Consider the following 72089-nt stretch of genomic DNA (forward strand, 5'->3'; position numbering starts at 1 on the left):
ATGACTTTAAACACACTTATTTTAGTTGAAAAAGTCATAATTCACATCCAACAGTCATTTAGTCCAAAAATTAAATGTTAAAATTTCATCCATATTGACCATTTTGGGAACGTTCGACAGGAGTCATCGTTTTTCATCAGAAAATTGATTTTTTTGGACTGTACGAAAAATTATTCAAAATGTCAATTGGATCGTGCCTCATGTTGAATAACCACTTTTTAAACCCTCACAGTGACCAAATTGCCATTTTTACAGAGTTGTCCTTACTCAAAAGCTTCAATTTTGACCAATTTCAGGCACAGAAATGACTTTAAACACACTTATTTTAGTTGAAAAAGTCATAATTTGCACCCAACAGTCATTTACAGTCACAAAATTATATGTTAACATTTCATCCATATTGACCATTTCGGGAATGTTCGACAGGTCCGGAGTCATCGTTTTTCATCAGAAAATTGATATTTTGGACTGTACCAAAAATGATTCAAAATGTCAATTGGATTGTGCCTCATGTTGAATAACCACTTTTTAAACCCTCACAGTGACCAAAATTTCCATTTTTACAGAGTTTTGCTTACTCAAAAGCTTCAATTTTGGCCAATTTCAGGCACAGAAATAACTTTAAACACAATTATTTTAGTTGAAAAAGTCATAATTCACATCCAACAGTCATTTGCAGACCAAAAATTAAATGTTAAAATTTCATCCATATTGACCACTTTGGGAACATTCGACAGGTCAGGAGTCATCGTTTTGTCATCAGAAAATTGATTTTTTTGGACTGTACGAAAAATGATTCAAAATGTAAATTGGATCGTGCCTCATGTTGAATAACCACTTTTTAAACGCTCACCGTGACCAAAATTGCCATTTTTACAGAGTTTTGCTTACTCAAAAGCGTCAATTTTGAACAATTTCAGGCACAGAAATGACTTTAAACACACTTATTTTAGTTGAAAAGTCATAATTCGCATCCAACAGTCATTTAGAGTCAAAAGATTAAATGTTAAAATTTCAACCATATTGACCATTTTGGGAACGTTCGACAGGTCCGGAGTCATCGTTTTTCATCAGAAAATTGATTTTTTGGACTGTACCAAAAATGATTCAAAATGTCAATTGGATTGTGCCTCATGTTGAATAACCACTTTTTAAACCCTCACAGTGACCAAAATTTCCATTTTTACAGAGTTTTGCTTACTCAAAAGCTTCAATTTTGACCAATTTCAGGCACAGAAATGACTTTAAACACACTTATTTTAGTTGAAAAAGTCATAATTTACATCTAACAGTCATTTAGAGTCAAAAGATTAAATGTTAAAATTTCATCCATATTGACCATTTTGGGAACGTTCGACAGGTCCAAAGTCATCTTTTTTCATCAGAAAATTGATTTTTTGGACTGTACCAAAAATGATTCAAAATGTAAATTGGATCGTGCCTCATGTTGAATAACCACTTTTTAAACCCTCACAGTGACAAAAATTGCCATTTTACAGGGTTGTGCTCACTCAAAAGCTTCAATTTTGACCAATTTCAGACACAGAAATGACTTTAAACACACTTATTTTAGTTGAAAAAGTCATAATTCACATCCAACAGTCATTTACAGTCCAAAAATTAAATGTTAAAATTTCATCCATATTGACCATTTTGGGAATGTTCGACAGGAGTCATCGTTTTTCATCAGAAAATTGATTTTTTTGGACTGTACGAAAAATTATTCAAAATGTCAATTGGATCGTGCCTCATGTTGAATAACCACTTTTTAAACCCTCACAGTGACCAAATTGCCATTTTTACAGAGTTGTCCTTACTCAAAAGCTTCAATTTTGACCAATTTCAGGCACAGAAATGACTTTAAACACACTTATTTTAGTTGAAAAAGTCATAATTTGCACCCAACAGTCATTTACAGTCACAAAATTATATGTTAACATTTCATCCATATTGACCATTTCGGGAATGTTCGACAGGTCCGGAGTCATCGTTTTTCATCAGAAAATTGATATTTTGGACTGTACCAAAAATGATTCAAAATGTCAATTGGATTGTGCCTCATGTTGAATAACCACTTTTTAAACCCTCACAGTGACCAAAATTTCCATTTTTACAGAGTTTTGCTTACTCAAAAGCTTCAATTTTGGCCAATTTCAGGCACAGAAATAACTTTAAACACAATTATTTTAGTTGAAGAAGTCATAATTCACACCCAACAGTCATTTGCAGACCAAAAATTAAATGTTAAAATTTCATCCATATTGACCATTTTGGGAACATTCGACAGGTCAGGAGTCATCGTTTTGTCATCAGAAAATTGATTTTTTTGGACTGTACGAAAAATGATTCAAAATGTAAATTGGATCGTGCCTCATGTTGAATAACCACTTTTTAAACGCTCACAGTGACCAAAATTGCCATTTTTACAGAGTTTTGCTTACTCAAAAGCGTCAATTTTGAACAATTTCAGGCACAGAAATGACTTTAAACACACTTATTTTAGTTGAAAAGTCATAATTCGCATCCAACAGTCATTTAGAGTCAAAAGATTAAATGTTAAAATTTCAACCATATTGACCATTTTGGGAACGTTCGACAGGTCCGGAGTCATCGTTTTTCATCAGAAAATTGATTTTTTGGACTGTACCAAAAATGATTCAAAATGTCAATTGGATTGTGCCTCATGTTGAATAACCACTTTTTAAACCCTCACAGTGACCAAAATTTCCATTTTTACAGAGTTTTGCTTACTCAAAAGCTTCAATTTTGACCAATTTCAGGCACAGAAATGACTTTAAACACACTTATTTTAGTTGAAAAAGTCATAATTTACATCCAACAGTCATTTAGAGTCAAAAGATTAAATGTTAAAATTTCATCCATATTGACCATTTTGGGAACGTTCGACAGGTCCAAAGTCATCTTTTTTCATCAGAAAATTGATTTTTTGGACTGTACCAAAAATGATTCAAAATGTAAATTGGATCGTGCCTCATGTTGAATAACCACTTTTTAAACCCTCACAGTGACAAAAATTGCCATTTTACAGGGTTGTGCTCACTCAAAAGCTTCAATTTTGACCAATTTCAGACACAGAAATGACTTTAAACACACTTATTTTAGTTGAAAAAGTCATAATTCACATCCAACAGTCATTTACAGTCCAAAAATTAAATGTTAAAATTTCATCCATATTGACCATTTTGGGAACGTTCGACAGGAGTCATCGTTTTTCATCAGAAAATTGATTTTTTTGGACTGTACGAAAAATTATTCAAAATGTCAATTGGATCGTGCCTCATGTTGAATAACCACTTTTTAAACCCTCACAGTGACCAAATTGCCATTTTTACAGAGTTGTCCTTACTCAAAAGCTTCAATTTTGACCAATTTCAGGCACAGAAATGACTTTAAACACACTTATTTTAGTTGAAAAAGTCATAATTTGCACCCAACAGTCATTTACAGTCACAAAATTATATGTTAACATTTCATCCATATTGAGCATTTTGGGAACGTTCGACAGGTCCGGAGTCATCGTTTTTCATCAGAAAATTGATTTTTTGGACTGTACCAAAAATGATTCAAAATGTCAATTGGATTGTGCCTCATGTTGAATAACCACTTTTTAAAACCTCACAGTGACCAAAATTTCCATTTTTACAGAGTTTTGCTTACTCAAAAGCTTCAATTTTGACCAATTTCAGGCACAGAAATGACTTTAAACACACTTATTTTAGTTGAAAAAGTCATAATTTACATCCAACAGTCATTTAGAGTCAAAAGATTAAATGTTAAAATTTCATCCATATTGACCATTTTGGGAACGTTCGACAGGTCCAAAGTCATCTTTTTTCATCAGAAAATTGATTTTTTGGACTGTACCAAAAATGATTCAAAATGTAAATTGGATCGTGCCTCATGTTGAATAACCACTTTTTAAACCCTCACAGTGACAAAAATTGCCATTTTACAGGGTTGTGCTTACTCAAAAGCTTCAATTTTGACCAATTTCAGACACAGAAATGACTTTAAACACACTTATTTTAGTTGAAAAAGTCATAATTCACATCCAACAGTCATTTACAGTCCAAAAATTAAATGTTAAAATTTCATCCATATTGACCATTTTGGGAACGTTCGACAGGAGTCATCGTTTTTCATCAGAAAATTGATTTTTTTGGACTGTACGAAAAATTATTCAAAATGTCAATTGGATCGTGCCTCATGTTGAATAACCACTTTTTAAACCCTCACAGTGACCAAATTGCCATTTTTACAGAGTTGTCCTTACTCAAAAGCTTCAATTTTGACCAATTTCAGGCACAGAAATGACTTTAAACACACTTATTTTAGTTGAAAAAGTCATAATTTGCACCCAACAGTCATTTACAGTCACAAAATTATATGTTAACATTTCATCCATATTGAGCATTTTGGGAACGTTCGACAGGTCCGGAGTCATCGTTTTTCATCAGAAAATTGATTTTTTGGACTGTACCAAAAATGATACAAAATGTAAATTGGATTGTGCCTCATGTTGAATAACCACTTTTTAAACCCTCACAGTGACCGAAATTGCCATTTTTACAGAGTTTTGCTTACTCAAAAGCTTCAATTTTGACCAATTTCAGGTACAGAAATGACTTTAAACACACTTTTTTAGTTGAAAAAGTCATAATTCACATCCAACAGTCATTTGCAGTCAAAAAATTAAATGTTAAAATTTCATCGATATTGACCATTTTGGGAACGTTCGACAGGTCCAAAGTCATCGTTTTTCATCAGAATATTGATTTTTTGGACTGTACCAAAAATGATTCAAAATGTAAATGTATCGTGCCTCATGTTGAATAACCACTTTTTAAACCCTCACAGTGACCAAAATTTCCATTTTTACAGAGTTTTGCTTACTCAAAAGCTTCAATTTTGACCAATTTCAGGCACAGAAATGACTTTAAACACACTTTTTTAGTTGAAAAAGTCATAATTCGCATCCAGCAGTCATTTACAGTCAAAAAATTAAATGTTAAAATTTCATCCATATTGACCATTTTGGGAACGTTCGACAGGTCCAAAGTCATCTTTTTTCATCAGAAAATTGATTTTTTGGACTGTACCAAAAGTGATTCAAAATGTAAATTGGATCGTGCCTCATGTTGAATAACCACTTTTTAAACCCTCACAGTGACAAAAATTGCCATTTTACAGGGTTGTGCTTACTCAAAAGCTTCAATTTTGACCAATTTCAGACACAGAAATGACTTTAAACACACTTATTTTAGTTGAAAAAGTCATAATTCACATCCAACAGTCATTTACAGTCCAAAAATTAAATGTTAAAATTTCATCCATATTGACCATTTTGGGAACGTTCGACAGGAGTCATCGTTTTTCATCAGAAAATTGATTTTTTTGGACTGTACGAAAAATTATTCAAAATGTCAATTGGATCGTGCCTCATGTTGAATAACCACTTTTTAAACCCTCACAGTGACCAAATTGCCATTTTTACAGAGTTGTCCTTACTCAAAAGCTTCAATTTTGACCAATTTCAGGCACAGAAATGACTTTAAACACACTTATTTTAGTTGAAAAAGTCATACTTTGCACCCAATAGTCATTTACAGTCACAAAATTATATGTTAACATTTCATCCATATTGACCATTTTGGGAACGTTCGACAGGTCCGGAGTCATCGTTTTTCATCAGAAAATTGATTTTTTGGACTGTACCAAAAATGATACAAAATGTAAATTGGATTGTGCCTCATGTTGAATAACCACTTTTTAAACCCTCACAGTGACCGAAATTGCCATTTTTACAGAGTTTTGCTTACTCAAAAGCTTCAATTTTGACCAATTTCAGGTACAGAAATGACTTTAAACACACTTTTTTAGTTGAAAAAGTCATAATTCACATCCAACAGTCATTTGCAGTCCAAAAATTAAATGTTAAAATTTCATCCATATTGACCATTTTGGGAACATTCGACAGGTCAGGAGTCATCGTTTTGTCATCAGAAAATTGATTTTTTTGGACTGTACGAAAAATGATTCAAAATGTAAATTGGATCGTGCCTCATGTTGAATAACCACTTTTTAAACGCTCACAGTGACCAAAATTGCCATTTTTACAGAGTTTTGCTTACTCAAAAGCGTCAATTTTGAACAATTTCAGGCACAGAAATGACTTTAAACACACTTATTTTAGTTGAAAAAGTCATAATTCGCATCCAACAGTCATTTAGAGTCAAAAGATTAAATGTTAAAATTTCAACCATATTGACTATTTTGGGAACGTTCGACAGGTCCGGAGTCATCGTTTTTCATCAGAAAATTGATTTTTTGGACTGTACCAATAATGATTCAAAATGTCAATTGGATTGTGCCTCATGTTGAATAACCACTTTTTAAACCCTCACAGAGACCAAAATTTCCATTTTTACAGAGTTTTGCTTACTCAAAAGCTTCAATTTTGACCAATTTCAGGCACAGAAATGACTTTAAACACACTTATTTTAGTTGAAAAAGTCATAATTTACATCCAACAGTCATTTAGAGTCAAAAGATTAAATGTTAAAATTTCATCCATATTGACCATTTTGGGAACGTTCGACAGGTCCGGAGTCATCGTTTTTCATCAGAAAATTGATTTTTTGGACTGTACCAAAAATGATTCAAAATGTCAATTGGATTGTGCCTCATGTTGAATAACCACTTTTTAAACCCTCACAGTGACCAAGATTTCCATTTTTACAGAGTTTTGCTTACTCAAAAGCTTCAATTTTGACCAATTTCAGGCACAGAAATGACTTTAAACACACTTATTTTAGTTGAAAAAGTCATAATTTACATCCAACAGTCATTTAGAGTCAAAAGATTAAATGTTAAAATTTCATCCATATTGACCATTTTGGGAACGTTCGACAGGTCCAAAGTCATCTTTTTTCATCAGAAAATTGATTTTTTGGACTGTACCAAAAATGATTCAAAATGTAAATTGGATCGTGCCTCATGTTGAATAACCACTTCTTAAACCCTCACAGTGACAAAAATTGCCATTTTACAGGGTTGTGCTCACTCAAAAGCTTCAATTTTGACCAATTTCAGACACAGAAATGACTTTAAACACACTTATTTTAGTTGAAAAAGTCATAATTCACATCCAACAGTCATTTACAGTCCAAAAATTAAATGTTAAAATTTCATCCATATTGACCATTTTGGGAACGTTCGACAGGAGTCATCGTTTTTCATCAGAAAATTGATTTTTTTGGACTGTACGAAAAATTATTCAAAATGTCAATTGGATCGTGCCTCATGTTGAATAACCACTTTTTAAACCCTCACAGTGACCAAATTGCCATTTTTACAGAGTTGTCCTTACTCAAAAGCTTCAATTTTGACCAATTTCAGGCACAGAAATGACTTTAAACACACTTATTTTAGTTGAAAAAGTCATAATTTGCACCCAACAGTCATTTACAGTCACAAAATTATATGTTAACATTTCATCCATATTGAGCATTTTGGGAACGTTCGACAGGTCCGGAGTCATCGTTTTTCATCAGAAAATTGATTTTTTGGACTGTACCAAAAATGATTCAAAATGTCAATTGGATTGTGCCTCATGTTGAATAACCACTTTTTAAAACCTCACAGTGACCAAAATTTCCATTTTTACAGAGTTTTGCTTACTCAAAAGCTTCAATTTTGACCAATTTCAGGCACAGAAATGACTTTAAACACACTTATTTTAGTTGAAAAAGTCATAATTTACATCCAACAGTCATTTAGAGTCAAAAGATTAAATGTTAAAATTTCATCCATATTGACCATTTTGGGAACGTTCGACAGGTCCAAAGTCATCTTTTTTCATCAGAAAATTGATTTTTTGGACTGTACCAAAAATGATTCAAAATGTAAATTGGATCGTGCCTCATGTTGAATAACCACTTTTTAAACCCTCACAGTGACAAAAATTGCCATTTTACAGGGTTGTGCTCACTCAAAAGCTTCAATTTTGACCAATTTCAGACACAGAAATGACTTTAAACACACTTATTTTAGTTGAAAAAGTCATAATTCACATCCAACAGTCATTTACAGTCCAAAAATTAAATGTTAAAATTTCATCCATATTGACCATTTTGGGAACGTTCGACAGGAGTCATCGTTTTTCATCAGAAAATTGATTTTTTTGGACTGTACGAAAAATTATTCAAAATGTCAATTGGATCGTGCCTCATGTTGAATAACCACTTTTTAAACCCTCACAGTGACCAAATTGCCATTTTTACAGAGTTGTCCTTACTCAAAAGCTTCAATTTTGACCAATTTCAGGCACAGAAATGACTTTAAACACACTTATTTTAGTTGAAAAAGTCATAATTTGCACCCAACAGTCATTTACAGTCACAAAATTATATGTTAACATTTCATCCATATTGAGCATTTTGGGAACGTTCGACAGGTCCGGAGTCATCGTTTTTCATCAGAAAATTGATTTTTTGGACTGTACCAAAAATGATACAAAATGTAAATTGGATTGTGCCTCATGTTGAATAACCACTTTTTAAACCCTCACAGTGACCGAAATTGCCATTTTTACAGAGTTTTGCTTACTCAAAAGCTTCAATTTTGACCAATTTCAGGTACAGAAATGACTTTAAACACACTTTTTTAGTTGAAAAAGTCATAATTCACATCCAACAGTCATTTGCAGTCAAAAAATTAAATGTTAAAATTTCATCGATATTGACCATTTTGGGAACGTTCGACAGGTCCAAAGTCATCGTTTTTCATCAGAATATTGATTTTTTGGACTGTACCAAAAATGATTCAAAATGTAAATGTATCGTGCCTCATGTTGAATAACCACTTTTTAAACCCTCACAGTGACCAAAATTTCCATTTTTACAGAGTTTTGCTTACTCAAAAGCTTCAATTTTGACCAATTTCAGGCACAGAAATGACTTTAAACACACTTTTTTAGTTGAAAAAGTCATAATTCGCATCCAGCAGTCATTTACAGTCAAAAAATTAAATGTTAAAATTTCATCCATATTGACCATTTTGGGAACGTTCGACAGGTCCAAAGTCATCTTTTTTCATCAGAAAATTGATTTTTTGGACTGTACCAAAAGTGATTCAAAATGTAAATTGGATCGTGCCTCATGTTGAATAACCACTTTTTAAACCCTCACAGTGACAAAAATTGCCATTTTACAGGGTTGTGCTTACTCAAAAGCTTCAATTTTGACCAATTTCAGACACAGAAATGACTTTAAACACACTTATTTTAGTTGAAAAAGTCATAATTCACATCCAACAGTCATTTACAGTCCAAAAATTAAATGTTAAAATTTCATCCATATTGACCATTTTGGGAACGTTCGACAGGAGTCATCGTTTTTCATCAGAAAATTGATTTTTTTGGACTGTACGAAAAATTATTCAAAATGTCAATTGGATCGTGCCTCATGTTGAATAACCACTTTTTAAACCCTCACAGTGACCAAATTGCCATTTTTACAGAGTTGTCCTTACTCAAAAGCTTCAATTTTGACCAATTTCAGGCACAGAAATGACTTTAAACACACTTATTTTAGTTGAAAAAGTCATAATTTGCACCCAATAGTCATTTACAGTCACAAAATTATATGTTAACATTTCATCCATATTGACCATTTTGGGAACGTTCGACAGGTCCGGAGTCATCGTTTTTCATCAGAAAATTGATTTTTTGGACTGTACCAAAAATGATACAAAATGTAAATTGGATTGTGCCTCATGTTGAATAACCACTTTTTAAACCCTCACAGTGACCGAAATTGCCATTTTTACAGAGTTTTGCTTACTCAAAAGCTTCAATTTTGACCAATTTCAGGTACAGAAATGACTTTAAACACACTTTTTTAGTTGAAAAAGTCATAATTCACATCCAACAGTCATTTGCAGTCCAAAAATTAAATGTTAAAATTTCATCCATATTGACCATTTTGGGAACATTCGACAGGTCAGGAGTCATCGTTTTGTCATCAGAAAATTGATTTTTTTGGACTGTACGAAAAATGATTCAAAATGTAAATTGGATCGTGCCTCATGTTGAATAACCACTTTTTAAACGCTCACAGTGACCAAAATTGCCATTTTTACAGAGTTTTGCTTACTCAAAAGCGTCAATTTTGAACAATTTCAGGCACAGAAATGACTTTAAACACACTTATTTTAGTTGAAAAAGTCATAATTCGCATCCAACAGTCATTTAGAGTCAAAAGATTAAATGTTAAAATTTCAACCATATTGACTATTTTGGGAACGTTCGACAGGTCCGGAGTCATCGTTTTTCATCAGAAAATTGATTTTTTGGACTGTACCAATAATGATTCAAAATGTCAATTGGATTGTGCCTCATGTTGAATAACCACTTTTTAAACCCTCACAGAGACCAAAATTTCCATTTTTACAGAGTTTTGCTTACTCAAAAGCTTCAATTTTGACCAATTTCAGGCACAGAAATGACTTTAAACACACTTATTTTAGTTGAAAAAGTCATAATTTACATCCAACAGTCATTTAGAGTCAAAAGATTAAATGTTAAAATTTCATCCATATTGACCATTTTGGGAACGTTCGACAGGTCCGGAGTCATCGTTTTTCATCAGAAAATTGATTTTTTGGACTGTACCAAAAATAATTCAAAATGTCAATTGGATTGTGCCTCATGTTGAATAACCACTTTTTAAACCCTCACAGTGACCAAAATTTCCATTTTTACAGAGTTTTGCTTACTCAAAAGCTTCAATTTTGACCAATTTCAGGCACAGAAATGACTTTAAACACACTTTTTTAGTTGAAAAAGTCATAATTCGCATCCAACAGTCATTTACAGTCAAAAAATTAAATGTTAAAATTTCATCGATATTGACCATTTTGGGAACGTTCGACAGGTCCAAAGTCATTGTTTTTCATCAGAATATTGATTTTTTGGACTGTACCAAAAATGATTCAAAATGTAAATGTATCGTGCCTCATGTTAAATAACCACTTTTTAAACCCTCACAGTGACAACAATTGCCATTTTACAGGGTTTTGCTTACTCAAAAGCTTCAATTTTGACCAATTTCAGACACAGAAATGACTTTAAACACACTTATTTTAGTTGAAAAAGTCATAATTCACATCCAACAGTCATTTACAGTCCAAAAATTAAATGTTAAAATTTCATCCATATTGACCATTTTGGGAACGTTCGACAGGTCAGGCAGGAGTCATCGTTTTTCATCAGAAAATTGATTTTTTTTGGACTGTACGAAAAATGATTCAAAATGTAAATTGGATCGTGCCTCATGTTGAATAACCACTTTTTAAACGCACACAGTGACCAAAATTGCCATTTGTACAGGGTTGTGCTTACTCAAAAGCTTCAATTTTGACCAATTTCAGGCACAGAAATGACTTTAAACACACTTATTTTAGTTGAAAAAGTCATAATTCGCATCCAACAGTCATTTAGAGTCAAAAGATTAAATGTTAAAATTTCATCCATATTGACCATTTTGGGAACGTTCGACAGGTCCAAAGTCATCTTTTTTCATCAGAAAATTGATTTTTTGGACTGTACCAAAAGTGATTCAAAATGTAAATTGGATCGTGCCTCATGTTGAATAACCACTTTTTAAACCCTCACAGTGACAAAAATTGCCATTTTACAGGGTTGTGCTTACTCAAAAGCTTCAATTTTGACCAATTTCAGACACAGAAATGACTTTAAACACACTTATTTTAGTTGAAAAAGTCATAATTCACATCCAACAGTCATTTACAGTCCAAAAATTAAATGTTAAAATTTCATCCATATTGACCATTTTGGGAACGTTCGACAGGAGTCATCGTTTTTCATCAGAAAATTGATTTTTTTGGACTGTACGAAAAATTATTCAAAATGTCAATTGGATCGTGCCTCATGTTGAATAACCACTTTTTAAACCCTCACAGTGACCAAATTGCCATTTTTACAGAGTTGTCCTTACTCAAAAGCTTCAATTTTGACCAATTTCAGGCACAGAAATGACTTTAAACACACTTATTTTAGTTGAAAAAGTCATAATTTGCACCCAATAGTCATTTACAGTCACAAAATTATATGTTAACATTTCATCCATATTGACCATTTTGGGAACGTTCGACAGGTCCGGAGTCATCGTTTTTCATCAGAAAATTGATTTTTTGGACTGTACCAAAAATGATACAAAATGTAAATTGGATTGTGCCTCATGTTGAATAACCACTTTTTAAACCCTCACAGTGACCGAAATTGCCATTTTTACAGAGTTTTGCTTACTCAAAAGCTTCAATTTTGACGAATTTCAGGTACAGAAATGACTTTAAACACACTTTTTTAGTTGAAAAAGTCATAATTCACATCCAACAGTCATTTGCAGTCCAAAAATTAAATGTTAAAATTTCATCCATATTGACCATTTTGGGAACATTCGACAGGTCAGGAGTCATCGTTTTGTCATCAGAAAATTGATTTTTTTGGACTGTACGAAAAATGATTCAAAATGTAAATTGGATCGTGCCTCATGTTGAATAACCACTTTTTAAACGCTCACAGTGACCAAAATTGCCATTTTTACAGAGTTTTGCTTACTCAAAAGCGTCAATTTTGAACAATTTCAGGCACAGAAATGACTTTAAACACACTTATTTTAGTTGAAAAAGTCATAATTCGCATCCAACAGTCATTTAGAGTCAAAAGATTAAATGTTAAAATTTCAACCATATTGACTATTTTGGGAACGTTCGACAGGTCCGGAGTCATTGTTTTTCATCAGAAAATTGATTTTTTGGACTGTACCAATAATGATTCAAAATGTCAATTGGATTGTGCCTCATGTTGAATAACCACTTTTTAAACCCTCACAGAGACCAAAATTTCCATTTTTACAGAGTTTTGCTTACTCAAAAGCTTCAATTTTGACCAATTTCAGGCACAGAAATGACTTTAAACACACTTTTTTAGTTGAAAAAGTCATAATTCGCATCCAACAGTCATTTACAGTCAAAAAATTAAATGTTAAAATTTCATCGATATTGACCATTTTGGGAACGTTCGACAGGTCCAAAGTCATTGTTTTTCATCAGAATATTGATTTTTTGGACTGTACCAAAAATGATTCAAAATGTAAATGTATCGTGCCTCATGTTAAATAACCACTTTTTAAACCCTCACAGTGACAACAATTGCCATTTTACAGGGTTTTGCTTACTCAAAAGCTTCAATTTTGACCAATTTCAGACACAGAAATGACTTTAAACACACTTATTTTAGTTGAAAAAGTCATAATTCACATCCAACAGTCATTTACAGTCCAAAAATTAAATGTTAAAATTTCATCCATATTGACCATTTTGGGAACGTTCGACAGGTCAGGCAGGAGTCATCGTTTTTCATCAGAAAATTGATTTTTTTTGGACTGTACGAAAAATGATTCAAAATGTAAATTGGATCGTGCCTCATGTTGAATAACCACTTTTTAAACGCACACAGTGACCAAAATTGCCATTTGTACAGGGTTGTGCTTACTCAAAAGCTTCAATTTTGACCAATTTCAGGCACAGAAATGACTTTAAACACACTTATTTTAGTTGAAAAAGTCATAATTCGCATCCAACAGTCATTTAGAGTCAAAAGATTAAATGTTAAAATTTCAACCATATTGACCATTTTGGGAACGTTCGACAGGTCCGGAGTCATCGTTTTTCATCAGAAAATTGATTTTTTGGACTGTACCAAAAATGATTCAAAATGTCAATTGGATTGTGCCTCATGTTGAATAACCACTTTTTAAACCCTCACAGTGACCAAAATTTCCATTTTTACAGAGTTTTGCTTACTCAAAAGCTTCAATTTTGGCCAATTTCAGGCACAGAAATGACTTTAAACACACTTATTTTAGTTGAAAAAGTCATAATTCACATCCAACAGTCATTTGCAGTCCAAAAATTAAATGTTAAAATTTCATCCATATTGACCATTTTGGGAACATTCGACAGGTCAGGAGTCATCGTTTTGTCATCAGAAAATTGATTTTTTTGGACTGTACGAAAAATGATTCAAAATGTAAATTGGGTCGTGCCTCATGTTGAATAACCACTTTTTAAACGCTCACAGTGACCAAAATTGCCATTTTTACAGAGTTTTGCTTACTCAAAAGCGTCAATTTTGAACAATTTCAGGCACAGAAATGACTTTAAACACACTTATTTTAGTTGAAAAAGTCATAATTCGCATCCAACAGTAATTTAGAGTCAAAAGATTAAATGTTAAAATTTCAACCATATTGACCATTTTGGGAACGTTCAACAGGTCCGGAGTCATCGTTTTTCATCAGAAAATTGATTTTTTGGACTGTACCAAAAATGATTCAAAATGTAAATTGGATCGTGCCTCATGTTGAATAACCACTTTTTAAACCCTCACAGTGACAAAAATTGCCATTTTACAGGGTTGTGCTTACTCAAAAGCTTCAATTTTGACCAATTTCAAACACAGAAATGACTTTAAACACACTTATTTTAGTTGAAAAAGTCATAATTCACATCCAACAGTCATTTACAGTCCAAAAATTAAATGTTAAAATTTCATCCATATTGACCATTTTGGGAACGTTCGACAGGAGTCATCGTTTTTCATCAGAAAATTGATTTTTTTGGACTGTACGAAAAATTATTCAAAATGTCAATTGGATCGTGCCTCATGTTGAATAACCACTTTTTAAACCCTCACAGTGACCAAATTGCCATTTTTACAGAGTTGTCCTTACTCAAAAGCTTCAATTTTGACCAATTTCAGGCACAGAAATGACTTTAAACACACTTATTTTAGTTGAAAAAGTCATAATTTGCACCCAATAGTCATTTACAGTCACAAAATTATATGTTAACATTTCATCCATATTGACCATTTTGGGAACGTTCTACAGGTCCGGAGTCATCGTTTTTCATCAGAAAATTGATTTTTTGGACTGTACCAAAAATGATACAAAATGTAAATTGGATTGTGCCTCATGTTGAATAACCACTTTTTAAACCCTCACAGTGACCGAAATTGCCATTTTTACAGAGTTTTGCTTACTCAAAAGCTTCAATTTTGACCAATTTCAGGTACAGAAATGACTTTAAACACACTTTTTTAGTTGAAAAAGTCATAATTCACATCCAACAGTCATTTGCAGTCCAAAAATTAAATGTTAAAATTTCATCCATATTGACCATTTTGGGAACATTCGACAGGTCAGGAGTCATCGTTTTGTCATCAGAAAATTGATTTTTTTGGACTGTACGAAAAATGATTCAAAATGTAAATTGGATCGTGCCTCATGTTGAATAACCACTTTTTAAACGCTCACAGTGACCAAAATTGCCATTTTTACAGAGTTTTGCTTACTCAAAAGCGTCAATTTTGAACAATTTCAGGCACAGAAATGACTTTAAACACACTTATTTTAGTTGAAAAAGTCATAATTCGCATCCAACAGTCATTTAGAGTCAAAAGATTAAATGTTAAAATTTCAACCATATTGACTATTTTGGGAACCTTCGACAGGTCCAAAGTCATCGTTTTTCATCAGAAAATTGATTTTTTGGACTGTACCAAAAATGATTCAAAATGTCAATTGGATTGTGCCTCATGTTGAATAACCACTTTTTAAACCCTCACAGAGACCAAAATTTCCATTTTTACAGAGTTTTGCTTACTCAAAAGCTTCAATTTTGACCAATTTCAGGCACAGAAATGACTTTAAACACACTTATTTTAGTTGAAAAAGTCATAATTTACATCCAACAGTCATTTAGAGTCAAAAGATTAAATGTTAAAATTTCATCCATATTGACCATTTTGGGAACGTTCGACAGGTCCGGAGTCATCGTTTTTCATCAGAAAATTGATTTTTTGGACTGTACCAAAAATAATTCAAAATGTCAATTGGATTGTGCCTCATGTTGAATAACCACTTTTTAAACCCTCACAGTGACAACAATTGCCATTTTACAGGGTTTTGCTTACTCAAAAGCTTCAATTTTGACCAATTTCAGACACAGAAATGACTTTAAACACACTTATTTTAGTTGAAAAAGTCATAATTCACATCCAACAGTCATTTACAGTCCAAAAATTAAATGTTAAAATTTCATCCATATTGACCATTTTGGGAACGTTCGACAGGTCAGGCAGGAGTCATCGTTTTTCATCAGAAAATTGATTTTTTTTGGACTGTACGAAAAATGATTCAAAATGTAAATTGGATCGTGCCTCATGTTGAATAACCACTTTTTAAACGCACACAGTGACCAAAATTGCCATTTGTACAGGGTTGTGCTTACTCAAAAGCTTCAATTTTGACCAATTTCAGGCACAGAAATGACTTTAAACACACTTATTTTAGTTGAAAAAGTCATAATTCGCATCCAACAGTCATTTAGAGTCAAAAGATTAAATGTTAAAATTTCAACCATATTGACCATTTTGGGAACGTTCGACAGGTCCGGAGTCATCGTTTTTCATCAGAAAATTGATTTTTTGGACTGTACCAAAAATGATTCAAAATGTCAATTGGATTGTGCCTCATGTTGAATAACCACTTTTTAAACCCTCACAGTGACCAAAATTTCCATTTTTACAGAGTTTTGCTTACTCAAAAGCTTCAATTTTGGCCAATTTCAGGCACAGAAATGACTTTAAACACACTTATTTTAGTTGAAAAAGTCATAATTCACATCCAACAGTCATTTGCAGTCCAAAAATTAAATGTTAAAATTTCATCCATATTGACCATTTTGGGAACATTCGACAGGTCAGGAGTCATCGTTTTGTCATCAGAAAATTGATTTTTTTGGACTGTACGAAAAATGATTCAAAATGTAAATTGGGTCGTGCCTCATGTTGAATAACCACTTTTTAAATGCTCACAGTGACCAAAATTAACATTTTTACAGAGTTTTGCTTACTCAAAAGCGTCAATTTTGACCAATTTCAGACACAGAAATGACTTTAAACACACTTATTTTAGTTGAAAAAGTCATAATTCACATCCAACAGTCATTTACAGTCCAAAAATTAAATGTTAAAATTTCATCCATATTGACCATTTTGGGAACGTTCGACAGGAGTCATCGTTTTTCATCAGAAAATTGATTTTTTTGGACTGTACGAAAAATTATTCAAAATGTCAATTGGATCGTGCCTCACGTTGAATAACCACTTTTTAAACCCTCACAGTGACCAAATTGCCATTTTTACAGAGTTGTCCTTACTCAAAAGCTTCAATTTTGACCAATTTCAGGCACAGAAATGACTTTAAACACACTTATTTTAGTTGAAAAAGTCATAATTTGCACCCAATAGTCATTTACAGTCCAAAAATTATATGTTAACATTTCATCCATATTGACCATTTTGGGAACGTTCGACAGGAGTCATCTTTTTTCCTCAGAAAATTGATTTTTTTGGACTGTACCAAAAATGATTCAAAATGTCAATTGGATCGTGCCTCATGTTGAATAACCACTTTTTAAACCCTCACAATGACCAACATTGCCATTTTTACAGAGTTGTCCTTACTCAAAAGCTTCAATTTTGACCAATTTCAGGCACAGAAATGACTTTAAACACACTTTTTTTGTTGAAAAAGTCATAATTTGCACCCAACAGTCATTTACAGTGCAAAAATTAAATGTTAAAATTTCATCCATATTGACCTTTTTGGGAACGTTCGACAGGTCCGGAGTCATCGTTTTTCATCAGAAAATTTAGTTTTTTTGGACTGTACCAAAAATGATTAAAAATGTAAATTTATCGTGCCTCATGTTCAATAACCACTTTTTAAACCCTCACAGTGACCAAAATTGCCGTTTTTACAGAGTTTTGTTTACTCAAAAGCTTCAATTTTGACCAATTTCAGACACAGAAATGACTTTAAACACACTTTTTTAGTTGAAAAAGTCATAATTCGCATCCAACAGTCATTTACAGTCCAAAAATTAAATGTTAAAATTTCATCGATATTGACCATTTTGGGAACGTTCGACAGGTCAGGAGTCATCGTTTTTCATCAGAAAATTGATTTTTTTGGACTGTACCAAAAATGATTCAAAATGTCAATTGGATTGTGCCTCATGTTGAATAACCACTTTTTAAACCCTCACAGTGACAAAAATTGCCATTTTACAGGGTTGTGCTTACTCAAAAGCTTCAATTTTGACCAATTTCAGACACAGAAATGACTTTAAACACACTTATTTTAGTTGAAAAAGTCATAATTCACATCCAACAGTCATTTACAGTCCAAAAATTAAATGTTAAAATTTCATCCATATTGACCATTTTGGGAACGTTCGACAGGAGTCATCGTTTTTCATCAGAAAATTGATTTTTTTGGACTGTACGAAAAATGATTCAAAATGTAAATTGGATCGTGCCTCATGTTGAATAACCACTTTTTAAACCCTCACAGTAACCGAAATTGCCATTTTTTCAGAGTTTTGCTTACTCAAAAGCCTCAATTTTGAACAATTTCAGGCACATAAATGACTTTAAACACAGTTATTTTAGTTGAAAAAGTCATAATTCTCATCCACCAGTCATTTAGAGTCAAAAGATTAAATGTTAAAATTTCACCCATATTGACCATTTTGGGAACGTTCGACAGGTCCGGAGTCATCTTTTTTCCTCAGAAAATTGATTTTTTTGGACTGTACCAAAAATGATTCAATATGTCAATTGGATCGTGCCTCATGTTGAATAACCACTTTTTAAACCCTCACAATGACCAACATTGCCATTTTTACAGAGTTGTCCTTACTCAAAAGCTTCAATTTTGACCAATTTCAGGCACAGAAATGACTTTAAACACACTTTTTTAGTTGAAAAAGTCATAATTTGCACCCAACAGTCATTTACAGTGCAAAAATTAAATGTTAAAATTTCATCCATATGGACCTTTTTGGGAACGTTCGACAGGTCCGGAGTCATCGTTTTTCATCAGAAAATTGAGTTTTTTTGGACTGTACCAAAAATGATTAAAAATGTAAATTTATCGTGCCTCATGTTGAATAACCACTTTTTAAACCCTCACAGTGACCAAAATTGCCGTTTTTACAGAGTTTTGTTTACTCAAAAGCTTCAATTTTGACCAATTTCAGACACAGAAATGACTTTAAACACACTTTTTTAGTTGAAAAAGTCATAATTCGCATCCAACAGTCATTTACAGTCCAAAAATGTAATGTTAAAATTTCATCGATATTGACCATTTTGGGAACGTTCGACAGGTCCAAAGTCATCGTTTTTCATCAGAAAATTGATTTTTTGGACTGTACCAAAAATGATTCAAAATGTAAATTTATCGTGCCTCATGTTGAAGAACCACTTTTTAAACCCTCACAGTGACAAAAATTGCCATTTTACAGGGTTTTGCTTACTCAAAAGCTTCAATTTTGACCAATTTCAGACACAGAAATGACTTTAAACACACTTATTTTAGTTGAAAAAGTCATAATTCACATCCAACAGTCATTTACAGTCTAAAAATTAAATGTTAAAATTTTATCCATATTGACCATTTTGGGAACGTTCGACAGGTCAGGAGTCATCGTTCTTCATCAGAAAATTGATTTTTTTGGACTGTACGAAAAATGATTCAAAATGTAAATTGGATCGTGCCTCATGTTGAATAACCACTTTTTAAACGCTCACAGTGACCAAAATTTTCATTTTTACAGAGTTGTCCTTACTCAAAAGCTTCAATTTTGACCAATTTCAGGCACAGAAATGACTTTAAACACACTTATTTTAGTTGAAAAAGTCATAATTTACATCCAACAGTCATTTAGAGTCAAAAGATTAAATGTTAAAATTTCATCCAGATTGACCATTTTGGGAACGTTCGACAGGTCCGGAGTCATCGTTTTTCATCAGAAAATTGATTTTTTGGACTGTACCAAAAATGATACAAAATGTAAATTGGATTGTGCCTCATGTTGAATAACCACTTTTTAAACCCTCACAGTGACCGAAATTGCCATTTTTACAGAGTTTTGCTTACTCAAAAGCTTCAATTTTGACCAATTTCAGGTACAGAAATGACTTTAAACACACTTTTTTAGTTGAAAAAGTCATAATTCACATCCAACAGTCATTTGCAGTCCAAAAATTAAATGTTAAAATTTCATCCATATTGACCATTTTGGGAACATTCGACAGGTCAGGAGTCATCGTTTTGTCATCAGAAAATTGATTTTTTTGGACTGTACGAAAAATGATTCAAAATGTAAATTGGATCGTGCCTCATGTTGAATAACCACTTTTTAAACGCTCACAGTGACCAAAATTGCCATTTTTACAGAGTTTTGCTTACTCAAAAGCGTCAATTTTGAACAATTTCAGGCACAGAAATGACTTTAAACACACTTATTTTAGTTGAAAAAGTCATAATTCGCATCCAACAGTCATTTAGAGTCAAAAGATTAAATGTTAAAATTTCAACCATATTGACTATTTTGGGAACCTTCGACAGGTCCAAAGTCATCGTTTTTCATCAGAAAATTGATTTTTTGGACTGTACCAAAAATGATTCAAAATGTCAATTGGATTGTGCCTCATGTTGAATAACCACTTTTTAAACCCTCACAGAGACCAAAATTTCCATTTTTACAGAGTTTTGCTTACTCAAAAGCTTCAATTTTGACCAATTTCAGGCACAGAAATGACTTTAAACACACTTATTTTAGTTGAAAAAGTCATAATTTACATCCAACAGTCATTTAGAGTCAAAAGATTAAATGTTAAAATTTCATCCATATTGACCATTTTGGGAACGTTCGACAGGTCCGGAGTCATCGTTTTTCATCAGAAAATTGATTTTTTGGACTGTACCAAAAATAATTCAAAATGTCAATTGGATTGTGCCTCATGTTGAATAACCACTTTTTAAACCCTCACAGTGACAACAATTGCCATTTTACAGGGTTTTGCTTACTCAAAAGCTTCAATTTTGACCAATTTCAGACACAGAAATGACTTTAAACACACTTATTTTAGTTGAAAAAGTCATAATTCACATCCAACAGTCATTTACAGTCCAAAAATTAAATGTTAAAATTTCATCCATATTGACCATTTTGGGAACGTTCGACAGGTCAGGCAGGAGTCATCGTTTTTCATCAGAAAATTGATTTTTTTTGGACTGTACGAAAAATGATTCAAAATGTAAATTGGATCGTGCCTCATGTTGAATAACCACTTTTTAAACGCACACAGTGACCAAAATTGCCATTTGTACAGGGTTGTGCTTACTCAAAAGCTTCAATTTTGACCAATTTCAGGCACAGAAATGACTTTAAACACACTTATTTTAGTTGAAAAAGTCATAATTCGCATCCAACAGTCATTTAGAGTCAAAAGATTAAATGTTAAAATTTCAACCATATTGACCATTTTGGGAACGTTCGACAGGTCCGGAGTCATCGTTTTTCATCAGAAAATTGATTTTTTGGACTGTACCAAAAATGATTCAAAATGTCAATTGGATTGTGCCTCATGTTGAATAACCACTTTTTAAACCCTCACAGTGACCAAAATTTCCATTTTTACAGAGTTTTGCTTACTCAAAAGCTTCAATTTTGGCCAATTTCAGGCACAGAAATGACTTTAAACACACTTATTTTAGTTGAAAAAGTCATAATTCACATCCAACAGTCATTTGCAGTCCAAAAATTAAATGTTAAAATTTCATCCATATTGACCATTTTGGGAACATTCGACAGGTCAGGAGTCATCGTTTTGTCATCAGAAAATTGATTTTTTTGGACTGTACGAAAAATGATTCAAAATGTAAATTGGGTCGTGCCTCATGTTGAATAACCACTTTTTAAATGCTCACAGTGACCAAAATTAACATTTTTACAGAGTTTTGCTTACTCAAAAGCGTCAATTTTGACCAATTTCAGACACAGAAATGACTTTAAACACACTTATTTTAGTTGAAAAAGTCATAATTCACATCCAACAGTCATTTACAGTCCAAAAATTAAATGTTAAAATTTCATCCATATTGACCATTTTGGGAACGTTCGACAGGAGTCATCGTTTTTCATCAGAAAATTGATTTTTTTGGACTGTACGAAAAATTATTCAAAATGTCAATTGGATCGTGCCTCACGTTGAATAACCACTTTTTAAACCCTCACAGTGACCAAATTGCCATTTTTACAGAGTTGTCCTTACTCAAAAGCTTCAATTTTGACCAATTTCAGGCACAGAAATGACTTTAAACACACTTATTTTAGTTGAAAAAGTCATAATTTGCACCCAATAGTCATTTACAGTCCAAAAATTATATGTTAACATTTCATCCATATTGACCATTTTGGGAACGTTCGACAGGAGTCATCTTTTTTCCTCAGAAAATTGATTTTTTTGGACTGTACCAAAAATGATTCAAAATGTCAATTGGATCGTGCCTCATGTTGAATAACCACTTTTTAAACCCTCACAATGACCAACATTGCCATTTTTACAGAGTTGTCCTTACTCAAAAGCTTCAATTTTGACCAATTTCAGGCACAGAAATGACTTTAAACACACTTTTTTTGTTGAAAAAGTCATAATTTGCACCCAACAGTCATTTACAGTGCAAAAATTAAATGTTAAAATTTCATCCATATTGACCTTTTTGGGAACGTTCGACAGGTCCGGAGTCATCGTTTTTCATCAGAAAATTTAGTTTTTTTGGACTGTACCAAAAATGATTAAAAATGTAAATTTATCGTGCCTCATGTTCAATAACCACTTTTTAAACCCTCACAGTGACCAAAATTGCCGTTTTTACAGAGTTTTGTTTACTCAAAAGCTTCAATTTTGACCAATTTCAGACACAGAAATGACTTTAAACACACTTTTTTAGTTGAAAAAGTCATAATTCGCATCCAACAGTCATTTACAGTCCAAAAATTAAATGTTAAAATTTCATCGATATTGACCATTTTGGGAACGTTCGACAGGTCAGGAGTCATCGTTTTTCATCAGAAAATTGATTTTTTTGGACTGTACCAAAAATGATTCAAAATGTCAATTGGATTGTGCCTCATGTTGAATAACCACTTTTTAAACCCTCACAGTGACAAAAATTGCCATTTTACAGGGTTGTGCTTACTCAAAAGCTTCAATTTTGACCAATTTCAGACACAGAAATGACTTTAAACACACTTATTTTAGTTGAAAAAGTCATAATTCACATCCAACAGTCATTTACAGTCCAAAAATTAAATGTTAAAATTTCATCCATATTGACCATTTTGGGAACGTTCGACAGGAGTCATCGTTTTTCATCAGAAAATTGATTTTTTTGGACTGTACGAAAAATGATTCAAAATGTAAATTGGATCGTGCCTCATGTTGAATAACCACTTTTTAAACCCTCACAGTAACCGAAATTGCCATTTTTTCAGAGTTTTGCTTACTCAAAAGCCTCAATTTTGAACAATTTCAGGCACATAAATGACTTTAAACACAGTTATTTTAGTTGAAAAAGTCATAATTCTCATCCACCAGTCATTTAGAGTCAAAAGATTAAATGTTAAAATTTCACCCATATTGACCATTTTGGGAACGTTCGACAGGTCCGGAGTCATCTTTTTTCCTCAGAAAATTGATTTTTTTGGACTGTACCAAAAATGATTCAATATGTCAATTGGATCGTGCCTCATGTTGAATAACCACTTTTTAAACCCTCACAATGACCAACATTGCCATTTTTACAGAGTTGTCCTTACTCAAAAGCTTCAATTTTGACCAATTTCAGGCACAGAAATGACTTTAAACACACTTTTTTAGTTGAAAAAGTCATAATTTGCACCCAACAGTCATTTACAGTGCAAAAATTAAATGTTAAAATTTCATCCATATGGACCTTTTTGGGAACGTTCGACAGGTCCGGAGTCATCGTTTTTCATCAGAAAATTGAGTTTTTTTGGACTGTACCAAAAATGATTAAAAATGTAAATTTATCGTGCCTCATGTTGAATAACCACTTTTTAAACCCTCACAGTGACCAAAATTGCCGTTTTTACAGAGTTTTGTTTACTCAAAAGCTTCAATTTTGACCAATTTCAGACACAGAAATGACTTTAAACACACTTTTTTAGTTGAAAAAGTCATAATTCGCATCCAACAGTCATTTACAGTCCAAAAATGTAATGTTAAAATTTCATCGATATTGACCATTTTGGGAACGTTCGACAGGTCCAAAGTCATCGTTTTTCATCAGAAAATTGATTTTTTGGACTGTACCAAAAATGATTCAAAATGTAAATTTATCGTGCCTCATGTTGAAGAACCACTTTTTAAACCCTCACAGTGACAAAAATTGCCATTTTACAGGGTTTTGCTTACTCAAAAGCTTCAATTTTGACCAATTTCAGACACAGAAATGACTTTAAACACACTTATTTTAGTTGAAAAAGTCATAATTCACATCCAACAGTCATTTACAGTCTAAAAATTAAATGTTAAAATTTTATCCATATTGACCATTTTGGGAACGTTCGACAGGTCAGGAGTCATCGTTCTTCATCAGAAAATTGATTTTTTTGGACTGTACGAAAAATGATTCAAAATGTAAATTGGATCGTGCCTCATGTTGAATAACCACTTTTTAAACGCTCACAGTGACCAAAATTTTCATTTTTACAGAGTTGTCCTTACTCAAAAGCTTCAATTTTGACCAATTTCAGGCACAGAAATGACTTTAAACACACTTATTTTAGTTGAAAAAGTCATAATTTACATCCAACAGTCATTTAGAGTCAAAAGATTAAATGTTAAAATTTCATCCAGATTGACCATTTTGGGAACGTTCGACAGGTCCGGAGTCATCGTTTTTCATCAGAAAATTGATTTTTTGGACTGTACCAAAAATGATTCAAAATGTCAATTGGATTGTGCCTCATGTTGAATAACCACTTTTTAAACCCTCACAGTGACAAAAATTGCCATTTTACAGGGTTGTGCTTACTCAAAAGCTTCAATTTTGACCAATTTCAGACACAGAAATGACTTTAAACACACTTATTTCAGTTGAAAAATTCATAATTCACATCCAACAGTCATTTGCAGTCCAAAAATTAAATGTTAACATTTCCTCCATATTGACCATTTTGGGAACGTTCGACAGGTCCGAAGTCATCGTTTTTCATCAGAAAATTGATTTTTTGGACTGTACCAAAAATGATTCAAAATGTAAATTGGGTCGTGCCTCATGTTGAATAACCACTTTTTAAACCCTCACAGTGACCAAAATTGCCATTTGTACAGGGTTGTGCTTACTCAAAAGCTTCAATTTTGACCAATTTCAGGCACAGAAATGACTTTAAACACACTTATTTTAGTTGAAAAAGTCATAATTTACATCCAACAGTCATTTAGAGTCAAAAGATTAAATGTTAAAATTTCATCCATATTGACCATTTTGGGAACGTTCGACAGGTCCGGAGTCATCGTTTTTCAACAGAAAATTGATTTTTTGGACTGTACCAAAAATGATTCAAAATGTCAATTGGATTGTGCCTCATGTTGAATAACCACTTTTTAAACTCTCACATTGACAAAAATTGCCATTTTACAGGGTTGTGCTTACTCAAAAGCTTCAATTTTGACCAATTTCAGACACAGAAATGACTTTAAACACACTTATTTTAGTTGAAAAAGTCATTATTCACATCCAACAGTCATTTGCAGTCCAAAAATTAAATGTTAAAATTACATCCATATTGACCATTTTGGGAACATTCGACAGGTCAGGAGTCATCGTTTTTCATCAGAAAATTGATTTTTTTGAACTGTACGAAAAATGATTCAAAATGTAAATTGGATCGTGCCTCATGTTGAATAACCACTTTTTAAACGCTCACAGTGACCAAAATTGCCATTTTTACAGAGTTGTCTTTACTCAAAAGCTTCAATTTCGACAAATTTCATGCACAGAAATGACTTCAAACACACCTATTTTAGTTGAAAAAGTCATAATTTGCACCCAACAGTCATTTACAGTCCAAAAATTAAATGTTAAAATTTCATCCATATTGACCATTTTGGGAACGTTCGACAGGTCCAAAGTCAGTCAGTCAGTCAAACAAAACTTTATTTGATTTGTTAAAACCTTAAAAGTACATTCCACATTCCGTGATAAGAGAAAGGACAACAACAAAACATGGTAATATTCAACAAGAAAAAGAGCAGCAGCATCACAAGATAATATTAAAGCCACAATTACACCTCAAGATACTTAAAATTAACTTCTCTTGTTCCTTTTAAAACGGAGTATTATAACATTATTTGTTAAAATCGCTAAAATTTCCTCTTTATACCTTCTTCAGAATGCAGTTTTTGCTACTATTGTCCCTTAGTATCTCTACCTTTATTCAGGGATAAGGGCTGCACTATACATGTTCTTCTGCGCATTTGAGGAACCACCTAACTTTGTTCATATATTTCCCCAACGCGCAGGCTATATCTAAAGTCTCCATTTCCACCAAGAGAGTGGCAGCTTGCATTCTGTACATAATCTTATATTTTTTAAAAATCGGACATAAAAACTCCTTTCGAAAGTCTAAAAATCTCGTACAATCTAATAGAATATGTGACATATCACAAGTGGTTCCTAAAGTGCAAGTGCATTTCCCATTACTTCCTATCATTGAATTTCGAACCCCATTATTTGCATAGCATGGGTTTATGCCAATTCGCATTTTCAGGACTTCTCGCCTCAGACTATGGCTGGGTAACCGATCCACGTAAGGGAAGTGTTGACTGCTCTCCCAAGCCACTTTCATATGTGCTACCGAGGACTTTTGAGCAAGGTATTCCCGGTCATAACTACGGGACATATTAACCCCCTGAGTCTTTAATTCTTTTTTCCCAAATATTATGGGGTCTTGCGGCAGACATACCTTCAGATCTAACACCCCATAAGCCTTGCTTATTGAGGCTCTTACCTCTTTTGCCCAGGGGAGCTCACTATTGATAATTTCCTCCTTAGCCCATTGGGAGATTTTAGCAATTTCCCCTACTCCAAACCGCTGCCAGAAGCGTACAAGGCTCATACAAACTGTAATAGCCCAGGAGGTTATTCCCAGCTCCAGTCGTGCTGCCTGCACCATAGAGGATTTTGGCAGAGCGAATAAGCTTTTTAATATATTTCCCTCTTCACTATCCCAGGAGGTCTTACCACTGAGATAAATAACCTCTGCTCCATACAGAAATTGTGGGGGGACCATTGCTTGATAGGCTTTTAAGACCGGTCTATCTGACCTTTCACCATAGGTGTTATTAAAGCTTTTTAGGCCTTTGACCGATGCCAGTGCCCTTATTTTTAATGCTTGCAGGTGTGTATGCCATTTCAGGTTACCTGAGAACCACATTCCCAAATATCTATAGTTGGTCACCCTCTCAAGCAAGGTTGTGCCGAGATACCACGAGAACTTCACTTTCCTTCTCCCAAAACATACTATTTTGGTTTTATCCATATTTACCACTAGTTTTTTACTCGTACAGTAATCTTTAAACCTATTGAGTTTTCTCTGAAGGCCGATCTCCGTTTGATCCATTATTACTAGGTCATCGGCATAAAGGAGGCACGATATGTGCCTTCCTCCCAACTTCGGGTTCGCCCCTCTGACATCTCTTAATACTTGGGGTAGGTCAGCTAAAAACAGGGCGAACAGCAGGGGGGCTAAAACGCACCCCTGTCTTAAGCCGTTTCCAATAGGGATTCTCCTGGTCAGTCCTCCATCCGTGTCCAATATTATCTGTGCCCAATTTTCTGTATGTAATGCTTGGACAAGGGCCAGCAGGTCATCCTGTAGTTCATACCCTATTAGTGTTGACCACAGCTGATCCCTGTCCACAAGATCAAAGGCTGCACGGAAGTCAACGAAACAGCAGAATAGATTACTCCTCTGATCAATTGACTTCCGTGCGATGGACCACAGAGCAAAACAATGGTCAATCGTTGAGTGGCCTTCTTTAAACCCCCCCTGCTCTGGGGGTATTATCTGTTTGTCTTCCACCCACTCCTTTAGGATCCCTAGGATTACCTTAGAAAAAACATTTTCGCCTATATCCAAGAGGTTTATTAAGCGGTAATTTTTAGGGGTGTTTACATCACCTTTTTTATGGATTGGCCTAACAATGGCCCCTTTCCAATTTGCAGGGAATTCACCTGAATTTAGGATCCATAAAAACATATTTGAAAGGAACTCTGCCCACCATTCTATGTTTGTTTTTATTATGACAGCTGGCAGGTTATCAGGGCCGGCTGCCCGTGTTAGGTTTAGTCTAGATATTATGGTTCTAATTTGGTCTGGGGGTGCCGCTCGAGAGCGACTTGCTGCCTGAGAACTCTGCCAGCACGTTACTGGTGTAGCAGACGGAGATCCCTTCCCTGCTCTGGACCCTGGGGCAGATTGTTTGCTGTGTCTGAAGGTTTGGCCGCAGAGGAGGTGAGAGGCGCCGCGAGCGGGACTGCGAGGACCAGCATTACTCTAAACATCACCAGCTGGTTCCTCTTCCCGCCCGTGCCGTGCCCCCTCCCAGTGCCACGCCCCTTGCCTGGTTGTACTTAAGTGCCCCTGGCCACGCGCATCGCGGGACGCGCGCGGGGCGAAGAGCGGGCAAAGAGCGGGCCGTTTTAGGCCGTTCGAGGCCGGCAGAGACCGGACCGGGCCCCCCCACTGACGTCGTGCCTCTTCCAAGTATCCCCTCGCAGTACCACTCAGCGGTCCTGTGTGTTCCTTTTGCCATGTCTACTAGAACATCCAGGAGCAAGGCTCAACTTCAGTGTTCTAGCACTCTGGAATTTTTTTTTCCTAAGGCCAGTGCTGTGGCCAATAAAGCTCAAACAGTCCCAGACACCCTCCTTGAGGTGAGCACAGACAATGTACTAGCAGGCTCCTTGGTTTCTCCTTCAACTGATACCAGCACCCCAATACCCCTCGAAGCTACCCACTTGTCTCTCTTGGACAGCATTGACCAGACTATTGAGTCGGTCCTCCAACAACTCAGGACCCCGTCCAACCTCCAGAGGGACAGTGAGTCTCTGCGTCTATCTGGGGTGGTGGAGCCTTCCCACAAGGTGAGCTGTGCGGAAACATCTGAGACGCTGGAGGGGGTCCAAGCGGTAGCATTAGTAGAACCTGCAACCAGCAGAGGGGACCATCCTCCGAAAAGGAAAAGGTCAAGGGAGTTAAGAGGGGCAAAAAGGGCCAAAGTGGACACAACCAACCAATCATTGGATGACAGTACGGATATCTCGGACTCCCCTGGGGTTTTTTCTCCGGGTTTGGGGTCCGACCAATCTGGCTTGACAGTAGCCACAGCTCTACCAGTGTGCCCTGGGCCATTCATATTTGGTGGGACCCCTCCTAACATTGTAGACACCCTAATCAGTTCATTCACGGACATTCTCAAGAACCTATTGAACCCTTTGTCTGTTAAACTGGACTCCATAGAAGCCAGACTAATGGTACTAGAAATTTCACACAATAGGAGTAGCCCTAGTCCGGGGTTGGGCCCAAAAGTACAGACGGTTCCCCGGGAATCAGTGGGAAATAGACTTCCTACTGTTGGTATAAGCACGCAGGCCCAGTCAGGGTTACAACACAGTATCACAGGTAGCTTGGTCCCTCCAATGCCCTCTTTACATATGCCCAGGCCTCCTGTACCAGCTCCAAGAAGATCCAAGCAACACGCTCCACCCCAACCAACGGGTAAGGGGAGTGCTGCCAACGGCCAGATTGACCGACCCACTAACCCCAACACCAGGCGTAGGGCGATCAACTTGCCTCCTGAGGCAGTGCCATACACAGCAATTATGGTGGGAGTTCCTGAGCTCACTGGTGACACCAGAGAGCCACAGGACTCACTTCGGAACAAGGTAATTAGCTGGCTTAACATCAACAGGCCCCTCCCTTCTAATATTAAAGGTGATGTATTGATGGTCAGAAGGATCCCTTGGATTGGAGTTTCCCCCAAGAACAGGGCGGGGGACTGCATCATAGTCAGCTTCAAAAGTCCATTAGTTGCCCCATATATTTGCAACTGGTTGGTAAGGCCTGACAAGTCCAACATCGATTTAGTGTCCCTCTCACACTTCTACCCAAATGTTTGCAATCCAGTTGTGGGGAGGGATCAGTGTTGGACTAGAGTGGGCTATGCAGTAGATGGCTCACGTTACAGGCCCAAGCATAACACACTCCCCGTTCACGGCAATCTCACCCTCCAGAACAGATTTTCTTGCCTGGACCAAGTAGATTGACCACAAATGGGAGACACATCACAGCAATTAGAAAAATCTCCCCTTGTGGTTCCAGTCAGGGAGGAAGTTATACCTGCTTATGCAACTGATAAAAGGATTCAGGTCACTGATATAGGGGGAGGGACCCCCCCGGGAAGTATCTTGGGTCAAGTAGAAATAACATCAAGCACACTAACTGCCTCTAATACGCAACCAGTGGAGCTCGCTGTATTATCCGCCCCGCCCACCAGAACTGGCCTGTGTGACTCTGGCAATCCTACAGTCGCTATACCGTCCGTCTCAAATGGGGTAGACTTGCAACCACAAGGTCTAGGGCTGATAATTCTCTCCTGGAATGTGGCAGGCATTACAAGCAAGGCAGGCACACCGGAGTGGGATCTCCTGGTAAATGGTAGTGATATCCTCCTTTTCCAGGAGACGTGGGCAAGGGAACCACAGACTAGGAGGGGGTTTGACATCTTTGTAATCCCAGCAAAATGGAGTGGGAGGGGGAGACCCTCGGGGGGTCTGGCAATCTGGGTGGCGAGCCACATTGGGTGTCAGGCGGAAAGCATGGTCACACACTCGCCGGACATCCAGTGTGTGCTGCTCAGATGGCCCGGTAGAATAACATGGGCCATTGTTAACGTCTATTCACGCCCAGTTGCTGTGGGCAAAGAATCCCCCACTCTAGATGAACTGTTCTCCTTTCTAGGTCAATTGCCAGGTGATCTCAAACTAGTGATGGGAGGGGATTTCAACTGCCATTTTGAACCCCTGGAAGGCCTAATGGAGGGTGCTTTCACTGCTGAGGATGACCATTGGGGAGTTCCACCTTCGTCCTCACCTCACCCCAAAGCGTGGTCCCCGCTGGCTGTACAACTTACGTCCCTTACCTTGAACTTTGCACTGAGGGCATGCAATGGTCGCACCCCCTCTGACACTCCCTCGCAGTGCACATTCAACAAAAAGGGCCACGAGTCAAGGTTGGACTACATACTAATAGACATTTCCCTGTGGTCTAAAGTCCAAGATTTTAGAGTCCTTCCGAGGACAGACAGCGACCACAATTCTCTGTTATTGGAGATCCAGCACCCAGCCCCGATAGCAGGGTTGCCAACCATTGACATTGGAGCTGATCAGGGGCTATACTCCTCACTACAAATAGGCGACGGGTGAAATGGGGGAAGTTGATTGATAAAGAAGGTGCCATAAACAAGTTATATGGCCTAGCACTCCCAAGGTTCCAGGAGGTGGACGCTCTTATAAATCAACCAAGACCCCTTGATTTTAATGAGAGATTATCTGGCATTCACCAGGTCCTGGCGAGGGACCTTGCACAGGTCTTCAATCCAGTGGTACAGTCAACAAGGAAGAAGACTCGTACCCCATCTTGGTACACCTCTGCCTGTAGGAAAATTAAAACTGAGCTAATTTCCGCTATCAAAGAGGGTACCGGCAAGGCGAGGGTAGTAGCTCTCAGGAGGGAGTATGAGTCAGCATTGGCCATTGCTAAGGAAGAATGGGATTGGAACCACTGGCATGATCTGACTGAAGCCCTTAAAACCAAAGACTCTAGAAAATTCTGGGCCCTGGTAAATAACGGAACGGGGGATCTCATATCTGCAGTGGAACCCAATATCGCCCCCTCTGTTTGGGAGGCCCACTTCGGAGCACTCTATCAAGAAACAATTTTATGGCCCGAAGGGTCGGATGTGGAGTCCCCCTGCCCCCAGGACATGGCCCTGGAATTTACCCTAGGCGAGGTGGTGATAGCATTGGAGCGCTTAGCGCTGGGGAAGGCACCAGGGCTGGACAAGCTACCCGGGGATCTTTTTAGGCACCACCCTGATATCTGGGGTCCGTACCTTCTTATCCTTTTTAACGCTATACTAGGAGGTATGGCGGTCCCATCCTCTTGGCTAGGGGCTGAAATAGTGCCGATATACAAGAAAGGGTCTCCCCTGAGCCCGGCCAACTACAGGCCAATTAGCCTTATAGATGTCCCCCAAAAGCTATTTGCGCGTCTTATCCTGAACCACCTATTAGAATGGGCAGAGGACAATGACATCATGAGCCCTCTGCAGGCTGGCTTCAGGAAGAACACGTCGACCATGGACCAGATCTTCTGCCTCGTTCTCCTCTACTGGAAGACGGTGAGGATCGAGGGGGGTAGACTGTACATGGTCTTCGTGGACCTGAGGTCAGCCTTCGACCTAGTCCCGCGCAGGAAGCTATGGGAGGTGTTGGAAAAGCTAGGAGTTCCCTCCCAGCTACTTAACATCATAGTCAGGCTGCATCAGAACAACTATGCGCAGGTCAGGTGTGGGAGAGACGGCAATCTTTCATCCAGGTTCCCTGTCCGTCGGGGGGTGAGGCAGGGCTGTGTCCTGGCACCGACCCTGTTTTGCTTATTCATCAACAATGTCATTTCACATCTGGAAAACGTCAAGGACAACGACGCCCCACATCTGGCAGGCAGGAGGGTTCCGGCAATTATGTTTGCCGATGATACCCTCCTGCTTTCCAAATCCCCCATGGGGATTCAGAGGATCCTGGATGGGTTTGGTCTTTTCTGTCGCCAGCACGGTCTGGAGGTGAACACAGAAAAGACCAAGTACATGATCTTTAATCCACCAACTAAAACTAGGCCCAATCCCACCCTAGGTACTGTTAGCCTTGAGAGGGTCTCTACCTTCATATATCTGGGGGTAACACTGGAGGAAAATCTATCTTGGGACCACCAGATAGCACGATCAAGGGCTAAACTGTCCCAATTGTCAGGCGCAATCCTGAAGGTGGCTAATACTTCCTCTTTCAAGCCCATAAGTCCGGCTCTTGAAACCTATAGGACCCAGGCCAAGGCAGCGGCCATGTACGGCAGTGAGTTATGGGGGCACAAAGCTGGAAGGGACCTCCCAATAGTTGAAAATGGTTTTTTAAGGCGCTTACTAGCTCTCCCACAAGCTACGCCACTCCAGCCTCTGAGAATGGACATGGGTCTTCCTCCTATTGCAGAGGAGCTTGTGTCAAAACCAGTGAAGTTCTGGCACAGGCTCTGGTCCACAAATGAACTTCACCACTACAGGGAGGATCTCACCCATGTCATGAGCTTGAACTGCAAGGGCAAAACTCCCTGGCTCACCTTTGTGAAAAATCAACTGTTTGCCATGAACCTCCGAGAGCTATGGGAGGACCCAGTGTGTGGTTGTCAAGCGATCTCCCGCAGAGCCCTGTCCCAAATCTACAAAGACAGGTCCCTCGCACATATGATGGATGCTCAAAACAGCGGCACCCTAACCAAACGATTCTTGGAATCCAAAAATTCTTATGTTTTTGAACATTTTATGGATTTTATTTTCCCCATCCTGGCGAGGAAATTGTTTGTCCAATGGAGGCTTGGTACACTTCCCATCAACTCATTCACCTCCAAGTGGACCAGCGGGGGTGGTAAAACTTGTACCTGCTGCAACATCCACGAGGAAGATGACCTTCACATCTTGTTTGTGTGCCCTGCATACCAAAGGCCCAGAAATTATTGGATAGCGCCGCTTTGTAAGAACCTAGGGTTCAGAGAGTATGCGCAGGCTTACAGGATCATGAAAACCAGCACCTTGGGCCACATTGTGTTTGCTGTATCCAAATTTTTAATGGCAATGTGGCTCATCAGAAAGAAAAAAGCCCCCTGAACCTTTTAATGTCATTTTAAATTCTTCCTCGCTGGTTGAGTGAGCATTTTTACTACGTATTTTAAAATTTATTTTAATGCATGTCTGTATTATATTGTGTCTTTTATGGTCTATATGGCCGAAATAAAGAATTTTTGGATTGGATTGGATTTTTTGGACTTTACCAAAAATGATTCAAAATGTCAATTGGATTGTGCCTCATGTTGAATAACCACTTTTTAAACCCTCACTGTGACAAAAATTGCCATTTTACAGGGTTGTGCTTACTCAAAAGCTTCAATTTTGACCAATTTTGACCAATTTCAGACACAGAAATGACTTTAAACACACTTATTTTAGTTGAAAAAGTCATAATTCACATCCAACAGTCATTTACAGTCCAAAAATTAAATGTTAAAATTTCATCCATATTGACCATTTTGGGAATGTTCGACAGGAGTCATCGTTTTTCATCAGAAAATTGATTTTTTTGGACTGTACGAAAAATGATTCAAAATGTCAATTGGATCGTGCCTCATGTTGAATAACCACTTTTTAAACCCTCACAGTGACCAAAATTGCCATTTTTACAGAGTTGTCCTTACTCAAAAGCTTCAATTTTGACCAATTTCAGGCACATAAATGACTTTAAACACACTTATTTTAGTTGAAAAAGTCATAATTTGCACCCAACAGTCATTTACAGTCACAAAATTATATGTTAACATTTCATCCATATTCACCATTTTGGGAACGTTCGACAGGTCCGGAGTCATCATTTTTCATCAGAAAATGGATTTTTTGGACTGTACCAAAAATTATTCAAAATGTAAATTGGGTCGTGCCTCATGTTGAATAACCACTTTTTAAACCCTCACAGTGACCAAAATTGCCATTTGTACAGGGTTGTGCTTACTTAAAAGCTTCAATTTTGACCAATTTCAGTCACAGAAATGACTTTAAACACACTTATTTTAGTTGACAAAGTCATAATTCGCATCCAACCGTCATTTAGAGTCAAAAGATTAAATGTTAAAATTTCAACCATATTGACCATTTTGGGAACGTTCGACAGGTCCAGAGTCATCGTTTTTCATCAGAAAATTGATTTTTTGGACTGTACCAAAAATGATTCAAAATGTCAATTGGATTGTGCCTCATGTTGAATAACCACTTTTTAAACCCTCACAGTGACCAAAATTGCCATTTTTACAGAATTGTCCTTACTCAAAAGCTTCAATTTTGACCAATTTCAGGTACAGAAATGACTTTAAACACACTTTTTTAGTTGAAAAAGTCATAATTTGCACCCAACAGTCATTTACAGTCCAAAAATTAAATGTTAAAATTTCATCCATATTGACCATTTTGGGAACGATCGACAGGTCCAGAGTCATCGTTTTTCATCAGAAAATTGATTTTTTGGACTGTTCCAAAAATGATTCCAAATGTAAATTGGATCGTGCCTCATGTTGAATAACCACTTTTTAAACCCTCACAGTAACCGAAATTGCCATTTTTTCAGAGTTTTGCTTACTCAAAAGCGTCAATTTTGAACAATTTCAGGCACAGAAATGACTTTAAACTCAGTTATTTTAGTTGAAAAAGTCATAATTCTCATCCACCAGTCATTTAGAGTCAAAAGATTTAATGTTAACATTTCACCCATATTGACCATTTTGGGAACGTTCGACAGGTCCGGAGTCATCTTTTTTCCTCAGAAAATTGATTTTTTGGACTGTACCAAAAATGATTCAAAATATCAATTGGATCGTGCCTCATGTTGAATAACCACTTTTTAAACCCTCACAGTGACCAAAATTGCCATTTTTACAGAGTTTTGTTTACTCAAAAGCTTCAATTTTGACCAATTTCAGACACAGAAATGACTTTAAACACACTTTTTTAGTTGAAAAAGTCATAATTCGCATCCAACAGTCATTTACAGTCAAAAAATTAAATGTTAAAATTTCATCGATATTGACCATTTTGGGAACGTTCGACAGGTCCAAAGTCATCGTTTTTCATCAGAATATTGATTTTTTGGACTGTACCAAAAATGATTCAAAATGTAAATGTATCGTGCCTCATGTTGAATAACCACTTTTTAAACCCTCACAGTGACAACAATTGCCATTTTACAGGGTTTTGCTTACTCAAAAGCTTCAATTTTGACCAATTTCAGACACAGAAATGACTTTAAACACACTTATTTTAGTTGAAAAAGTCATAATTCACATCCAACAGTCATTTACAGTCCAAAAATTAAATGTTAAAATTTCATCCATATTGACCATTTTGGGAACGTTCGACAGGAGTCATCGTTTTTCATCAGAAAATTGATTTTTTTGGACTGTACGAAAAATTATTCAAAATGTCAATTGGATCGTGCCTCATGTTGAATAACCACTTTTTAAACCCTCACAGTGACCAAATTGCCATTTTTACAGAGTTGTCCTTACTCAAAAGCTTCAATTTTGACCAATTTCAGGCACAGAAATGACTTTAAACACACTTATTTTAGTTGAAAAAGTCATAATTTGCACCCAACAGTCATTTACAGTCACAAAATTATATGTTAACATTTCATCCATATTGACCATTTCGGGAATGTTCGACAGGTCCGGAGTCATCGTTTTTCATCAGAAAATTGATATTTTGGACTGTACCAAAAATGATTCAAAATGTCAATTGGATTGTGCCTCATGTTGAATAACCACTTTTTAAACCCTCACAGTGACCAAAATTTCCATTTTTACAGAGTTTTGCTTACTCAAAAGCTTCAATTTTGGCCAATTTCAGGCACAGAAATAACTTTAAACACAATTATTTTAGTTGAAAAAGTCATAATTCACATCCAACAGTCATTTGCAGACCAAAAATTAAATGTTAAAATTTCATCCATATTGACCATTTTGGGAACATTCGACAGGTCAGGAGTCATCGTTTTGTCATCAGAAAATTGATTTTTTTGGACTGTACGAAAAATGATTCAAAATGTAAATTGGATCGTGCCTCATGTTGAATAACCACTTTTTAAACGCTCACAGTGACCAAAATTGCCATTTTTACAGAGTTTTGCTTACTCAAAAGCGTCAATTTTGAACAATTTCAGGCACAGAAATGACTTTAAACACACTTATTTTAGTTGAAAAGTCATAATTCGCATCCAACAGTCATTTAGAGTCAAAAGATTAAATGTTAAAATTTCAACCATATTGACCATTTTGGGAACGTTCGACAGGTCCGGAGTCATCGTTTTTCATCAGAAAATTGATTTTTTGGACTGTACCAAAAATGATTCAAAATGTCAATTGGATTGTGCCTCATGTTGAATAACCACTTTTTAAACCCTCACAGTGACCAAAATTTCCATTTTTACAGAGTTTTGCTTACTCAAAAGCTTCAATTTTGACCAATTTCAGGCACAGAAATGACTTTAAACACACTTATTTTAGTTGAAAAAGTCATAATTTATATCCAACAGTCATTTAGAGTCAAAAGATTAAATGTTAAAATTTCATCCATATTGACCATTTTGGGAACGTTCGACAGGTCCAAAGTCATCTTTTTTCATCAGAAAATTGATTTTTTGGACTGTACCAAAAATGATTCAAAATGTAAATTGGATCGTGCCTCATGTTGAATAAGCACTTTTTAAACCCTCACAGTGACAAAAATTGCCATTTTACAGGGTTGTGCTCACTCAAAAGCTTCAATTTTGACCAATTTCAGACACAGAAATGACTTTAAACACACTTATTTTAGTTGAAAAAGTCATAATTCACATCCAACAGTCATTTACAGTCCAAAAATTAAATGTTAAAATTTCATCCATATTGACCATTTTGGGAACGTTCGACAGGAGTCATCGTTTTTCATCAGAAAATTGATTTTTTTGGACTGTACGAAAAATTATTCAAAATGTCAATTGGATCGTGCCTCATGTTGAATAACCACTTTTTAAACCCTCACAGTGACCAAATTGCCATTTTTACAGAGTTGTCCTTACTCAAAAGCTTCAATTTTGACCAATTTCAGGCACAGAAATGACTTTAAACACACTTATTTTAGTTGAAAAAGTCATAATTTGCACCCAACAGTCATTTACAGTCACAAAATTATATGTTAACATTTCATCCATATTGAGCATTTTGGGAACGTTCGACAGGTCCGGAGTCATCGTTTTTCATCAGAAAATTGATTTTTTGGACTGTACCAAAAATGATTCAAAATGTCAATTGGATTGTGCCTCATGTTGAATAACCACTTTTTAAAACCTCACAGTGACCAAAATTTCCATTTTTACAGAGTTTTGCTTACTCAAAAGCTTCAATTTTGACCAATTTCAGGCACAGAAATGACTTTAAACACACTTATTTTAGTTGAAAAAGTCATAATTTACATCCAACAGTCATTTAGAGTCAAAAGATTAAATGTTAAAATTTCATCCATATTGACCATTTTGGGAACGTTCGACAGGTCCAAAGTCATCTTTTTTCATCAGAAAATTGATTTTTTGGACTGTACCAAAAATGATTCAAAATGTAAATTGGATCGTGCCTCATGTTGAATAACCACTTTTTAAACCCTCACAGTGACAAAAATTGCCATTTTACAGGGTTGTGCTCACTCAAAAGCTTCAATTTTGACCAATTTCAGACACAGAAATGACTTTAAACACACTTATTTTAGTTGAAAAAGTCATAATTCACATCCAACAGTCATTTACAGTCCAAAAATTAAATGTTAAAATTTCATCCATATTGACCATTTTGGGAACGTTCGACAGGAGTCATCGTTTTTCATCAGAAAATTGATTTTTTTGGACTGTACGAAAAATTATTCAAAATGTCAATTGGATCGTGCCTCATGTTGAATAACCACTTTTTAAACCCTCACAGTGACCAAATTGCCATTTTTACAGAGTTGTCCTTACTCAAAAGCTTCAATTTTGACCAATTTCAGGCACAGAAATGACTTTAAACACACTTATTTTAGTTGAAAAAGTCATAATTTGCACCCAACAGTCATTTACAGTCACAAAATTATATGTTAACATTTCATCCATATTGAGCATTTTGGGAACGTTCGACAGGTCCGGAGTCATCGTTTTTCATCAGAAAATTGATTTTTTGGACTGTACCAAAAATGATACAAAATGTAAATTGGATTGTGCCTCATGTTGAATAACCACTTTTTAAACCCTCACAGTGACCGAAATTGCCATTTTTACAGAGTTTTGCTTACTCAAAAGCTTCAATTTTGACCAATTTCAGGTACAGAAATGACTTTAAACACACTTTTTTAGTTGAAAAAGTCATAATTCACATCCAACAGTCATTTGCAGTCAAAAAATTTAATGTTAAAATTTCATCGATATTGACCATTTTGGGAACGTTCGACAGGTCCAAAGTCATCGTTTTTCATCAGAATATTGATTTTTTGGACTGTACCAAAAATGATTCAAAATGTAAATGTATCGTGCCTCATGTTGAATAACCACTTTTTAAACCCTCACAGTGACCAAAATTTCCATTTTTACAGAGTTTTGCTTACTCAAAAGCTTCAATTTTGACCAATTTCAGGCACAGAAATGACTTTAAACACACTTTTTTAGTTGAAAAAGTCATAATTCGCATCCAGCAGTCATTTACAGTCAAAAAATTAAATGTTAAAATTTCATCCATATTGACCATTTTGGGAACGTTCGACAGGTCCAAAGTCATCTTTTTTCATCAGAAAATTGATTTTTTGGACTGTACCAAAAGTGATTCAAAATGTAAATTGGATCGTGCCTCATGTTGAATAACCACTTTTTAAACCCTCACAGTGACAAAAATTGCCATTTTACAGGGTTGTGCTTACTCAAAAGCTTCAATTTTGACCAATTTCAGACACAGAAATGACTTTAAACACACTTATTTTAGTTGAAAAAGTCATAATTCACATCCAACAGTCATTTACAGTCCAAAAATTAAATGTTAAAATTTCATCCATATTGACCATTTTGGGAACGTTCGACAGGAGTCATCGTTTTTCATCAGAAAATTGATTTTTTTGGATTGTACGAAAAATTATTCAAAATGTCAATTGGATCGTGCCTCATGTTGAATAACCACTTTTTAAACCCTCACAGTGACCAAATTGCCATTTTTACAGAGTTGTCCTTACTCAAAAGCTTCAATTTTGACCAATTTCAGGCACAGAAATGACTTTAAACACACTTATTTTAGTTGAAAAAGTCATAATTTGCACCCAATAGTCATTTACAGTCACAAAATTATATGTTAACATTTCATCCATATTGACCATTTTGGGAACGTTCGACAGGTCCGGAGTCATCGTTTTTCATCAGAAAATTGATTTTTTGGACTGTACCAAAAATGATACAAAATGTAAATTGGATTGTGCCTCATGTTGAATAACCACTTTTTAAACCCTCACAGTGACCGAAATTGCCATTTTTACAGAGTTTTGCTTACTCAAAAGCTTCAATTTTGACCAATTTCAGGTACAGAAATAACTTTAAACACACTTTTTTAGTTGAAAAAGTCATAATTCACATCCAACAGTCATTTGCAGTCCAAAAATTAAATGTTAAAATTTCATCCATATTGACCATTTTGGGAACATTCGACAGGTCAGGAGTCATCGTTTTGTCATCAGAAAATTGATTTTTTTGGACTGTACGAAAAATGATTCAAAATGTAAATTGGATCGTGCCTCATGTTGAATAACCACTTTTTAAACGCTCACAGTGACCAAAATTGCCATTTTTACAGAGTTTTGCTTACTCAAAAGCGTCAATTTTGAACAATTTCAGGCACAGAAATGACTTTAAACACACTTATTTTAGTTGAAAAAGTCATAATTCGCATCCAACAGTCATTTAGAGTCAAAAGATTAAATGTTAAAATTTCAACCATATTGACTATTTTGGGAACGTTCGACAGGTCCGGAGTCATCGTTTTTCATCAGAAAATTGATTTTTTGGACTGTACCAATAATGATTCAAAATGTCAATTGGATTGTGCCTCATGTTGAATAACCACTTTTTAAACCCTCACAGAGACCAAAATTTCCATTTTTACAGAGTTTTGCTTACTCAAAAGCTTCAATTTTGACCAATTTCAGGCACAGAAATGACTTTAAACACACTTATTTTAGTTGAAAAAGTCATAATTTACATCCAACAGTCATTTAGAGTCAAAAGATTAAATGTTAAAATTTCATCCATATTGACCATTTTGGGAACGTTCGACAGGTCCGGAGTCATCGTTTTTCATCAGAAAATTGATTTTTTGGACTGTACCAAAAATAATTCAAAATGTCAATTGGATTGTGCCTCATGTTGAATAACCACTTTTTAAACCCTCACAGTGACCAAAATTTCCATTTTTACAGAGTTTTGCTTACTCAAAAGCTTCAATTTTGACCAATTTCAGGCACAGAAATGACTTTAAACACACTTTTTTAGTTGAAAAAGTCATAATTCGCATCCAACAGTCATTTACAGTCAAAAAATTAAATGTTAAAATTTCATCGATATTGACCATTTTGGGAAAGTTCGACAGGTCCACAGTCATTGTTTTTCATCAGAATATTGATTTTTTGGACTGTACCAAAAATGATTCAAAATGTAAATGTATCGTGCCTCATGTTAAATAACCACTTTTTAAACCCTCACAGTGACAACAATTGCCATTTTACAGGGTTTTGCTTACTCAAAAGCTTCAATTTTGACCAATTTCAGACACAGAAATGACTTTAAACACACTTATTTTAGTTGAAAAAGTCATAATTCACATCCAACAGTCATTTACAGTCCAAAAATTAAATGTTAAAATTTCATCCATATTGACCATTTTGGGAACGTTCGACAGGTCAGGCAGGAGTCATCGTTTTTCATCAGAAAATTGATTTTTTTTGGACTGTACGAAAAATGATTCAAAATGTAAATTGGATCGTGCCTCATGTTGAATAACCACTTTTTAAACGCACACAGTGACCAAAATTGCCATTTGTACAGGGTTGTGCTTACTCAAAAGCTTCAATTTTGACCAATTTCAGGCACAGAAATGACTTTAAACACACTTATTTTAGTTGAAAAAGTCATAATTCGCATCCAACAGTCATTTAGAGTCAAAAGATTAAATGTTAAAATTTCAACCATATTGACCATTTTGGGAACGTTCGACAGGTCCGGAGTCATCGTTTTTCATCAGAAAATTGATTTTTTGGACTGTACCAAAAATGATTCAAAATGTCAATTGGATTGTGCCTCATGTTGAATAACCACTTTTTAAACCCTCACAGTGACCAAAATTTCCATTTTTACAGAGTTTAGCTTACTCAAAAGCTTCAATTTTGGCCAATTTCAGGCACAGAAATGACTTTAAACATACTTATTTTAGTTGAAAAAGTCATAATTCACATCCAACAGTCATTTGCAGTCCAAAAATTAAATGTTAAAATTTCATCCATATTGACCATTTTGGGAACATTCGACAGGTCAGGAGTCATCGTTTTGTCATCAGAAAATTGATTTTTTTGGACTGTACGAAAAATGATTCAAAATGTAAATTGGGTCGTGCCTCATGTTGAATAACCACTTTTTAAACGCTCACAGTGACCAAAATTAACATTTTTACAGAGTTTTGCTTACTCAAAAGCGTCAATTTTGAACAATTTCAGGCACAGAAATGACTTTAAACACACTTATTTTAGTTGAAAAAGTCATAATTCGCATCCAACAGTAATTTAGAGTCAAAAGATTAAATGTTAAAATTTCAACCATATTGACCATTTTGGGAACGTTCGACAGGTCCGGAGTCATCGTTTTTCATCAGAAAATTGATTTTTTGGACTGTACCAAAAATGATTCAAAATGTAAATTGGATCGTGCCTCATGTTGAATAACCACTTTTTAAACCCTCACAGTGACAAAAATTGCCATTTTACAGGGTTGTGCTTACTCAAAAGCTTCAATTTTGACCAATTTCAGACACAGAAATGACTTTAAACACACTTATTTTAGTTGAAAAAGTCATAATTCACATCCAACAGTCATTTACAGTCCAAAAATTAAATGTTAAAATTTCATCCATATTGACCATTTTGGGAACGTTCGACAGGTCCGGAGTCATCGTTTTTCATCAGAAAATTGATTTTTTGGACTGTACCAAAAATGATACAAAATGTAAATTGGATTGTGCCTCATGTTGAATAACCACTTTTTAAACCCTCACAGTGACCGAAATTGCCATTTTTACAGAGTTTTGCTTACTCAAAAGCTTCAATTTTGACCAATTTCAGGTACAGAAATGACTTTAAACACACTTTTTTAGTTGAAAAAGTCATAATTCACATCCAACAGTCATTTGCAGTCCAAAAATTAAATGTTAAAATTTCATCCATATTGACCATTTTGGGAACATTCGACAGGTCAGGAGTCATCGTTTTGTCATCAGAAAATTGATTTTTTTGGACTGTACGAAAAATGATTCAAAATGTAAATTGGGTCGTGCCTCATGTTGAATAACCACTTTTTAAATGCTCACAGTGACCAAAATTAACATTTTTACAGAGTTTTGCTTACTCAAAAGCGTCAATTTTGAACAATTTCAGGCACAGAAATGACTTTAAACACACTTATTTTAGTTGAAAAAGTCATAATTCACATCCAACAGTCATTTACAGTCCAAAAATTAAATGTTAAAATTTCATCCATATTGACCATTTTGGGAACGTTCGACAGGTCAGGCAGGAGTCATCGTTTTTCATCAGAAAATTGATTTTTTTTGGACTGTACGAAAAATGATTCAAAATGTAAATTGGATCGTGCCTCATGTTGAATAACCACTTTTTAAACGCACACAGTGACCAAAATTGCCATTTGTACAGGGTTGTGCTTACTCAAAAGCTTCAATTTTGACCAATTTCAGGCACAGAAATGACTTTAAACACACTTATTTTAGTTGAAAAAGTCATAATTCGCATCCAACAGTCATTTAGAGTCAAAAGATTAAATGTTAAAATTTCAACCATATTGACCATTTTGGGAACGTTCGACAGGTCCGGAGTCATCGTTTTTCATCAGAAAATTGATTTTTTGGACTGTACCAAAAATGATTCAAAATGTCAATTGGATTGTGCCTCATGTTGAATAACCACTTTTTAAACCCTCACAGTGACCAAAATTTCCATTTTTACAGAGTTTAGCTTACTCAAAAGCTTCAATTTTGGCCAATTTCAGGCACAGAAATGACTTTAAACATACTTATTTTAGTTGAAAAAGTCATAATTCACATCCAACAGTCATTTGCAGTCCAAAAATTAAATGTTAAAATTTCATCCATATTGACCATTTTGGGAACATTCGACAGGTCAGGAGTCATCGTTTTGTCATCAGAAAATTGATTTTTTTGGACTGTACGAAAAATGATTCAAAATGTAAATTGGGTCGTGCCTCATGTTGAATAACCACTTTTTAAACGCTCACAGTGACCAAAATTAACATTTTTACAGAGTTTTGCTTACTCAAAAGCGTCAATTTTGAACAATTTCAGGCACAGAAATGACTTTAAACACACTTATTTTAGTTGAAAAAGTCATAATTCGCATCCAACAGTAATTTAGAGTCAAAAGATTAAATGTTAAAATTTCAACCATATTGACCATTTTGGGAACGTTCGACAGGTCCGGAGTCATCGTTTTTCATCAGAAAATTGATTTTTTGGACTGTACCAAAAATGATTCAAAATGTAAATTGGATCGTGCCTCATGTTGAATAACCACTTTTTAAACCCTCACAGTGACAAAAATTGCCATTTTACAGGGTTGTGCTTACTCAAAAGCTTCAATTTTGACCAATTTCAGACACAGAAATGACTTTAAACACACTTATTTTAGTTGAAAAAGTCATAATTCACATCCAACAGTCATTTACAGTCCAAAAATTAAATGTTAAAATTTCATCCATATTGACCATTTTGGGAACGTTCGACAGGTCCGGAGTCATCGTTTTTCATCAGAAAATTGATTTTTTGGACTGTACCAAAAATGATACAAAATGTAAATTGGATTGTGCCTCATGTTGAATAACCACTTTTTAAACCCTCACAGTGACCGAAATTGCCATTTTTACAGAGTTTTGCTTACTCAAAAGCTTCAATTTTGACCAATTTCAGGTACAGAAATGACTTTAAACACACTTTTTTAGTTGAAAAAGTCATAATTCACATCCAACAGTCATTTGCAGTCCAAAAATTAAATGTTAAACATTCATCCATATTGACCATTTTGGGAACATTCGACAGGTCAGGAGTCATCGTTTTGTCATCAGAAAATTGATTTTTTTGGACTGTACGAAAAATGATTCAAAATGTAAATTGGATCGTGCCTCATGTTGAATAACCACTTTTTAAACGCTCACAGTGACCAAAATTGCCATTTTTACAGAATTTTGCTTACTCAAAAGCGTCAATTTTGAACAATTTCAGGCACAGAAATGACTTTAAACACACTTATTTTAGTTGAAAAAGTCATAATTCGCATCCAACAGTCATTTAGAGTCAAAAGATTAAATGTTAAAATTTCAACCATATTGACTATTTTGGGAACGTTCGACAGGTCCGGAGTCATCGTTTTTCATCAGAAAATTGATTTTTTGGACTGTACCAAAAATGATTCAAAATGTCAATTGGATTGTGCCTCATGTTGAATAACCACTTTTTAAACCCTCACAGAGACCAAAATTTCCATTTTTACAGAGTTTTGCTTACTCAAAAGCTTCAATTTTGACCAATTTCAGGCACAGAAATGACTTTAAACACACTTATTTTAGTTGAAAAAGTCATAATTTACATCCAACAGTCATTTAGAGTCAAAAGATTAAATGTTAAAATTTCATCCATATTGACCATTTTGGGAACGTTCGACAGGTCCGGAGTCATCGTTTTTCATCAGAAAATTGATTTTTTGGACTGTACCAAAAATAATTCAAAATGTCAATTGGATTGTGCCTCATGTTGAATAACCACTTTTTAAACCCTCACAGTGACCAAAATTTCCATTTTTACAGAGTTTTGCTTACTCAAAAGCTTCAATTTTGACCAATTTCAGGCACAGAAATGACTTTAAACACACTTTTTTAGTTGAAAAAGTCATAATTCGCATCCAACAGTCATTTACAGTCAAAAAATTAAATGTTAAAATTTCATCGATATTGACCATTTTGGGAACGTTCGACAGGTCCAAAGTCATTGTTTTTCATCAGAATATTGATTTTTTGGACTGTACCAAAAATGATTCAAAATGTAAATGTATCGTGCCTCATGTTAAATAACCACTTTTTAAACCCTCACAGTGACAACAATTGCCATTTTACAGGGTTTTGCTTACTCAAAAGCTTCAATTTTGACCAATTTCAGACACAGAAATTACTTTAAACACACTTATTTTAGTTGAAAAAGTCATAATTCACATCCAACAGTCATTTACAGTCCAAAAATTAAATGTTAAAATTTCATCCATATTGACCATTTTGGGAACGTTCGACAGGTCAGGCAGGAGTCATCGTTTTTCATCAGAAAATTGATTTTTTTTGGACTGTACGAAAAATGATTCAAAATGTAAATTGGATCGTGCCTCATGTTGAATAACCACTTTTTAAACGCACACAGTGACCAAAATTGCCATTTGTACAGGGTTGTGCTTACTCAAAAGCTTCAATTTTGACCAATTTCAGGCACAGAAATGACTTTAAACACACTTATTTTAGTTGAAAAAGTCATAATTCGCATCCAACAGTCATTTAGAGTCAAAAGATTAAATGTTAAAATTTCAACCATATTGACCATTTTGGGAACGTTCGACAGGTCCGGAGTCATCGTTTTTCATCAGAAAATTGATTTTTTGGACTGTACCAAAAATGATTCAAAATGTCAATTGGATTGTGCCTCATGTTGAATAACCACTTTTTAAACCCTCACAGTGACCAAAATTTCCATTTTTACAGAGTTTTGCTTACTCAAAAGCTTCAATTTTGGCCAATTTCAGGCACAGAAATGACTTTAAACACACTTATTTTAGTTGAAAAAGTCATAATTCACATCCAACAGTCATTTGCAGTCCAAAAATTAAATGTTAAAATTTCATCCATATTGACCATTTTGGGAACATTCGACAGGTCAGGAGTCATCGTTTTGTCATCAGAAAATTGATTTTTTTGGACTGTACGAAAAATTATTCAAAATGTATTTTGGATCGTGCCTCATGTTGAATAACCACTTTTTACACGCTCACAGTGACCAAAATTGCCATTTTTACAGAGTTTTGCTTACTCAAAAGCGTCAATTTTGAACAATTTCAGGCACAGAAATGACTTTAAACACACTTATTTTAGTTGAAAAAGTCATAATTTACATCCAACAGTCATTTAGAGTCAAAAGATTAAATGTTAAAATTTCATCCATATTGACCATTTTGGGAACGTTCGACAGGTCCGGAGTCATCGTTTTTCATCAGAAAATTGATTTTTTGGACTGTACCAAAAATAATTCAAAATGTCAATTGGATTGTGCCTCATGTTGAATAACCACTTTTTAAACCCTCACAGTGACCAAAATTTCCATTTTTACAGAGTTTTGCTTACTCAAAAGCTTCAATTTTGACCAATTTCAGGCACAGAAATGACTTTAAACACACTTTTTTAGTTGAAAAAGTCATAATTCGCATCCAACAGTCATTTACAGTCAAAAAATTAAATGTTAAAATTTCATCGATATTGACCATTTTGGGAACGTTCGACAGGTCCAAAGTCATTGTTTTTCATCAGAATATTGATTTTTTGGACTGTACCAAAAATGATTCAAAATGTAAATGTATCGTGCCTCATGTTAAATAACCACTTTTTAAACCCTCACAGTGACAACAATTGCCATTTTACAGGGTTTTGCTTACTCAAAAGCTTCAATTTTGACCAATTTCAGACACAGAAATTACTTTAAACACACTTATTTTAGTTGAAAAAGTCATAATTCACATCCAACAGTCATTTACAGTCCAAAAATTAAATGTTAAAATTTCATCCATATTGACCATTTTGGGAACGTTCGACAGGTCAGGCAGGAGTCATCGTTTTTCATCAGAAAATTGATTTTTTTTGGACTGTACGAAAAATGATTCAAAATGTAAATTGGATCGTGCCTCATGTTGAATAACCACTTTTTAAACGCACACAGTGACCAAAATTGCCATTTGTACAGGGTTGTGCTTACTCAAAAGCTTCAATTTTGACCAATTTCAGGCACAGAAATGACTTTAAACACACTTATTTTAGTTGAAAAAGTCATAATTCGCATCCAACAGTCATTTAGAGTCAAAAGATTAAATGTTAAAATTTCAACCATATTGACCATTTTGGGAACGTTCGACAGGTCCGGAGTCATCGTTTTTCATCAGAAAATTGATTTTTTGGACTGTACCAAAAATGATTCAAAATGTCAATTGGATTGTGCCTCATGTTGAATAACCACTTTTTAAACCCTCACAGTGACCAAAATTTCCATTTTTACAGAGTTTTGCTTACTCAAAAGCTTCAATTTTGGCCAATTTCAGGCACAGAAATGACTTTAAACACACTTATTTTAGTTGAAAAAGTCATAATTCACATCCAACAGTCATTTGCAGTCCAAAAATTAAATGTTAAAATTTCATCCATATTGACCATTTTGGGAACATTCGACAGGTCAGGAGTCATCGTTTTGTCATCAGAAAATTGATTTTTTTGGACTGTACGAAAAATTATTCAAAATGTATTTTGGATCGTGCCTCATGTTGAATAACCACTTTTTACACGCTCACAGTGACCAAAATTGCCATTTTTACAGAGTTTTGCTTACTCAAAAGCGTCAATTTTGAACAATTTCAGGCACAGAAATGACTTTAAACACACTTATTTTAGTTGAAAAAGTCATAATTTACATCCAACAGTCATTTAGAGTCAAAAGATTAAATGTTAAAATTTCAACCATATTGACTATTTTGGGAACGTTCGACAGGTCCGGAGTCATCGTTTTTCATCAGAAAATTGATTTTTTGGACTGTACCAAAAATGATTCAAAATGTCAATTGGATTGTGCCTCATGTTGAATAACCACTTTTTAAACCCTCACAGTGACCAAAATTTCCATTTTTACAGAGTTTTGCTTACTCAAAAGCTTCAATTTTGACCAATTTCAGGCACAGAAATGACTTTAAACACACTTATTTTAGTTGAAAAAGTCATAATTTACATCCAACAGTCATTTAGAGTCAAAAGATTAAATGTTAAAATTTCATCCATATTGACCATTTTGGGAACGTTCGACAGGTCTGGAGTCATCGTTTTTCATCAGAAAATTGATTTTTTGGACTGTACCAAAAATGATTCAAAATGTCAATTGGATTGTGCCTCATGTTGAATAACCACTTTTTAAACCCTCACAGTGACAAAAATTGCCATTTTACAGGGTTGTGCTTACTCAAAAGCTTCAATTTTGACCAATTTCAGACACAGAAATGACTTTAAACACACTTATTTTAGTTGAAAAAGTCATAATTCACATCCAACAGTCATTTACAGTCCAAAAATTAAATGTTAAAATTTCATCCATATTGACCATTTTGGGAACGTTCGACAGGAGTCATCGTTTTTCATCAGAAAATTGTTTTTTTTGGACTGTACGAAAAATTATTCAAAATGTCAATTGGATCGTGCCTCATGTTGAATAACCACTTTTTAAACCCTCACAGTGACCAAAATTTCCATTTTTACAGAGTTTTGCTTACTCAAAAGCTTCAATTTTGACCAATTTCAGGCACAGAAATGACTTTAAACACACTTATTTAAGTTGAAAAAGTCATAATTTACATCCAACAGTCATTTAGAGTCAAAAGATTAAATGTTAAAATTTCATCCATATTGACCATTTTGGGAACGTTCGACAGGTCCAAAGTCATCTTTTTTCATCAGAAAATTGATTTTTTGGACTGTACCAAAAATGATTCAAAATGTAAATTGGATCGTGCCTCATGTTGAATAACCACTTTTTAAACCATCACAGTGACAAAAATTGCCATTTTACAGGGTTGTGCTTACTCAAAAGCTTCAATTTTGACCAATTTCAGACACAGAAATGACTTTAAACACACTTATTTTAGTTGAAAAAGTCATAATTCACATCCAACAGTCATTTACAGTCCAAAAATTAAATGTTAAAATTTCATCCATATTGACCATTTTGGGAACGTTCGACAGGAGTCATCGTTTTTCATCAGAAAATTGATTTTTTTGGACTGTACGAAAAATTATTCAAAATGTCAATTGGATCGTGCCTCATGTTGCATAACCACTTTTTAAACCCTCACAGTGACCAAATTGCCATTTTTACAGAGTTGTCCTTACTCAAAAGCTTCAATTTTGACCAATTTCAGGCACAGAAATGACTTTAAACACACTTATTTTAGTTGAAAAAGTCATAATTTGCACCCAACAGTCATTTACAGTCACAAAATTATATGTTAACATTTCATCCATATTGACCATTTTGGGAACGTTCGACAGGTCCGGAGTCATCGTTTTTCATCAGAAAATTGATTTTTTGGACTGTACCAAAAATGATACAAAATGTAAATTGGATTGTGCCTCATGTTGAATAACCACTTTTTAAACCCTCACAGTGACCGAAATGGCCATTTTTACAGAGTTTTGCTTACTCAAAAGCTTCAATTTTGACCAATTTCAGGTACAGAAATGACTTTAAACACACTTTTTTAGTTGAAAAAGTCATAATTCACATCCAACAGTCATTTGCAGTCCAAAAATTAAATGTTAAAATTTCATCCATATTGACCATTTATGGAACATTCGACAGGTCAGGAGTCATCGTTTTGTCATCAGAAAATTGATTTTTTTGGACTGTACGAAAAATTATTCAAAATGTATTTTGGATCGTGCCTCATGTTGAATAACCACTTTTTACACGCTCACAGTGACCAAAATTGCCATTTTTACAGAGTTTTGCTTACTCAAAAGCGTCAATTTTGAACAATTTCAGGCACAGAAATGACTTTAAACACACTTATTTTAGTTGAAAAAGTCATAATTTACATCCAACAGTCATTTAGAGTCAAAAGATTAAATGTTAAAATTTCAACCATATTGACTATTTTGGGAACGTTCGACAGGTCCGGAGTCATCGTTTTTCATCAGAAAATTGATTTTTTGGACTGTACCAAAAATGATTCAAAATGTCAATTGGATTGTGCCTCATGTTGAATAACCACTTTTTAAACCCTCACAGTGACCAAAATTTCCATTTTTACAGAGTTTTGCTTACTCAAAAGCTTCAATTTTGACCAATTTCAGGCACAGAAATGACTTTAAACACACTTATTTTAGTTGAAAAAGTCATAATTTACATCCAACAGTCATTTAGAGTCAAAAGATTAAATGTTAAAATTTCATCCATATTGACCATTTTGGGAACGTTCGACAGGTCTGGAGTCATCGTTTTTCATCAGAAAATTGATTTTTTGGACTGTACCAAAAATGATTCAAAATGTCAATTGGATTGTGCCTCATGTTGAATAACCACTTTTTAAACCCTCACAGTGACAAAAATTGTCATTTTACAGGGTTGTGCTTACTCAAAAGCTTCAATTTTGACCAATTTCAGACACAGAAATGACTTTAAACACACTTATTTTAGTTGAAAAAGTCATAATTCACATCCAACAGTCATTTGCAGTCCAAAAATTAAATGTTAAAATTTCATCCATATTGACCATTTTGGGAACATTCGACAGGTCAGGAGTCATCGTTTTTCATCAGAAAATTGATTTTTTTGGACTGTACGAAAAATGATTCAAAATGTAAATTGGATCGTGCCTCATGTTGAATAACCACTTTTTAAACGCTCACAGTGACCAAAATTGCCATTTTTACAGAGTTTTGCTTACTCAAAAGCGTCAATTTTGAACAAGTTCAGGCACAGAAATGACTTTAAACACACTTATTTTAGTTGAAAAAGTTATAATTCGGATCCAACAGTCATTTACAGTCAAAAAATTAAATGGTAAAATTTCATCCATATTGACCATTTTGGGAACGTTCGACAGGTCCAAAGTCATCGTTTTTCATCAGAAAATTGATTTTTTGGACTGTACCAAAAATGATTCAAAATGTAAATTGGATCGTGCCTCATGTTGAATAACCACTTTTTAAACCCTCACAGTGACCAAAATTGCCATTTTTACAGAGTTGTCCTTACTCAAAAGCTTCAATTTTGACCAATTTCAGGCACAGAAATGACTTTAAACACACTTATTTTAGTTGAAAAAGTCATAATTTGCACCCAACAGTCATTTACAGTCACAAAATTATATGTTAACATTTCATCCATATTGAGCATTTTGGGAACGTTCGACAGGTCCGGAGTCATCGTTTTTCATCAGAAAATTGATTTTTTGGACTGTACCAAAAATGATTCAAAATGTCAATTGGATTGTGCCTCATGTTGAATAACCACTTTTTAAAACCTCACAGTGACCAAAATTTCCATTTTTACAGAGTTTTGCTTACTCAAAAGTTTCAATTTTGACCAATTTCAGGCACAGAAATGACTTTAAACACACTTATTTTAGTTGAAAAAGTCATAATTTACATCCAACAGTCATTTAGAGTCAAAAGATTAAATGTTAAAATTTCATCCATATTGACCATTTTGGGAACGTTCGACAGGTCCAAAGTCATCTTTTTTCATCAGAAAATTGATTTTTTGGACTGTACCAAAAATGATTCAAAATGTAAATTGGATCGTGCCTCATGTTGAATAACCACTTTTTAAACCCTCACAGTGACAAAAATTGCCATTTTACAGGGTTGTGCTCACTCAAAAGCTTCAATTTTGACCAATTTCAGACACAGAAATGACTTTAAACACACTTATTTTAGTTGAAAAAGTCATAATTCACATCCAACAGTCATTTACAGTCCAAAAATTAAATGTTAAAATTTCATCCATATTGACCATTTTGGGAACGTTCGACAGGAGTCATCGTTTTTCATCAGAAAATTGATTTTTTTGGACTGTACGAAAAATTATTCAAAATGTCAATTGGATCGTGCCTCATGTTGAATAACCACTTTTTAAACCCTCACAGTGACCAAATTGCCATTTTTACAGAGTTGTCCTTACTCAAAAGCTTCAATTTTGACCAATTTCAGGCACAGAAATGACTTTAAACACACTTATTTTAGTTGAAAAAGTCATAATTTGCACCCAACAGTCATTTACAGTCACAAAATTATATGTTAACATTTCATCCATATTGAGCATTTTGGGAACGTTCGACAGGTCCGGAGTCATCGTTTTTCATCAGAAAATTGATTTTTTGGACTGTACCAAAAATGATACAAAATGTAAATTGGATTGTGCCTCATGTTGAATAACCACTTTTTAAACCCTCACAGTGACCGAAATTGCCATTTTTACAGAGTTTTGCTTACTCAAAAGCTTCAATTTTGACCAATTTCAGGTACAGAAATGACTTTAAACACACTTTTTTAGTTGAAAAAGTCATAATTCACATCCAACAGTCATTTGCAGTCAAAAAATTAAATGTTAAAATTTCATCGATATTGACCATTTTGGGAACGTTCGACAGGTCCAAAGTCATCGTTTTTCATCAGAATATTGATTTTTTAGACTGTACCAAAAATGATTCAAAATGTAAATGTATCGTGCCTCATGTTGAATAACCACTTTTTAAACCCTCACAGTGACCAAAATTTCCATTTTTACAGAGTTTTGCTTACTCAAAAGCTTCAATTTTGACCAATTTCAGGCACAGAAATGACTTTAAACACACTTTTTTAGTTGAAAAAGTCATAATTCGCATCCAGCAGTCATTTACAGTCAAAAAATTAAATGTTAAAATTTCATCCATATTGACCATTTTGGGAACGTTCGACAGGTCCAAAGTCATCTTTTTTCATCAGAAAATTGATTTTTTGGACTGTACCAAAAGTGATTCAAAATGTAAATTGGATCGTGCCTCATGTTGAATAACCACTTTTTAAACCCTCACAGTGACAAAAATTGCCATTTTACAGGGTTGTGCTTACTCAAAAGCTTCAATTTTGACCAATTTCAGACACAGAAATGACTTTAAACACACATATTTTAGTTGAAAAAGTCATAATTCACATCCAACAGTCATTTACAGTCCAAAAATTAAATGTTAAAATTTCATCCATATTGACCATTTTGGGAACGTTCGACAGGAGTCATCGTTTTTCATCAGAAAATTGATTTTTTTGGACTGTACGAAAAATTATTCAAAATGTCAATTGGATCGTGCCTCATGTTGAATAACCACTTTTTAAACCCTCACAGTGACCAAATTGCCATTTTTACAGAGTTGTCCTTACTCAAAAGCTTCAATTTTGACCAATTTCAGGCACAGAAATGACTTTAAACACACTTATTTTAGTTGAAAAAGTCATAATTTGCACCCAATAGTCATTTACAGTCACAAAATTATATGTTAACATTTCATCCATATTGACCATTTTGGGAACGTTCGACAGGTCCGGAGTCATCGTTTTTCATCAGAAAATTGATTTTTTGGACTGTACCAAAAATGATACAAAATGTAAATTGGATTGTGCCTCATGTTGAATAACCACTTTTTAAACCCTCACAGTGACCGAAATTGCCATTTTTACAGAGTTTTGCTTACTCAAAAGCTTCAATTTTGACCAATTTCAGGTACAGAAATGACTTTAAACACACTTTTTTAGTTGAAAAAGTCATAATTCACATCCAACAGTCATTTGCAGTCCAAAAATTAAATGTTAAAATTTCATCCATATTGACCATTTTGGGAACATTCGACAGGTCAGGAGTCATCGTTTTGTCATCAGAAAATTGATTTTTTTGGACTGTACGAAAAATGATTCAAAATGTAAATTGGATCGTGCCTCATGTTGAATAACCACTTTTTAAACGCTCACAGTGACCAAAATTGCCATTTTTACAGAGTTTTGCTTACTCAAAAGCGTCAATTTTGAACAATTTCAGGCACAGAAATGACTTTAAACACACTTATTTTAGTTGAAAAAGTCATAATTCGCATCCAACAGTCATTTAGAGTCAAAAGATTAAATGTTAAAATTTCAACCATATTGACTATTTTGGGAACGTTCGACAGGTCCGGAGTCATCGTTTTTCATCAGAAAATTGATTTTTTGGACTGTACCAATAATGATTCAAAATGTCAATTGGATTGTGCCTCATGTTGAATAACCACTTTTTAAACCCTCACAGAGACCAAAATTTCCATTTTTACAGAGTTTTGCTTACTCAAAATCTTCAATTTTGACCAATTTCAGGCACAGAAATGACTTTAAACACACTTATTTTAGTTGAAAAAGTCATAATTTACATCCAACAGTCATTTAGAGTCAAAAGATTAAATGTTAAAATTTCATCCATATTGACCATTTTGGGAACGTTCGACAGGTCCGGAGTCATCGTTTTTCATCAGAAAATTGATTTTTTGGACTGTACCAAAAATAATTCAAAATGTCAATTGGATTGTGCCTCATGTTGAATAACCACTTTTTAAACCCTCACAGTGACCAAAATTTCCATTTTTACAGAGTTTTGCTTACTCAAAAGCTTCAATTTTGACCAATTTCAGGCACAGAAATGACTTTAAACACACTTTTTTAGTTGAAAAAGTCATAATTCGCATCCAACAGTCATTTACAGTCAAAAAATTAAATGTTAAAATTTCATCGATATTGACCATTTTGGGAAAGTTCGACAGGTCCAAAGTCATTGTTTTTCATCAGAATATTGATTTTTTGGACTGTACCAAAAATGATTCAAAATGTAAATGTATCGTGCCTCATGTTAAATAACCACTTTTTAAACCCTCACAGTGACAACAATTGCCATTTTACAGGGTTTTGCTTACTCAAAAGCTTCAATTTTGACCAATTTCAGACACAGAAATGACTTTAAACACACTTATTTTAGTTGAAAAAGTCATAATTCACATCCAACAGTCATTTACAGTCCAAAAATTAAATGTTAAAATTTCATCCATATTGACCATTTTGGGAACGTTCGACAGGTCAGGCAGGAGTCATCGTTTTTCATCAGAAAATTGATTTTTTTTGGACTGTACGAAAAATGATTCAAAATGTAAATTGGATCGTGCCTCATGTTGAATAACCACTTTTTAAACGCACACAGTGACCAAAATTGCCATTTGTACAGGGTTGTGCTTACTCAAAAGCTTCAATTTTGACCAATTTCAGGCACAGAAATGACTTTAAACACACTTATTTTAGTTGAAAAAGTCATAATTCGCATCCAACAGTCATTTAGAGTCAAAAGATTAAATGTTAAAATTTCAACCATATTGACCATTTTGGGAACGTTCGACAGGTCCGGAGTCATCGTTTTTCATCAGAAAATTGATTTTTTGGACTGTACCAAAAATGATTCAAAATGTCAATTGGATTGTGCCTCATGTTGAATAACCACTTTTTAAACCCTCACAGTGACCAAAATTTCCATTTTTACAGAGTTTTGCTTACTCAAAAGCTTCAATTTTGGCCAATTTCAGGCACAGAAATGACTTTAAACATACTTATTTTAGTTGAAAAAGTCATAATTCACATCCAACAGTCATTTGCAGTCCAAAAATTAAATGTTAAAATTTCATCCATATTGACCATTTTGGGAACATTCGACAGGTCAGGAGTCATCGTTTTGTCATCAGAAAATTGATTTTTTTGGACTGTACGAAAAATGATTCAAAATGTAAATTGGGTCGTGCCTCATGTTGAATAACCACTTTTTAAACGCTCACAGTGACCAAAATTAACATTTTTACAGAGTTTTGCTTACTCAAAAGCGTCAATTTTGAACAATTTCAGGCACAGAAATGACTTTAAACACACTTATTTTAGTTGAAAAAGTCATAATTCGCATCCAACAGTAATTTAGAGTCAAAAGATTAAATGTTAAAATTTCAACCATATTGACCATTTTGGGAACGTTCGACAGGTCCGGAGTCATCGTTTTTCATCAGAAAATTGATTTTTTGGACTGTACCAAAAATGATTCAAAATGTAAATTGGATCGTGCCTCATGTTGAATAACCACTTTTTAAACCCTCACAGTGACAAAAATTGCCATTTTACAGGGTTGTGCTTACTCAAAAGCTTCAATTTTGACCAATTTCAGACACAGAAATGACTTTAAACACACTTATTTTAGTTGAAAAAGTCATAATTCACATCCAACAGTCATTTACAGTCCAAAAATTAAATGTTAAAATTTCATCCATATTGACCATTTTGGGAACGTTCGACAGGAGTCATCGTTTTTCATCAGAAAATTGATTTTTTTGGACTGTACGAAAAATTATTCAAAATGTCAATTGGATCGTGCCTCATGTTGAATAACCACTTTTTAAACCCTCACAGTGACCAAATTGCCATTTTTACAGAGTTGTCCTTACTCAAAAGCTTCAATTTTGACCAATTTCAGGCACAGAAATGACTTTAAACACACTTATTTTAGTTGAAAAAGTCATAATTTGCACCCAATAGTCATTTACAGTCACAAAATTATATGTTAACATTTCATCCATATTGACCATTTTGGGAACGTTCGACAGGTCCGGAGTCATCGTTTTTCATCAGAAAATTGATTTTTTGGACTGTACCAAAAATGATACAAAATGTAAATTGGATTGTGCCTCATGTTGAATAACCACTTTTTAAACCCTCACAGTGACCGAAATTGCCATTTTTACAGAGTTTTGCTTACTCAAAAGCTTCAATTTTGACCAATTTCAGGTACAGAAATGACTTTAAACACACTTTTTTAGTTGAAAAAGTCATAATTCACATCCAACAGTCATTTGCAGTCCAAAAATTAAATGTTAAAATTTCATCCATATTGACCATTTTGGGAACATTCGACAGGTCAGGAGTCATCGTTTTGTCATCAGAAAATTGATTTTTTTGGACTGTACGAAAAATGATTCAAAATGTAAATTGGATCGTGCCTCATGTTGAATAACCACTTTTTAAACGCTCACAGTGACCAAAATTGCCATTTTTACAGAATTTTGCTTACTCAAAAGCGTCAATTTTGAACAATTTCAGGCACAGAAATGACTTTAAACACACTTATTTTAGTTGAAAAAGTCATAATTCGCATCAAACAGTCATTTAGAGTCAAAAGATTAAATGTTAAAATTTCAACCATATTGACTATTTTGGGAACGTTCGACAGGTCCGGAGTCATCGTTTTTCATCAGAAAATTGATTTTTTGGACTGTACCAAAAATGATTCAAAATGTCAATTGGATTGTGCCTCATGTTGAATAACCACTTTTTAAACCCTCACAGAGACCAAAATTTCCATTTTTACAGAGTTTTGCTTACTCAAAAGCTTCAATTTTGACCAATTTCAGGCACAGAAATGACTTTAAACACACTTATTTTAGTTGAAAAAGTCATAATTTACATCCAACAGTCATTTAGAGTCAAAAGATTAAATGTTAAAATTTCATCCATATTGACCATTTTGGGAACGTTCGACAGGTCCAAAGTCATCTTTTTTCATCAGAAAATTGATTTTTTGGACTGTACCAAAAATGATTCAAAATGTAAATTGGATCGTGCCTCATGTTGAATAACCACTTTTTAAACCCTCACAGTGACAAAAATTGCCATTTTACAGGGTTGTGCTCACTCAAAAGCTTCAATTTTGACCAATTTCAGACACAGAAATGACTTTAAACACACTTATTTTAGTTGAAAAAGTCATAATTCACATCCAACAGTCATTTACAGTCCAAAAATTAAATGTTAAAATTTCATCCATATTGACCATTTTGGGAACGTTCGACAGGAGTCATCGTTTTTCATCAGAAAATTGATTTTTTTGGACTGTACGAAAAATTATTCAAAATGTCAATTGGATCGTGCCTCATGTTGAATAACCACTTTTTAAACCCTCACAGTGACCAAATTGCCATTTTTACAGAGTTGTCCTTACTCAAAAGCTTCAATTTTGACCAATTTCAGGCACAGAAATGACTTTAAACACACTTATTTTAGTTGAAAAAGTCATAATTTGCACCCAACAGTCATTTACAGTCACAAAATTATATGTTAACATTTCATCCATATTGAGCATTTTGGGAACGTTCGACAGGTCCGGAGTCATCGTTTTTCATCAGAAAATTGATTTTTTGGACTGTACCAAAAATGATACAAAATGTAAATTGGATTGTGCCTCATGTTGAATAACCACTTTTTAAACCCTCACAGTGACCGAAATTGCCATTTTTACAGAGTTTTGCTTACTCAAAAGCTTCAATTTTGACCAATTTCAGGTACAGAAATGACTTTAAACACACTTTTTTAGTTGAAAAAGTCATAATTCACATCCAACAGTCATTTGCAGTCAAAAAATTAAATGTTAAAATTTCATCGATATTGACCATTTTGGGAACGTTCGACAGGTCCAAAGTCATCGTTTTTCATCAGAATATTGATTTTTTGGACTGTACCAAAAATGATTCAAAATGTAAATGTATCGTGCCTCATGTTGAATAACCACTTTTTAAACCCTCACAGTGACCAAAATTTCCATTTTTACAGAGTTTTGCTTACTCAAAAGCTTCAATTTTGACCAATTTCAGGCACAGAAATGACTTTAAACACACTTTTTTAGTTGAAAAAGTCATAATTCGCATCCAGCAGTCATTTACAGTCAAAAAATTAAATGTTAAAATTTCATCCATATTGACCATTTTGGGAACGTTCGACAGGTCCAAAGTCATCTTTTTTCATCAGAAAATTGATTTTTTGGACTGTACCAAAAGTGATTCAAAATGTAAATTGGATCGTGCCTCATGTTGAATAACCACTTTTTAAACCCTCACAGTGACAAAAATTGCCATTTTACAGGGTTGTGCTTACTCAAAAGCTTCAATTTTGACCAATTTCAGACACAGAAATGACTTTAAACACACTTATTTTAGTTGAAAAAGTCATAATTCACATCCAACAGTCATTTACAGTCCAAAAATTAAATGTTAAAATTTCATCCATATTGACCATTTTGGGAACGTTCGACAGGAGTCATCGTTTTTCATCAGAAAATTGATTTTTTTGGACTGTACGAAAAATTATTCAAAATGTCAATTGGATCGTGCCTCATGTTGAATAACCACTTTTTAAACCCTCACAGTGACCAAATTGCCATTTTTACAGAGTTGTCCTTACTCAAAAGCTTCAATTTTGACCAATTTCAGGCACAGAAATGACTTTAAACACACTTATTTTAGTTGAAAAAGTCATAATTTGCACCCAATAGTCATTTACAGTCACAAAATTATATGTTAACATTTCATCCATATTGACCATTTTGGGAACGTTCGACAGGTCCGGAGTCATCGTTTTTCATCAGAAAATTGATTTTTTGGACTGTACCAAAAATGATACAAAATGTAAATTGGATTGTGCCTCATGTTGAATAACCACTTTTTAAACCCTCACAGTGACCGAAATTGCCATTTTTACAGAGTTTTGCTTACTCAAAAGCTTCAATTTTGACCAATTTCAGGTACAGAAATGACTTTAAACACACTTTTTTAGTTGAAAAAGTCATAATTCACATCCAACAGTCATTTGCAGTCCAAAAATTAAATGTTAAAATTTCATCCATATTGACCATTTTGGGAACATTCGACAGGTCAGGAGTCATCGTTTTGTCATCAGAAAATTGATTTTTTTGGACTGTACGAAAAATGATTCAAAATGTAAATTGGATCGTGCCTCATGTTGAATAACCACTTTTTAAACGCTCACAGTGACCAAAATTGCCATTTTTACAGAGTTTTGCTTACTCAAAAGCATCAATTTTGAACAATTTCAGGCACAGAAATGACTTTAAACACACTTATTTTAGTTGAAAAAGTCATAATTCGCATCCAACAGTCATTTAGAGTCAAAAGATTAAATGTTAAAATTTCAACCATATTGACTATTTTGGGAACGTTCGACAGGTCCGGAGTCATCGTTTTTCATCAGAAAATTGATTTTTTGGACTGTACCAATAATGATTCAAAATGTCAATTGGATTGTGCCTCATGTTGAATAACCACTTTTTAAACCCTCACAGAGACCAAAATTTCCATTTTTACAGAGTTTTGCTTACTCAAAAGCTTCAATTTTGACCAATTTCAGGCACAGAAATGACTTTAAACACACTTATTTTAGTTGAAAAAGTCATAATTTACATCCAACAGTCATTTAGAGTCAAAAGATTAAATGTTAAAATTTCATCCATATTGACCATTTTGGGAACGTTCGACAGGTCCGGAGTCATCGTTTTTCATCAGAAAATTGATTTTTTGGACTGTACCAAAAATAATTCAAAATGTCAATTGGATTGTGCCTCATGTTGAATAACCACTTTTTAAACCCTCACAGTGACCAAAATTTCCATTTTTACAGAGTTTTGCTTACTCAAAAGCTTCAATTTTGACCAATTTCAGGCACAGAAATGACTTTAAACACACTTTTTTTAGTTGAAAAAGTCATAATTCGCATCCAACAGTCATTTACAGTCAAAAAATTAAATGTTAAAATTTCATCGATATTGACCATTTTGGGAAAGTTCGACAGGTCCAAAGTCATTGTTTTTCATCAGAATATTGATTTTTTGGACTGTACCAAAAATGATTCAAAATGTAAATGTATCGTGCCTCATGTTAAATAACCACTTTTTAAACCCTCACAGTGACAACAATTGCCATTTTACAGGGTTTTGCTTACTCAAAAGCTTCAATTTTGACCAATTTCAGACACAGAAATGACTTTAAACACACTTATTTTAGTTGAAGAAGTCATAATTCACATCCAACAGTCATTTACAGTCCAAAAATTAAATGTTAAAATTTCATCCATATTGACCATTTTGGGAACGTTCGACAGGTCAGGCAGGAGTCATCGTTTTTCATCAGAAAATTGATTTTTTTTGGACTGTACGAAAAATGATTCAAAATGTAAATTGGATCGTGCCTCATGTTGAATAACCACTTTTTAAACGCACACAGTGACCAAAATTGCCATTTGTACAGGGTTGTGCTTACTCAAAAGCTTCAATTTTGACCAATTTCAGGCACAGAAATGACTTTAAACACACTTATTTTAGTTGAAAAAGTCATAATTCGCATCCAACAGTCATTTAGAGTCAAAAGATTAAATGTTAAAATTTCAACCATATTGACCATTTTGGGAACGTTCGACAGGTCCGGAGTCATCGTTTTTCATCAGAAAATTGATTTTTTGGACTGTACCAAAAATGATTCAAAATGTCAATTGGATTGTGCCTCATGTTGAATAACCACTTTTTAAACCCTCACAGTAACCAAAATTTCCATTTTTACAGAGTTTTGCTTACTCAAAAGCTTCAATTTTGGCCAATTTCAGGCACAGAAATGACTTTAAACATACTTATTTTAGTTGAAAAAGTCATAATTCACATCCAACAGTCATTTGCAGTCCAAAAATTAAATGTTAAAATTTCATCCATATTGACCATTTTGGGAACATTCGACAGGTCAGGAGTCATCGTTTTGTCATCAGAAAATTGATTTTTTTGGACTGTACGAAAAATGATTCAAAATGTAAATTGGGTCGTGCCTCATGTTGAATAACCACTTTTTAAACGCTCACAGTGACCAAAATTAACATTTTTACAGAGTTTTGCTTACTCAAAAGCGTCAATTTTGAACAATTTCAGGCACAGAAATGACTTTAAACACACTTATTTTAGTTGAAAAAGTCATAATTCGCATCCAACAGTAATTTAGAGTCAAAAGATTAAATGTTAAAATTTCAACCATATTGACCATTTTGGGAACGTTCGACAGGTCCGGAGTCATCGTTTTTCATCAGAAAATAGATTTTTTGGACTGTACCAAAAATGATTCAAAATGTAAATTGGATCGTGCCTCATGTTGAATAACCACTTTTTAAACCCTCACAGTGACAAAAATTGCCATTTTACAGGGTTGTGCTTACTCAAAAGCTTCAATTTTGACCAATTTCAGACACAGAAATGACTTTAAACACACTTATTTTAGTTGAAAAAGTCATAATTCACATCCAACAGTCATTTACAGTCCAAAAATTAAATGTTAAAATTTCATCCATATTGACCATTTTGGGAACGTTCGACAGGAGTCATCGTTTTTCATCAGAAAATTGATTTTTTTGGACTGTACGAAAAATTATTCAAAATGTCAATTGGATCGTGCCTCATGTTGAATAACCACTTTTTAAACCCTCACAGTGACCAAATTGCCATTTTTACAGAGTTGTCCTTACTCAAAAGCTTCAATTTTGACCAATTTCAGGCACAGAAATGACTTTAAACACACTTATTTTAGTTGAAAAAGTCATAATTTGCACCCAATAGTCATTTACAGTCACAAAATGATATGTTAACATTTCATCCATATTGACCATTTTGGGAACGTTCGACAGGTCCGGAGTCATCGTTTTTCATCAGAAAATTGATTTTTTGGACTGTACCAAAAATGATACAAAATGTAAATTGGATTGTGCCTCATGTTGAATAACCACTTTTTAAACCCTCACAGTGACCGAAATTGCCATTTTTACAGAGTTTTGCTTACTCAAAAGCTTCAATTTTGACCAATTTCAGGTACAGAAATGACTTTAAACACACTTTTTTAGTTGAAAAAGTCATAATTCACATCCAACAGTCATTTGCAGTCCAAAAATTAAATGTTAAAATTTCATCCATATTGACCATTTTGGGAACATTCGACAGGTCAGGAGTCATCGTTTTGTCATCAGAAAATTGATTTTTTTGGACTGTACGAAAAATGATTCAAAATGTAAATTGGATCGTGCCTCATGTTGAATAACCACTTTTTAAACGCTCACAGTGACCAAAATTGCCATTTTTACAGAATTTTGCTTACTCAAAAGCGTCAATTTTGAACAATTTCAGGCACAGAAATGACTTTAAACACACTTATTTTTGTTGAAAAAGTCATAATTCGCATCCAACAGTCATTTAGAGTCAAAAGATTAAATGTTAAAATTTCAACCATATTGACTATTTTGGGAACGTTCGACAGGTCCGGAGTCATCGTTTTTCATCAGAAAATTGATTTTTTGGACTGTACCAAAAATGATTCAAAATGTCAATTGGATTGTGCCTCATGTTGAATAACCACTTTTTAAACCCTCACAGAGACCAAAATTTCCATTTTTACAGAGTTTTGCTTACTCAAAAGCTTCAATTTTGACCAATTTCAGGCACAGAAATGACTTTAAACACACTTATTTTAGTTGAAAAAGTCATAATTTACATCCAACAGTCATTTAGAGTCAAAAGATTAAATGTTAAAATTTCATCCATATTGACCATTTTGGGAACGTTCGACAGGTCCAAAGTCATCTTTTTTCATCAGAAAATTGATTTTTTGGACTGTACCAAAAATGATTCAAAATGTAAATTGGATCGTGCCTCATGTTGAATAACCACTTTTTAAACCCTCACAGTGACAAAAATTGCCATTTTACAGGGTTGTGCTCACTCAAAAGCTTCAATTTTGACCAATTTCAGACACAGAAATGACTTTAAACACACTTATTTTAGTTGAAAAAGTCATAATTCACATCCAACAGTCATTTACAGTCCAAAAATTAAATGTTAAAATTTCATCCATATTGACCATTTTGGGAACGTTCGACAGGAGTCATCGTTTTTCATCAGAAAATTGATTTTTTTGGACTGTACGAAAAATTATTCAAAATGTCAATTGGATCGTGCCTCATGTTGAATAACCACTTTTTAAACCCTCACAGTGACCAAATTGCCATTTTTACAGAGTTGTCCTTACTCAAAAGCTTCAATTTTGACCAATTTCAGGCACAGAAATGACTTTAAACACACTTATTTTAGTTGAAAAAGTCATAATTTGCACCCAATAGTCATTTACAGTCACAAAATTATATGTTAACATTTCATCCATATTGACCATTTTGGGAACGTTCGACAGGTCCGGAGTCATCGTTTTTCATCAGAAAATTGATTTTTGGACTGTACCAAAAATGATACAAAATGTAAATTGGATTGTGCCTCATGTTGAATAACCACTTTTTAAACCCTCACAGTGACCGAAATTGCCATTTTTACAGAGTTTTGCTTACTCAAAAGCTTCAATTTTGACCAATTTCAGGTACAGAAATGACTTTAAACACACTTTTTTAGTTGAAAAAGTCATAATTCACATCCAACAGTCATTTGCAGTCCAAAAATTAAATGTTAAAATTTCATCCATATTGACCATTTTGGGAACATTCGACAGGTCAGGAGTCATCGTTTTGTCATCAGAAAATTGATTTTTTTGGACTGTACGAAAAATGATTCAAAATGTAAATTGGATCGTGCCTCATGTTGAATAACCACTTTTTAAACGCTCACAGTGACCAAAATTGCCATTTTTACAGAGTTTTGCTTACTCAAAAGCGTCAATTTTGAACAATTTCAGGCACAGAAATGACTTTAAACACACTTATTTTAGTTGAAAAAGTCATAATTCGCATCCAACAGTCATTTAGAGTCAAAAGATTAAATGTTAAAATTTCAACCATATTGACTATTTTGGGAACGTTCGACAGGTCCGGAGTCATCGTTTTTCATCAGAAAATTGATTTTTTGGACTGTACCAATAATGATTCAAAATGTCAATTGGATTGTGCCTCATGTTGAATAACCACTTTTTAAACCCTCACAGAGACCAAAATTTCCATTTTTACAGAGTTTTGCTTACTCAAAAGCTTCAATTTTGACCAATTTCAGGCACAGAAATGACTTTAAACACACTTATTTTAGTTGAAAAAGTCATAATTCGCATCCAACAGTCATTTAGAGTCAAAAGATTAAATGTTAAAATTTCAACCATATTGACTATTTTGGGAACGTTCGACAGGTCCGGAGTCATCGTTTTTCATCAGAAAATTGATTTTTTGGACTGTACCAAAAATAATTCAAAATGTCAATTGGATTGTGCCTCATGTTGAATAACCACTTTTTAAACCCTCACAGTGACCAAAATTTCCATTTTTACAGAGTTTTGCTTACTCAAAAGCTTCAATTTTGACCAATTTCAGGCACAGAAATGACTTTAAACACACTTTTTTTAGTTGAAAAAGTCATAATTCGCATCCAACAGTCATTTACAGTCAAAAAATTAAATGTTAAAATTTCATCGATATTGACCATTTTGGGAAAGTTCGACAGGTCCAAAGTCATTGTTTTTCATCAGAATATTGATTTTTTGGACTGTACCAAAAATGATTCAAAATGTAAATGTATCGTGCCTCATGTTAAATAACCACTTTTTAAACCCTCACAGTGACAACAATTGCCATTTTACAGGGTTTTGCTTACTCAAAAGCTTCAATTTTGACCAATTTCAGACACAGAAATGACTTTAAACACACTTATTTTAGTTGAAGAAGTCATAATTCACATCCAACAGTCATTTACAGTCCAAAAATTAAATGTTAAAATTTCATCCATATTGACCATTTTGGGAACGTTCGACAGGTCAGGCAGGAGTCATCGTTTTTCATCAGAAAATTGATTTTTTTTGGACTGTACGAAAAATGATTCAAAATGTAAATTGGATCGTGCCTCATGTTGAATAACCACTTTTTAAACGCACACAGTGACCAAAATTGCCATTTGTACAGGGTTGTGCTTACTCAAAAGCTTCAATTTTGACCAATTTCAGGCACAGAAATGACTTTAAACACACTTATTTTAGTTGAAAAAGTCATAATTCGCATCCAACAGTCATTTAGAGTCAAAAGATTAAATGTTAAAATTTCAACCATATTGACCATTTTGGGAACGTTCGACAGGTCCGGAGTCATCGTTTTTCATCAGAAAATTGATTTTTTGGACTGTACCAAAAATGATTCAAAATGTCAATTGGATTGTGCCTCATGTTGAATAACCACTTTTTAAACCCTCACAGTAACCAAAATTTCCATTTTTACAGAGTTTTGCTTACTCAAAAGCTTCAATTTTGGCCAATTTCAGGCACAGAAATGACTTTAAACATACTTATTTTAGTTGAAAAAGTCATAATTCACATCCAACAGTCATTTGCAGTCCAAAAATTAAATGTTAAAATTTCATCCATATTGACCATTTTGGGAACATTCGACAGGTCAGGAGTCATCGTTTTGTCATCAGAAAATTGATTTTTTTGGACTGTACGAAAAATGATTCAAAATGTAAATTGGGTCGTGCCTCATGTTGAATAACCACTTTTTAAACGCTCACAGTGACCAAAATTAACATTTTTACAGAGTTTTGCTTACTCAAAAGCGTCAATTTTGAACAATTTCAGGCACAGAAATGACTTTAAACACACTTATTTTAGTTGAAAAAGTCATAATTCGCATCCAACAGTAATTTAGAGTCAAAAGATTAAATGTTAAAATTTCAACCATATTGACCATTTTGGGAACGTTCGACAGGTCCGGAGTCATCGTTTTTCATCAGAAAATAGATTTTTTGGACTGTACCAAAAATGATTCAAAATGTAAATTGGATCGTGCCTCATGTTGAATAACCACTTTTTAAACCCTCACAGTGACAAAAATTGCCATTTTACAGGGTTGTGCTTACTCAAAAGCTTCAATTTTGACCAATTTCAGACACAGAAATGACTTTAAACACACTTATTTTAGTTGAAAAAGTCATAATTCACATCCAACAGTCATTTACAGTCCAAAAATTAAATGTTAAAATTTCATCCATATTGACCATTTTGGGAACGTTCGACAGGAGTCATCGTTTTTCATCAGAAAATTGATTTTTTTGGACTGTACGAAAAATTATTCAAAATGTCAATTGGATCGTGCCTCATGTTGAATAACCACTTTTTAAACCCTCACAGTGACCAAATTGCCATTTTTACAGAGTTGTCCTTACTCAAAAGCTTCAATTTTGACCAATTTCAGGCACAGAAATGACTTTAAACACACTTATTTTAGTTGAAAAAGTCATAATTTGCACCCAATAGTCATTTACAGTCACAAAATGATATGTTAACATTTCATCCATATTGACCATTTTGGGAACGTTCGACAGGTCCGGAGTCATCGTTTTTCATCAGAAAATTGATTTTTTGGACTGTACCAAAAATGATACAAAATGTAAATTGGATTGTGCCTCATGTTGAATAACCACTTTTTAAACCCTCACAGTGACCGAAATTGCCATTTTTACAGAGTTTTGCTTACTCAAAAGCTTCAATTTTGACCAATTTCAGGTACAGAAATGACTTTAAACACACTTTTTTAGTTGAAAAAGTCATAATTCACATCCAACAGTCATTTGCAGTCCAAAAATTAAATGTTAAAATTTCATCCATATTGACCATTTTGGGAACATTCGACAGGTCAGGAGTCATCGTTTTGTCATCAGAAAATTGATTTTTTTGGACTGTACGAAAAATGATTCAAAATGTAAATTGGATCGTGCCTCATGTTGAATAACCACTTTTTAAACGCTCACAGTGACCAAAATTGCCATTTTTACAGAATTTTGCTTACTCAAAAGCGTCAATTTTGAACAATTTCAGGCACAGAAATGACTTTAAACACACTTATTTTTGTTGAAAAAGTCATAATTCGCATCCAACAGTCATTTAGAGTCAAAAGATTAAATGTTAAAATTTCAACCATATTGACTATTTTGGGAACGTTCGACAGGTCCGGAGTCATCGTTTTTCATCAGAAAATTGATTTTTTGGACTGTACCAAAAATGATTCAAAATGTCAATTGGATTGTGCCTCATGTTGAATAACCACTTTTTAAACCCTCACAGAGACCAAAATTTCCATTTTTACAGAGTTTTGCTTACTCAAAAGCTTCAATTTTGACCAATTTCAGGCACAGAAATGACTTTAAACACACTTATTTTAGTTGAAAAAGTCATAATTTACATCCAACAGTCATTTAGAGTCAAAAGATTAAATGTTAAAATTTCATCCATATTGACCATTTTGGGAACGTTCGACAGGTCCAAAGTCATCTTTTTTCATCAGAAAATTGATTTTTTGGACTGTACCAAAAATGATTCAAAATGTAAATTGGATCGTGCCTCATGTTGAATAACCACTTTTTAAACCCTCACAGTGACAAAAATTGCCATTTTACAGGGTTGTGCTCACTCAAAAGCTTCAATTTTGACCAATTTCAGACACAGAAATGACTTTAAACACACTTATTTTAGTTGAAAAAGTCATAATTCACATCCAACAGTCATTTACAGTCCAAAAATTAAATGTTAAAATTTCATCCATATTGACCATTTTGGGAACGTTCGACAGGAGTCATCGTTTTTCATCAGAAAATTGATTTTTTTGGACTGTACGAAAAATTATTCAAAATGTCAATTGGATCGTGCCTCATGTTGAATAACCACTTTTTAAACCCTCACAGTGACCAAATTGCCATTTTTACAGAGTTGTCCTTACTCAAAAGCTTCAATTTTGACCAATTTCAGGTACAGAAATGACTTTAAACACACTTTTTTAGTTGAAAAAGTCATAATTCACATCCAACAGTCATTTGCAGTCAAAAAATTAAATGTTAAAATTTCATCGATATTGACCATTTTGGGAACGTTCGACAGGTCCAAAGTCATCGTTTTTCATCAGAATATTGATTTTTTGGACTGTACCAAAAATGATTCAAAATGTAAATGTATCGTGCCTCATGTTGAATAACCACTTTTTAAACCCTCACAGTGACCAAAATTTCCATTTTTACAGAGTTTTGCTTACTCAAAAGCTTCAATTTTGACCAATTTCAGGCACAGAAATGACTTTAAACACACTTTTTTAGTTGAAAAAGTCATAATTCGCATCCAGCAGTCATTTACAGTCAAAAAATTAAATGTTAAAATTTCATCCATATTGACCATTTTGGGAACGTTCGACAGGTCCAAAGTCATCTTTTTTCATCAGAAAATTGATTTTTTGGACTGTACCAAAAGTGATTCAAAATGTAAATTGGATCGTGCCTCATGTTGAATAACCACTTTTTAAACCCTCACAGTGACAAAAATTGCCATTTTACAGGGTTGTGCTTACTCAAAAGCTTCAATTTTGACCAATTTCAGACACAGAAATGACTTTAAACACACTTATTTTAGTTGAAAAAGTCATAATTCACATCCAACAGTCATTTACAGTCCAAAAATTAAATGTTAAAATTTCATCCATATTGACCATTTTGGGAACGTTCGACAGGAGTCATCGTTTTTCATCAGAAAATTGATTTTTTTGGACTGTACGAAAAATTATTCAAAATGTCAATTGGATCGTGCCTCATGTTGAATAACCACTTTTTAAACCCTCACAGTGACCAAATTGCCATTTTTACAGAGTTGTCCTTACTCAAAAGCTTCAATTTTGACCAATTTCAGGCACAGAAATGACTTTAAACACACTTATTTTAGTTGAAAAAGTCATAATTTGCACCCAATAGTCATTTACAGTCACAAAATTATATGTTAACATTTCATCCATATTGACCATTTTGGGAACGTTCGACAGGTCCGGAGTCATCGTTTTTCATCAGAAAATTGATTTTTTGGACTGTACCAAAAATGATACAAAATGTAAATTGGATTGTGCCTCATGTTGAATAACCACTTTTTAAACCCTCACAGTGACCGAAATTGCCATTTTTACAGAGTTTTGCTTACTCAAAAGCTTCAATTTTGACCAATTTCAGGTACAGAAATGACTTTAAACACACTTTTTTAGTTGAAAAAGTCATAATTCACATCCAACAGTCATTTGCAGTCCAAAAATTAAATGTTAAAATTTCATCCATATTGACCATTTTGGGAACATTCGACAGGTCAGGAGTCATCGTTTTGTCATCAGAAAATTGATTTTTTTGGACTGTACGAAAAATGATTCAAAATGTAAATTGGATCGTGCCTCATGTTGAATAACCACTTTTTAAACGCTCACAGTGACCAAAATTGCCATTTTTACAGAGTTTTGCTTACTCAAAAGCGTCAATTTTGAACAATTTCAGGCACAGAAATGACTTTAAACACACTTATTTTAGTTGAAAAAGTCATAATTCGCATCCAACAGTCATTTAGAGTCAAAAGATTAAATGTTAAAATTTCAACCATATTGACTATTTTAGGAACGTTCGACAGGTCCGGAGTCATCGTTTTTCATCAGAAAATTGATTTTTTGGACTGTACCAATAATGATTCAAAATGTCAATTGGATTGTGCCTCATGTTGAATAACCACTTTTTAAACCCTCACAGAGACCAAAATTTCCATTTTTACAGAGTTTTGCTTACTCAAAAGCTTCAATTTTGACCAATTTCAGGCACAGAAATGACTTTAAACACACTTATTTTAGTTGAAAAAGTCATAATTTACATCCAACAGTCATTTAGAGTCAAAAGATTAAATGTTAAAATTTCATCCATATTGACCATTTTGGGAACGTTCGACAGGTCCGGAGTCATCGTTTTTCATCAGAAAATTGATTTTTTGGACTGTACGAAAAATTATTCAAAATGTCAATTGGATCGTGCCTCATGTTGAATAACCACTTTTTAAACCCTCACAGTGACCAAATTGCCATTTTTACAGAGTTGTCCTTACTCAAAAGCTTCAATTTTGACCAATTTCAGGCACAGAAATGACTTTAAACACACTTATTTTAGTTGAAAAAGTCATAATGTGCACCCAACAGTCATTTACAGTCACAAAATTATATGTTAACATTTCATCCATATTGAGCATTTTGGGAACGTTCGACAGGTCCGGAGTCATCGTTTTTCATCAGAAAATTGATTTT

Source organism: Lissotriton helveticus, chromosome 6 (assembly GCF_964261635.1).
Source record: "Lissotriton helveticus chromosome 6, aLisHel1.1, whole genome shotgun sequence".
Lineage (NCBI taxonomy): Eukaryota > Metazoa > Chordata > Amphibia > Caudata > Salamandridae > Lissotriton > Lissotriton helveticus.